At 34.8% G+C, this 72089-nt stretch overlaps 1 protein-coding gene across 3 annotated transcripts; it reads right to left on the bottom strand.

The window, feature by feature from the left end:
• Positions 1-7284: 7284 nt before the first annotated feature.
• LOC115454132 (ammonium transporter Rh type B-B) lies at positions 7285-39153 on the bottom strand. Of its 3 annotated transcripts, none has more exons than XM_037437424.1 (10): positions 39056-39153; positions 33697-33825; positions 21477-21668; positions 18112-18254; positions 15342-15522; positions 14894-15006; positions 14421-14615; positions 13748-13909; positions 13312-13402; positions 7285-9148 (listed from the first exon to the last, which is right to left on the bottom strand). In XM_037437424.1, the coding sequence occupies exons 2-10, from the start codon at positions 33812-33814 to the stop codon at positions 9066-9068; spliced, it is 1278 nt and encodes a 425-aa protein (XP_037293321.1). In that variant the 5' UTR covers positions 33815-33825; positions 39056-39153; the 3' UTR covers positions 7285-9065. The 3 variants fall into 3 exon arrangements, with proteins under 3 accessions (XP_037293321.1, XP_037293322.1, XP_037293320.1); XM_037437425.1 differs by lacking the exon at positions 39056-39153 and adding an exon at positions 38782-39016; XM_037437423.1 differs by lacking the exon at positions 39056-39153 and adding an exon at positions 34226-34301.
• Positions 39154-72089: the final 32936 nt, after the last annotated feature.

A 72089-nucleotide genomic window follows, 5' to 3' on the forward strand; every position in this document is an offset into this window, starting at 1 on the left:
TACCGTATTTCAAAACATTATTTATATGTGTATATATGCACTGTTTATTGCATTCCATTGTGTTATGCGCTTTGTTTTAGTGCTATCGTGTAAGTATATACAATATACATAATATATTTTTTTATATTGTCAGGCTTATATTTCAATTAATTGGGTAATCATAAGGTTAATGAACCTGATGGTAAGTGGTTTGGGGTGCAATAGAGTATCGACTGATGAGAGATAATTACTCCTCGGCAGTCGACATAATTATGCCGGCCAGTTGAAACTGTATATACAATGACTGATCCCAGAACGCGACACACTTACGCGGGCTCCTTTAGCGGGTTTTAACACCTTGTGTATGGTGGTGGCTATCCGGGCTCATATAGTATTCTATACTATATCTTACCAGCAAAATCGTCAAACAATATAATTCTTATCCAGAACCCCACTATTCACCATCCAAATTCCTATTATTATTGGCTGTTTTATCATGCGTATATTTAGCCATTGCCTGTTTCCCGAAATGACCGGTAGATTTTTAATCATCCATTTGCGAGTCAACCTCGATTTCCTTCATTTTATTCGTACAACTTTTTATTAATACTTCATTGGTATATTTCCAATGCAAATTGATGGATACATTGATTTATATTCGTTTATACTGAACTGAAAATGGCCGGTCTTCTGAATGTAGTCCGCGATTAATGGGAAAGCTGGAGCTATTTTTAGATGTTTTCATTAGGATTTTTGTATCGTGAACGATTTTGGATGGTTAGTTATAGACTTATGTATTATATTAGGCGTTGCTCGCGGTTTCTCTTGCTTAAAAAAACTTTTTTTTTTTTCCAAAATACAACCCACATAGGGGACCTTCAAACATCTTTACACTTTTGCATTTATATAAGTAAGATTGGAGTAACTTATCAGCTTCTATTTAATACATTCACTTATTTCCTTCCTTAGAGTTTACACACACAGCGTTTTTGTATCGATCCATCGCATTTCAACTAAAACGCGCAGTGAATGCGATTCCATCGAGAACTGTTTATTCTAACAAAAAACCCGGATTCATTAAAAAAACGTCGGTTTACAGCATGTTTATAAACTTCGTGTGCATACACCCTTAGTGCTCACCTGTCTAATATAGGAACTCGTGTGAAATATTTCATGCTACCACATTTACCGCGAAGCGTTGTCTGTCAGTCAAGGTTAAGATTTTATTAAATTGAAGAAGATTTATTTGGTTTCCTTTTAGTGGCATGCTTTGTTATAGTGAATGTATACTTAGGATTTCTATTTAGGTTACAGTGATGGCTCAAGATATTGATAAGTTATATAGCATTGGCTTTTGCTCGCGGCTTCGCTCGCGTGAAGGTGGTTTCCGGGTATTTTTTTTTTCGACTTGATATGTATTGTTATATTTTGACCATATTACACAAAATCATTATAAATTGTAGTAACATACATGTTATTCTGATTTGTAAACAATATTAATGTAAAGTTTCATCAAAATCCGTTCAGTAGTTTTTTTGTGAAAGAGGAACAAACATACAACCATCTTCACAAATTTTTGCATGTATAATATTAGTAGGATTGTGTTTCTAATTAGTGGATTAAATCGTTAATATCCATATGCTATACTATATACATAAATTACAGGAAATCTTTAGGATTTATGTTCAATATTTAACTTCACGTAGCTGACGATGATAAAAAATAACATTATATCTACAAACGCTTTGGCATTTATTTTCATATTATCAATAAGAACAGTAGGAAAGTTCGAACCATACTATTCGATGTTAATCGACATTATATATACCCACCACATATTAAATTTTAATCGATATAATAAGTATATTATATCGATTAAAATTAATATAAAAATATCCTATACTAACCGCGATACTTTTACCATCAATACTATAGAAAGCAAAATCCCTACACAAAGCTGGTGAGTTCAACATAATGAACAGCTTAGTATTGATAAAATTTCTAATATCAAAAAAATTCCAAGCCAACTTCCAAACTATAATAAACCTAATTGTTGTGTACGTTGGTGCTACTTTATTCTGAACAGAATCCAGTCATCTGGAAAATATTAATTAAATTGAAGTAGAGGCTACGTTAATGAAAGTAGGTAATGGACTTGCATAGAAGGTTTTATATAAAGGCTATGTAATTGGAAAAGTGTCACAGAACGCAAATTGTCCTGATGATGTCGTTGTTTAATATTTGTTTACCTTAATCATAAGCTAATGCTTGTTAATTTATTTTTAATTTACTGACGAAATGCGTCGGTTTTTAAAAGCGGCGATAGCCTAGTTGGGTTTGGGTGTGGAACGGACTGCCGAGACGAATGTTTGCTGGTTCAAATCCTAAGTGCACATATCTCTGAATTCTCTAAAATTATGTATTCTTTCTAAATTATCGTTTGCTGTAATGGTGAAGGAAAACATCGTGAGGAAACTGGCATACCTGAGAAGTTTTCTATAGATATTTTGTGGGAGAAGTCTACCAATTTGCACTAGGCCAGCGTGGTGGACTAAGACCTAATCCCTCTCAGTAGTAGAGGCGATCCGAGCCCAGCAGTGAATAATTTGGTTTGAGTCTTACTTCACTATGAAAACTGGTGCAATAAAGTCACTTTGCTAGGCTTTAAGAAAATCTACAACAAACTTCACCCACTTATAAACCCGTTAACCACATCTAAAATTGACAAAGCATTTTAAAGTACTCGGCAAAAGAAATACAGTTCAAAATTAAACTAAGAAAGCTTTCCAAGATCCCGAATGAAATCTGAAACTCATTATACTTTTTCCACTAGTATGAATTTTTCATGGATTACATTGCGGCTCCCTTTACCAGCGCGCATTCTGCTATGTATTACTAATGTTATATTTACATATAAAAAGTATGGGTGGTTTTTTGGTCCAGTGGCAAGTTTACGTACAGATTTTTGTGGGCCGACAATAAATTATTGCTGTTACGTCTGGGTTCGGACGTAAATTCTGCGGCATGGGTAAGAGATTTAGATGTTTATATTACGTTTCTTAATATTAGGTTTGATTTTAGCGTTGTTATATTATGAAGGAATATTCCCAGAATAAAAATTGTCATTTTTCTTCCAACGCTTACAATAGATTACGTTTACTTATGATCAATCAATGTGCTATTCATGTGTTGTGACCAACTGAATATTAAGAAGGGTCCTGAATTTATTTTATTATTGAGTATATAATCTAAGCTACGACATTTTCTCAAGTAGATGATTACATGAATAGGCTTTATTTTCTTTTATTATGGCATCTGAATGGTAGATAAAATATAACGTCGCCGTGGGCAACACGGGTTTAGCTCAAAACAAAATCTTCACTCAACTCCAAAATCAACAAGTCCTTACAGAGACTTTCCTGCCCTCACACCCACCACTACAACTCCTGTAAGCCAGGCTCAGCAGTAGCACTCATTTTCATATTATATCATACAACAAGACCTCACAGTCACTACACAAAAATTAACCAGGTTACTATTTCATCCAAACTTCCCACTTCAACCTTACAACTTTTAAATATAAGCCTAAAGTTACCGCGAGGTTCGCCGAGAACAATGGTGTCTGGTCTTAGATCCTTTTGGATGTCTGTAATGGCCGCCGTATTGTTAGGAAAATGTATTAGAGTTGATGCTCGTTCATTATCTTCACTCCATTTGTTTCAAAAGGTCGGCAAAAAAGGTAATTTTAATTTGTTGAAGGTCGCTCGCGATTAATGGGAATAGTTTATCTATTCTGGTTGGATGTTTTGTGTACTAGCTTTGGCTCGTAATGCTCGGGGTAGTCTTTTACCTGATAAGTTTTATGTATTTCTTTAAGAACAAGTACCTCAGATTTACCCTAATCAATGGTACTTACATAAGTATCGTAGAACTATCGAGAATGGACTTTCTTATCATTTGCATTTGCTAAGATAAACTTTGAATCACTTAGTTCTACTGGATGGTAGATATAATAAGAGATAGTCTCAATGATACTGGTTTCAATAAATTGTTTTGGATTGGTTTTATTTAAATGAATGTAGATTCGGTCAACAGCCAAAAAATAGTTCTCCGAATCAGTACATGACTAATGAATGGACCAGATTCAGTAAGATTTTCATTTCCAAGTATCTTCAATTCTCGCATATAACTGATAAACAATTATGCAAGTCCGTAAATTTCCACTAGCATTCAGCATCCGTTACGAAACAGTCTGCTTGTTATTATCTAAAATGACAGCCATGGCTCAGTGGGCGGCATCGACAAAAACGGTCGCGCAATCGAACCCCGGGAAAGGCACAGCAAGGCATAAAATGAGGCTGACATAATCTTGTAAATTAAAAGCCTCTGATCGTGTACATTAAATAAATATTAAAAAACACCACAAAGACAATTAATATTTTGTTTTATGTTAAGGTATTGTGGGACCGAAAGTCCTTGGAGTTCCTGACATTTAATACAAATATTATATTATGGAAGCTGGAGGTGTATGTTGGATGTAAAAAAATATTTAAGAGGTGTAGTTTAGTTCTGTATTATATAATTAATAAATAATACTTAAATTAACATAAACTCACATGTAGATCATAAAAAAATCATCTCAAAAACCCAGTAAACAAGAAGTGCCCAATCTAACGCGACCTCGATAAACAAGCTAAACATTATAGGAAACTCATAACTCCGTTTTGCCATCCAAAGTAACAGCCTATAAACTGTCTAGCCGTTTAGGTAAACAACTTTAGGCCTGATACTTCGGTACTTGTACAGTCGAAAATTTAGTCCAAGAAAATCGATAACTTCTTATAAAGACAATAATTTAACAGAAGTTGATACAAGTGCGTCCATACAAAATATATGGGAGAGTGGGCAAAGCAGTTAGATGAGCCAATGGGTGCGGTAATGGTGGAATTTTTTGTACATAAAAATTAGTGTCAAGAAAAGCGGCTGGCCTGATTGTTAGCATGACAGTAGAAAAATCGGAATTTTGAATTACAAACTAATGCGTTTATGCTGAAAATTTTCATGTTAAGACTATGATGTGTACTGTGGTCGGTGCCCTGAGATATTTAGTCTTATAATGCCCATTAATTATACTGGCTACAATACCTTTTATCCTGGAACGCAACAGTGGAACGTCAGGAGTAGAAATATACTGCTACCAAGCCGTTCTCACATACGAGATCCTACATGTATTATTAACAATGTTCACTGGATTAATGGAATATCGAATGAATCCAGTGATAACACGATATGCGAGCTAAGTGCTTGTCTTCCCTCAATATCGGTGTTCATTAACCGTCACCGCAAAGCGGAGGCTGTGGCTGGATTTTGGTCGTCTAATCTTGATATAGTTAGTGGTTTGGTAGATGTCATGTCGGTAATGATGGGCAATGTATTGATTGAAAATGTTGTATCGTTCAGGGTACAGATAGAAATTTTTAAACAGTTAATTGTAGTGAAAATTGGTTATAATTGAAGAGACTGCCGTACCTGGATGCTTATAAATGATCCTTTTTTTACACATGTATTTGCCGGGGTCTTGCAACTTAGTCGTTTGAATAGATGTCATCTATTTTTATTGAATTTAAATTATTTCTCAATTGTGGTCTAAATTAGAACCTTAGCTAGTAAATGTAACCATTCATGTTTTTGATTTGTTCGGGTTTTCCAAACCGACTTTTATAGAGTGGAAAACACGCGACTGTAAAAACGTCAAAGGCTGGTAACTGCTGCATATTGGACGGTTGCGTGTATTTTCCTGAGCCTTTTCCATCGCAGCATAAAAAATAAACCGCATTGGTACACTATAAACGTGTACTGGCCCATTTATTGTACAAAAATGTGCATAATAAAACGCTAAATGCATGCACGAAGTGAGTAAAAGCATCTGGATGGCCAAATTCACAACAATTACTGGCGATACGTTTCGAAATATAGTTTCAAAAACTAACAATACACGTAGCGCTTCCCGAAAATTCCATTACTTCAGTCTCTATGACTAGTGAAATTTACACATTTATATTGTTATGCAAAACTCAGCCGTACTGCTTTGCGACAAGGAGCGCTCGATTGTGTACAAGGGTCCCAGGTGCCTGCCCGGGGCAAAAATTTGAAGCGTAATTCGAAATACAGCTTTTGGAAACTCAAACCACTTTATTGCTCTCACAGAATGAAAGTTTTTAACGATTTTATTGCTTTCCTAGCTCGAGTACTCGGTTCGCGCTGCGTCCTAACGAAGATTAATTTGGAATGTTACTTTTTCATTTGAGCCTCGTCCAAAGTTGTTGAGCAGTTGGTATATTTTTAAATCGAAGGAATTTTATACTTGCTCTCTTTTGATTGACGTGTTCGGAGTAAAGAGGTAATTAAGAGCAGTTTTAATTTCACAGTTTTATTTCTATGTGTATTTTGACTGCCTCAGTGCCGTTGTATTACGGTACGACTACAGTGCTGACGTCTTTGGTTCGATCTCTTGGTCGGGCAAATTGATATTGGGTTTTTCTTCTCAGTATCAGCCCATATATTAATATAATATCAGCCCTGTATTATATACTGTCCCACTGTTGGGCATGGGCCTCCTCGACTACTGAAAGGGATTTAGGCCTTAGTCCACCACGCTGGCCCAGTGCGGATTGGTAGACTTCACACACCCTCGAAAATTCCTATAGAGAATTTCTTAGGTATGCAGGTTTCCTCACGATGTTTTCCTTCTCCGTTAAAGCAAGCGATAATTCACAAAGAATACACCCATAATTTTTTAGAAAAGTCAGAGGTGTGTGCCCTTGCGATTTGAACCTGTGGACATTCGTCTCGACAGTCCGTTCCACAACCAACTAGGTTATCGCCCGTAGTTTGGACTTTTTGCCCGATATGACGATAGGCTCATATCCCTTATCACATCATGGGACGGAATACGCACGACGAAACCTGAGTGCACCAAATGCGCCTATGCCCTACTCCTTTGGGGATAAAAAGACGCAAGTGTGTGTGTGCTTGTGTTTTTTTTTTATTGAAAATGGATTATTTTGTAGCATAGGCCTGTAGAAGACAAAATTACCTAATATTAAGTTGTATCTATAATCTATAAACAGGTATAATATCTGAAAACTCAAGCACCGCCGTCCTTAAAGGAATGGAATAGGTATTCGGTAAAGAAGAGTGCAGCGGTGATCGTGGAACATTCTTTCGTACGTTTTATCGACAATGCCACACATAAAGGTTTAGGCAATAGACCTATTGACAATCACAATGACAAATAAAAGTCAATTTATAACTAATAGCACCTTTAATAGAGAGCCACTACATATTGAACAGATAATTAGTAATACTATTTGACTTATAATAACTTAATAGTAATTCTGTTCGTTATAATAACAATATCCAAATTGGGAGATACACTTGATAATATTTTTTAAATATTTAATAATTCTCAAAGGAAATTTACGGTCAGTATCTTCATTGACTGTACAGACTACCTGGAAAGGATGTACCATATGCTTATTATTATTACTTCTATTTACTATTACAGCACCATCGAAACATAATGTCACACGTCTTATAAATAAAAGAACATTTAAGACTTTATCATGACTACAAGTCTTATTAACATTAAAGAGTTCTTTTTATCCATAATGTATGTTGTAACTCTAGATGTCTTATTTTGTGTTCTTTACTTTCAGCTGTTCCTTTATTAAATGTACTAGTACCTACACGCAGAAAGGCCTGACTTGCTACGGGCTAAGTGTTGAAAAAGGAGCCCCTCAAGATAAAACTTGTACTAGTACCTATATATGAACAATTGTCATTAGCCATTTATTAACTTCATAAATTTAAAGTGTCAATTTTAGTTGTAAGTTTACCTTGATAATAATAAATAAATAGACATTAAAAGTACATTACTAGTGGACCTCACACTAGACACGGTCTGTGAGTATCCTAAACCGATAACACATATCCGAAATACAAATTCATTGGCTACCAACTAGCAAGAACAATTCCGAATGAACAAATTTCGTCACTTTAAATGTAACAATTATATATAAAGTGCAACACAGATACTTTTTTACACACACAATTATACATACAAATCAAATAAAACAGTTTTTACAAATGTGTGCAAAATCATATGCTTTTATACTTTAACAGAAAGGAATAATGAGACAAGCCGCATCCTTTATATATTATTTTCTAAGGCAGGGTGGTTACATCCGTGGTCAGGTAAAGTTAAGGCTGGCGAATTGCAAGTGAATTCACAGCGAGGTAAAGGCATCGCACGCTCGTCCAGTATAAGACCGTTAACTTTAGTTGACCACGGATGAAACAACAATAAGACTGTAAAAGTAAATGTAGCAGCTAAAGTAAAAGCTATAAAACCTGCTAATACATCTGTCATAATTAGGGCAAAAGTAATATAAACTTTAATGTCAGTCAATGAAGAAACGAACCGTTAATGTACATCATACCCGTTAAATATATAGACTAGGTAATATTCTACATATGTACATATTCTGTAGTTAGGTATAAAGTAATAAGTGCTCTTCAGTAATTTGCGGTCTGCAAAGCCTCATTGTAACAACATCGCTCCAGCGCGAATGCGATACTTCGAAATATAAATCGTTGCAAGCGGAACCAATATAATAGGCATTTTAATTATGATAATGGTTGAAAGAAATATGAGTTGTGTAAAAATAAACATTATAAATGTACATACATTTACCTATAAAATATTTCATTCGTAATATAAATAGTTAATATACTTAATTATACAGATATTCATCATTTCAATGTTCACTTACGTAATTTTAAACTATAGTTTACATAAATCGAATTAGTGAACTTCGTGATCTTTGGATAATAAAAACAATATACAAAACAACGTTACGAAAATATCCTATTACAAGCGTAATAAGATACGTTCAAATCTCAAATTAATTCCTTATATTTCGTATACATTAACCTGTTTTCCTCTTCATTATCCAGCAAATTGAACATCTTAATTCACCTTTTGTTTTTCGAGAAAATAAAGGCGCAATTTTAAAATAGGTCGATTAAGGTAACTCCCAATTGATTTGGTCGTCGTATCTCTCTGCGTCCTTAAGGGACCCGAACACGGGCATTTTTGACAGCAAACCTGGAATAAATTAATTTATGCATGAGGTACTTGGAATCTTAAAAACTCCGCTCGGACTTCTTATTTTGATGGTATCGCGCTTATTTAGACAAAATTGGCCGGAGGAGGCTTGATGAGTTCGCAAGTTCCCGCCCTTCCACATTTTCGGGTGTTCTGATGTAATTAGAAAAAAAAAGTTTCATGTGGCGTAAGTGTGCGTTTTTTTAGAGACATATCGTAGTATGATAAAAGTATTTTTCTACTACGTTATTGTTCGAATTCAAGCAACAGTCATTATAATATTTATTCCTGACAACATTACGGTTCATCTTGACGTTGGTCTTACAACTAGAGGTTTGACTGAGAACCCGACTTTATTACATTTTGCTGCATCAACAATCCTTTTTTTGGACACGGCTAAGTAATAGTAAATGAAGTGAGATCCAATGAAATGTTGACTGACGAGAGATGATTACCCGTCGACAGTCGACACAATTATGCCGATCTGTTGGAACCGGATATACACAGGCTAATCCCGAAACGCGATACACATACTTGGGCCACTATGGTAGTTGCTATCCAGTCGGATAAATATCTCCTACCACAAGCAAAACCAGAGTAGCTAACGTTCAATAACTACCTAAGGTTACAAGCGACCTACTTTAAAAAACGTGGCGGTCCACGAAGCCAGTAATTTTTTAATTATTTAACCGCTTTGTACTTGACAAACTAATTAGTAATTTCCTCAAAGTGAGTGTGGGCGCGTTACGTATGAAGTAATAAAAACGTTTGTTAGCAAAATATTTTCACGTAAATCGGAACACTGGGTTAAAAGTAACAGCTTATTCTAGCATGGCGAAGTTGGAACTGTTTATAAGACCAATTATGACTACCGAAAGTCTGTTCTTTAACGGACACGGTTACGTAAGCCTGTCTTCTTGTTCTGTTAGTCCATTCTAATGTAGAAGCGCAATATACTTCTTCAAGAATGAAGAAGAAAGAGTTGTCTGAAATCTTAAAGATTATTGTAGGTCAGTGGAGCGGGTTCAATAAAATGTCGAGCGACGAGAGATGATTAGTCCTCGACAGTCAATACTCGTCAACACAATTATGTCAGTCTGTTGGAACCGGATATACACAGATTGATCTCGGAAGGCGACAAACTTACGTGAGCCACACCTTTTAATGCCGGTACGGTAGTCGCTATCCAGGCGGATATAAAATATATCCTACCACGAGCAAAGCGTATAAATTGTAATTACTAACATGAAGCCTCCAGGATACAACGTGTCGACGTTATATACTGAGAATTGTGTAGTAAGTAAATAGAAGGTAAAATTTTATTTTATCAGAAATTTTGTTACATTTAATATTATCCTTAACCAACCTCAAAGAAAGAAGTTCTTAATTCGAAGTGTTTTTTTATGTTTGTTACCTCAGAACTCATACATTTATTAACCGTTTTAGAAAATTCTTTTTTTTAGTTGAGAGAATATACTTTCAGATTGGTCCTATAGGTTTTAATTCATAATGAGTTCAGTAGTTTAGTTTTTAATCTAAGAGAACTGGAATAGATACGACGTCAAAGTAATCGAAATTGCGCATTTCGCTTCCCTGTGATTTTTTCAGTTGTGTTTTTGTCTTATTTTTGTTTCTTTATACGACTAATTAAAATTGCTAGCTATGCTAAATCGATATATAAACATATATATGAAAATAATGTTTAATTATAATTAGCAACCGACTTCAAAATTGGTTACCAGTATATAGGTAATTTAATTTTTCGTTTTTAGTGGTTTTTAAAGACGGTTAACTATTTTTGTCATAAAGTTTTCCTATGCATGCATAGCTTCTCAAAGAAATTTAATAACGGAAGGGACTGCTTTGGTGACGTAGTTGTATTGTTCCCTGGTGGGGCAGTGATATTGGGTATTTATGCAACTTCGAGGCTGAAGTTGTGCTCGTTAGTTGACAATAGATTCGCCTCCTAACCAAATAATGCAGGTGTGTTGCACCTTTGCCTTCCACTAAAAAGGCATGATTTTTTTGTTCTATGTCACTTCTACATCTTCAACACTCTATGTAAGTAGCCAAAGTACGTTGTATCGTTCGATTTTCGGCATAGGTACGTACCTATGTGTTTTTACCGTTCTTCTTCTTCTTCTTGTATTGCCCTTCCAACTAGTGAAGATTGTTATCGTTAACAACACAAAAACAGCGAGCATTCGCCGTCTTTATGACACCGTGTTTCGATTTGTCAGCGATCAGTGAAATTTTATCTGCCATTTTGATCGGGTTTCGTATTGGATTCCATTGCATTTGGTATGCATAACCAAATCGTTTGCATTTATTAACTTAAAATGATATTTTTCTCATAGTTTTATTGTAGTGGCGTGGAAATGGACAGATAATTTACGTTTACCGTTTTACTAGTTTGTAAAAGATCCACTGCTTTGTCTACGTACATCATCAAGCATGAAGCAAGCGATGTTGTGTTTTAAATGGCATTGAAGTCAATGCAACTTAATTATTATTTGGATGATGCATCTGATACATCGAACGTCGTGGATGATGACTACAGAACAGTATCGTGCAAGGGTTCTTGAAGTAGTGTTCTAAGCAGTGATGATGATTTCGAAAAATATCCTTCTCTTATCACCTTTCATTATTTTCAATGTGATCTTCTATTAATCAGTCTTCATAATTTTCAGAACCTACAATAATTCGATTGAAATAAAACTAGTTTTCGGATGATATTGTGTTTTCTATATTTTATTTTTCTCCCGACGTTTCTAAGACTTAGAAGCATTCATGGTTCGACAATCCGAAAAATACTTTCATTTCGATGCGTAAATCCTCGTAAACACAAGAAATCATTGAACAATAATTCCGGGAATTAAAGTTTAACAATCACATTTTTGTAACACTAGATATCCGATAACATTGTTTAGAACAATGTCACCGGAAGCAGTCCAGACAGCGTCCGAGCACATGTTTTTATTTTTATTGGAGTATTCGAACACCTACACGCGAGATGTGAAGACACTCTAAAATATTTTTCTATTACATTTATCACAGTGTCTTCTTCTAGTGAATGGTCTTCGTCCCACTCTAATCGGAATCGGCGCAAAATACTTTTAAAACATATTAGCAGGTGGACTAGTGAAATTTTTATGATTGGATATCTTCCTAACGTCAATTCTCTTTCAGTCACGGACAAATCCTGTTAGAACTCAGGACAACTTGGGATAATTTGTTCGAATAAATTTAGTCTGCTCCGTCTCCAAGACTGTCTCTAGACCAATGAAATAAAATTTCTAATTCAGATAAAATTTATATCTATTGTTTTCATGCTATCTCAGTATCACTATACAAAAACCCTATAGTTTAGAACTGAGCCCCTGAAGAACCTTAAAATCTATTTGTCTAAGAATAAGAATACATTTAAGGCAGACGCTAGGTCCCTTGCTGAGAATCGTTTGCTCCCAGCGGCGACATTACAAGAGTAGACACTGCAATTATCGTCTTTATTGCCACCAAAACTTGATGTGAGTTGAACGCACTCGTATTACAATAGATTTTACACTTGTTTTATAGTTGGTTTGTGATTAATGTTTTTATTTTAGCTAGCTCGTCTAATATTGGTTGGGAAGGTCACCGGTTAAATCGATATGAAGTTGGTATTAGGATCTTTTACTCTAATTCATATTGATCTTTTTTTATATAAGGGCACGGCATATTGATTCCACTGCACTTGATGGTAAGTGGAGTGGGGTCCAATAGAATATCGACTTACGAGAGATGATTAGCACTCGATAGTCGACACAATTATGCCGGCCTGTTTAAACCGGATATATACAGGCTGATGCACTTACGTGGGCCACTATGGCGGGCTTTAACATTTTGTGTACGGTGGTCGCTACCCGGGCAGATATAAAATATATCCTCTCTCACCAGCAAAATCACCTGGATATGTTAGTCACACAACAACTTATAATGGTTTCGTTGTTGAAATTAATGTATTATAAATGACAAAAAAATACCTTTGGAAACTTTCATAAATTACTTAATTAAGATTTCGTAGAGCGTTTTGGATCATCCAAAAGTCATTTATAACTTAAAATACATCTACAAAAGTTCGCATTTAAAACAGATTTAAATCATAACGATGCTAAAGTTCTTACCAGTAACAAATCCTCCGACTAATGACAATCCTATTGTAACAGCCAGCGCTATGAACTGGTATAAAGCTTGGCTGCCGGCCGATCTGCCGTCCTGCAAACGATACACAATACTCTCAAACATAAAAGTAAGGATTTACATTTGCAAACGAGTGGATCTTTTTTACCATAATATTGAAGTTATGATATTTCTGAGCGTTGTCGATAAAAACATGATGGGTTTTTTGGCGCCCTCATAGTCTTACAAAAATAAAGTTGCTACTTTACACCGGTATTCATTAATACAGTGCTATCATCTGAGTTGATATAAGTTGTTCATGCTGGAGACATTAGTGATACATGAGAAAAAAGGTTTGATGAAAATAAAAAAGTTTGTCTCCTAAATTGTTCAAGATTCAATTGTCAAGAGTAAATTTATATATGAATCAGGAAATAATACCGGTCCTACAGCTTCAAACACACTGCTAAGTTCTGTGCCGTAGTCTTGAGCTGATGCAAGCCCAGCGAATAGCACTGAGAGAAGACCAGAGAATACTCCGGGCATTCCGTGGAGATTGTTCACGCCGCATGTGTCCAGGATACCTATTTTGGTGAGTCGGGGCTGTGGATGAAATTAATCAAGTATAGAAAACGTGGTAATTCGTGAATGTAGTGGATTTTTTGGAAAGTCAAATATTATCTTTGGAATGAATGTTAGTAATTTAAAGTACATAGGTACCTATTGTTATTACTTTCAAGGTTTGTTGGGCAAAACTAAGGGCACTTCCGAGGCGTCTAAGACTGGACAAATTAAATTTAAAAAGTTCATATAAATATTTGTGAATTATCGTTCGCTTTAACGGTGAAGGAAAACATCGTGAGGAAACCTGCACATCTGTGAAGTTCTCTATAGGAATTTCGAAGGTGTGTGAAGTCTACCACTCCGCACTAGGTCAGCATGGTGGACTAAGGCCTAATCCCTCTCAGTAGTAGAGGAGGCCCGTGCCCAGCAGTGGGACAGTATATAATACGGGGCTGATATTATATTATACTATATATATATAAGTATTGCTTTTTCTGGGAATTAAACTCAAAATTTTCCAGTCCATAATATAAAGAAATAAATCATATACCGTAAGATATCTGTAGCCAATAACACTCAACAGTCCTGAGCCGATTCCAATAGCCATGGCGCCTCCCGCTCCTATGTGCATGTTGCAGACAGATCCCACCGCGACTCCGCCAGCTAACGTGGAGTTCTGGATGTGTACCATGTCGAACCTGCCGGGATGCTTGTTCACTGCTGATGACATTACGAAGGCTGTCACCTGGAGAGAAGTATTATGTGTTATATAGGTAATTTTTATTGTGAATGTGGAAACATTTATGGAGAATGTATCGTAATCGAAAGAGCAGGAACTAGTATACTGTATTAAACAGTTTTATACCACTCTCTGTTTCTCCTTTCTGTTTTCCTTATGCAATATTCATCCATATCTATAAGACGGTAACAAGTTTTAGGGTATCGTCAGCATTACATCGAAAACGAAAGTACTAATTTTAACATGGCTAGAAATTTATTAATTTTGTTTCTTAAATCACTCACAGTAGCAGCAGCTAGGGATAGGTAAGTGTTGATAACAGCTCTCTGGTATTCAGCGTCGGAGTTCGTCAGGCCAGAGTTAAACGACGGCCAATAGATCCATAGGAAAATCGACCCTGTAACGAGGAACATACAAGTCAAGATTTAGAGAGCGATTTTAATTTAATTTGAGTATACTACTAATCTCATTTTTAGATTCAGTACTGAGATAGTGCTCAAGTCATCTCTGTTTGCTTAGAATTTAAAAGACTATTATTTAAATACAGTACATATCAAGATTCACATAATATAGCAGGTGATTAATAGGTTATAATTATTACCACGTAAATATGCCTCTTATAATTTGGCACGGGACTTACTCATTTCATTCTACATATAAATAAGAAATTCATAGACGGATATTCTCTTACACCATCTAATACAATTATATCTGCAGTTTTAAAACACGTACCAATCATAGCAGTGACGTCAGAAGTATAGCTAGCTCCGTTAAGATCGACTACTGGGGCAGGGTTCCCATTGTTCATTGGTGTGGTGGTATCTTCTCTTCTGTACCTCAGGGCCATGCTGACGCCGAGGCCGAAGTACGCCCCGAATGTGTGGATGGCAATAGATCCTCCTACGTCTGCAGCCTGGTGAGGACAAGATGTTTGTGTAACAGGTTTTGTTTTTTGGGTACTGGTGTCTGATGTTGGTCATCTTGTACTACATAGCTGCACTTAGTGGGTCCAGTGCCGATGACAGACTACTTGATCAAAATATTCTGTAATCATGACATAAGTACATAGATCTATTACAAGTTAACCATGCCACGATAAAAAAAATTATAACATAATGTTTAAAACAATACTTTTTGATTTTTCGAAAATAAGTGAGATGCATATATGTAAATTTATTAAATTAATTCATTTTTATGTACAAAATAAAACCAGTTACGACTATCTTTTTCACATAGTTATTATGAAAAGCAACAACGTTTTCGTAGTAAAATTTAAAAATATTTTTAAAGTACGTTTTTCAACAAAGAAACGTGCAACACATTTATCTCAACTGTTCAAATAGGTCGAACTTAGACTTCAGCTAAAGTTCATCTCATATATCTCGGCCTACAAATAGAGAACTGGTCAGTTTCTATGCTAATAGCCTATCTAGAGCATAGCTTTTTAAAATATATGACTAACTAGTAACTGACTGCCTCGGTGGCATAGTTGTACGGTCAGCAACAAAAGTCGATGAACAAATACTAATTTACAAAACACCTGAACATTGAAACGGACCATAAATCACTTACCAAAGAAGAGTACAGATTAAGGTTATCATTTCAATGTTACAAAAGTCGCTAAACATTTTATAACTTGACAATACATTAATTGATGAATCTCATTATTGAATCTATACTTCTATACTATTATATTAAGCTGAAGAGTTTGTTTGTTTGACCGCGCTAATCTCAGGAACTACCGGTTCAGACTGAAAAAATATTTTTGTGTTGGATAACCCTTTGTTAGTGGAGTGCTATAGGCTATATATCATTACGCTATGACCAATAGGAGCGGAGCAGTAATGAAACATGTTGCAAAAACGGGCAAAATTTATTAGTTTTGAGAGCTTCTGTTGCGTGCCTTGCTTAAACGGTTAAAGTTATGCAACAATGATGTATGACGGGATTGTTCCTCTTAAAAAGTTCTACATAAATATATAATAAAACAAAGTCCCCCGCTGCATCTGTCTGCCTGAACGTGTTAAACTCAAAAACTACCCAACGTATTAAGATGAAATTTGTTATGGGGACAGTTTGAGACCCTGGGAAGAACATAGGCTTACGGGAAAATATATAGCGTGACTTTTATAAGGGAAAACTTTAGCCCGAAAAACTTTATATCGCGGGTGGAGCCGCGGGCAAAAGCTCGTACACCATTAAAAATATGAAAAATAAACTGACGTTTACGTTGAAACCTTCGAGGAGAATCTCCTGTCAGAATAATTTTGAATTTACACATTTGTTTTTTAAACCGGCCAGTGCTCTATAAAATAGGATGTTTAAAATGTAATTAACCTATTCCTATTAATGTTATAATATTACTTTCTAATACATTACGATGTTTTGTCCATACTTAAAAATGTATAATTTTGGTTATTAACTTCAATATATACTATTATATAAACCTAAAGGGTTTGTTTGTTCGAATGCGCTAAACTCAGGAACTACTTAACCGATTTTGAAAATATTTCACTAATAGGAAGCTAAATTACTCTTAAGCCCTATACGCTACTTTCTATCCAGGGTAAATATAAAGCACGACTTTTATCTTTGAAAAACTTTTTCACGCGGGCAGAGTAGCGAGCCAAAGCTAGTATGTTATAAAATAACAATTTAATTAACATCCTGGACTGTTGTATTTATTCGGCAATGTTTTGATAGTAAAAACGCGGTGCGCTGCGCTTCGCGATATTGGTGTCTTGAAGCTTGATGGGTTCAATTTAACGAATAGAAAAAACAGCTTGCATATAAAACAAAGAATTTGCTAATTTCACCCACGTTTGTATTTATTGTAGATCATAAAAATTGTCGCTAGTTAGTTTAGCATTTAATGGTTTGACAGCGTTCAGCTACTTTTGTAGTTCAATTATGACAAGTTGTTTTGTTTTTAAATTAATCAGCAACTTATGGTAAATGATAATGCTTAGGGAATATTGGAAACAAATTATGTTCAACGACTTCTGTTGCTGACTGTACTGTATGCGCGGTACGGCAGCGCTCTGAGGTCCTGGGTTCGAATCCCGGGTAGGGCAAAGTGTTATTTGAGTTTTTCTGCCTAGTGTCAGCTCGGAGTCTAGAATTTGTGCCCGATATGGCGGTAGGCTCGCCCCCTATCACATCAAGGGACGGAACACACTTGGCGAAAAGTGGGGGTCCTGGTTGCGCCTCTGCATACCCCTTCGTGCGTGATGTGTGTATGTGTGTAGTAACTAACCGCGCAATGGAGATGTTTAAAAATCGAAATAACTTTACTGAGAAGTTGGTCATATTAAGAAAACTTATAACACTAGTTTGGCTAGCTACATTCAAATTCAATCATAAATCAAGCCAATTACCATAACGTCGCATAAAAAAATTCCAACAAATATGCAATTTACTAAACATGACCTCTTAACAATTTAACTATATTTATGCAACATAGGCGAAGATATCTTTCAACAAACTCCATTCGAAAACCAACCTTAAACACATCGGTCACAAGCCACAGATTCAAACAGGCAATGACCGTCTCCACGATAGCTATGAAAAGTAACTGCAGACCAGTCGCCACGCCAAGCAACGCCCCAAATGTTATGAGCACTGTGGCCGACATTATATCTGCTTCTGCAAATAAAAAAGTAATTGTACCTAATGATATATTCTGTGGGGGGATATTAGGCCTGCTTTTCGCTGTTGAATTGCGGTCACATAACCACGTCATTATGGCCTTATGTTTGTGCGGTAATTTGGCTTATGCTTTGACAGGACTCTTTAAGGGTTATTATGTTAATACCCTCTCAGAGGCCCGTGTCCAGTGATGCATGTAATGCAGGGCTGGTAATAATAGTAGATACATCGCCTAGCTCAGTAGCAGATTGAGCTGTGGTTCGGGCGATACTGAATTTGATTTACAGGAATTGTGACTTAGGGAATGGGAGGGTTGTATGAAAGGAGCTGATTGTAGAATACATTTTAATATTAATGGTAAATTATGAATAAGCCGGCAACGCATTTATCATTCTAAAATTTTGGGTGTATGGGAGATGGATACCTCTCAACTTGAGTGAATCCATTTGCTCGTTACAAAAAAAAAAAAAAAAATGTGAAAACATTTTATTCCAATTTTGAATTTGCTTTTGAATACGTACAAAAGCTAGGCTCAGAGAAGTATTAAAAACTTCACACATACAACTGGTAGGAATTATAGAAATAGGACCATTATTGCGCGCTGGTAAATGTCGAATTCGAAATTTAAATTCACCAAGTTAAATGCGAATATTGTTCGCGCAACTTATTTAATTAAAGCCAGCGTATTACTATAAAATATACAACGGATTTTCGGATATAAACTAATAAATTGTTTGCTTAATATGTTCATTATTCGAATCTGGTCGGTTTATTATTTTTCAAAATGCCTTTCAGGGCTCTACAGACGTGTTTTTTACGTGCCATAGACGTATTTTTTAATACGCGCTTCCTCTGCAAGGTTTTAGCGCATAGGTTTTATTTAAAATTACAGAATTTTACCCGGTATTTAATTTAAAAAAGTGTTGGAAGTCAAACTTTGAAAAAACTTAACTTTAAAGGTACTTTGATTCACAAGTTTGACTTTTTCACAGCTAAAAGATAATGTATATCCAGCTTTTGATGTAAACTCGATTTGATAGCTCTACGCGTTGCTAAGAAAAAGGATGTCATCAGATGGATAGACGGACAAAGAGTGATCCAATAATGGTTCCTTTTAGGTACAGAATCCTAGAAATATTAAACGCATCCTTTTAAGATGCTCAAACAAAATTAAAACAATAATAAGCCGAAATAAAACGTTTAATCAAATTAATTTCTCCGAGAAAACTTTATAGGTAAATTTATTATAACTTATTTTAAAACAATATCAGAACGTTGCGTAATGTAATAAAAGGCCTTTTGTCGTAGCATTAAAAGGAAATTGTATTTTAAAAATATTGCTTTTACTAAAGTAGAGACCAAGTTTCTTATTAATCAAAACATCTGGTCTCCAGTATTGTTATTGCCGTTTCGGAGAGTTTTCTAAGAGCCTTTATATCAATTTAATCATCTAGAATAATCTAGATACTGTATTACGTCTCTACAATGGATATAATGGATTATTTTTAGATTGGGTTTGTATTGAGGTTACGATTATTCTGAGGTCTGAATAAAATTGATATTAGTTATAACGTAAGTATATTTACAATTTGAAAATGTTTGTTTCTGAGCTGTAATGTTTTTAGAGCGCTATCGAACTGGATTCAAAACTAAACTAGATTCGTGTTTGGAACAAGACCATTAATCAATGCGTTCGCAGCGCGGCCGCAGCGGTATCGTGGCGTGTACCCAACGATTTCGCACCGTTTAATCCATGCCAGCCATTACAATCGTCAGTGGCCAAAAGTCTGCGTTGCATTGCTACGGAGAGGTCTCTGCACGCATAACTCCTCAACTAGTTTGTAACAGGCCGGCATAATTGTGACGACTATCGAGGGATCGATGGTCGACTCAATTATGCCGGCCGGTATATCTAGAGGCCACTTACCAAAGACGCGATGGGGTCATTTTAACGTGTCAGTAAAACATAATTCGCATATCACCAGTGTAACATGACCCTTAGCCTCATATTGTGGTGGCTATGAGAAGCTTGTGACGGCTGGTCTGTGCGGTCACGGTATCATCCGATGATAGTCGACCACTAGTGACTACTCGACTTGTCAGTACGGATAGGGTTGCCACTTGTACTTTATAAAAAAAATATTAGTATTAGTATACTTTATGAGAACCGTAAAGTACGCGACAATACTTCAATTAGCATTATTTTATTCCTCTGCGATGGTTCGTAAGACTTTTTGCGTAGAATGGCAGCAAGTATTTCATAAACCTATTTTTTTTTTATACGGATTAATTTTATTTTTATTGTCGTGTCTCTCCACTTCCAAATTCACACTAAGAGTTTAAATTTTGTGATGAAGAATACAAAATGGCGAGACAAAAGCAACAGATCGTCTTTGAATATTTTATTCGTAAAAATAATGAAATATATTTATAAACAAAATAATAAATTATAGAGAATTTGTCTTCATTTTGACTTCATGCATGCAATGTGCTTTACTTGTCCAAAAAAAGTGGCAACCCTAATACAGACTTCACCTGTCGCTATGGTTATTGTGTTTGTCAAAGACTGTCGGTATGGAATATATTTTCAAGACGAAATATTTGATGAAGCAAATAAAGTCGAAAATCATCTAAATTTGAAGATGAAGGGCCTGGCAACCACAATACGAAGACTTGTTAGTAAACCGCTTTGGTTATGCGTTAATTTATAATAAATTTTGAAAATTTCAGAGGCATAACACGAAATGATCAGAATAAGGCACATTAAAAACTCTCATGTGTATATTTTGTTTCAAATGTAGCTTGGGGATTCAAAATCCTTTTTCATACCTTACACCTAAGATGTTTTTATTACATAGATACGTTGTCCGAGCTCAATACTGGCAAGACGAAAGTAAGGTAATTGCCCGACTTAACGGCCAATGATCGTGTGGCACTAACGTTGTTACGTAACTGTCGATGTATATATATCCTTTTCTAACGAATGTATGCTGCATCTTTTTATTCCTTCTTCGAGCCAATTTGTAATTATATGTACAGGTACGTGACTATAGCAAATACTTAGTGCGCCGTTTTTATGTGCCATTTTGTTAGTGTATGGCACGTCTATTTGTAAAACGTCATTGCCTAATACACTTAATAAACTTGTAACTTCATAAAATAATGCGTGACTGTTAACAGTAAACATTTTTGTTTGGATCAGCTTCTGCTAACACTTACCAAGTAACGACTTCTTAGTAATGTAGATGGTATTGTCCTTCATGGTGAAGAAGGACTGGCACAGCAACGCCCACTGGATGACAAGGGCAGCCAGCAACCAGTTGAACCCTAGAGCGCTGTAGCAGTACTTTTTGAGGAACGTCATCAGGAATCCGAAACCAACGAAGATCATGACGTGGGTGCCTTCGAAACCTGAGAAATTGAAGTAAGAAAAAATATTAGCAAACCCGCTTAATTGCGGACAAAGCCGGGATACAACAAAATACTAAGTCTTATCGAGTTTATGGAGCTATGTTTCTTTTCTACTTTCGTAATCAATGTCATATGAACCAGTATTACTTAATTTAAATTTATATTATTTTTAACTTTGAAATAAAACTATTTTGCGCATTTTATTACGTTTTTTAAATTATAATTTGGTCCGCCCCGTAACCTCAAATTCTGCAGCCTTCGAAATGTTAGGAAAAAATTATAATATGAAAAGCGCGATAAAATCTGCGTAAACATAAGAAATCATTATTTTTAACTTCAAAATCGAAAAGCCGTCAAGCAATATCAACAATAATTTTACAGCGCTTAGTAACATAAATAGATATTGCATACATCCAAACGACCTATCCTAGAACTGCTAGATGAATATCAAAGAACAATCACAATGTTATTACAATTTCACTAGGGATTAAACATTAAGACGTCTACACGTACAAGAATAAAGACTTGTTCTTCAGACGATCCCAACAGTGCCATCAAAGTTGATATAAATGCAACTACAAAACGTAATAAACTCATAATGGAACCATCAACAGGTTGCAATGTCGGCGAATGTAACGCCATCTAGATTTGAAACGGGGAATTTAATGTTAGTGAAATGAGTAGTGAGAAAAAGGATGCAATAATTTACACTCAGCCATAAAACTAGCTGAATAATTTAATATTTCAAATCGCTTCTACGCATATCTACAGTGGATATTTTCTTTTTTCTTTATCTAAAAAAATTTAACCTTGTGAAGTGTATTTAAGTGAGGAAAAAACGATTGTTGATACGGACACAAAAGTTTAAAGGCGATTGGAAATTTTGAATTTGTTTAGCTACTTTTGTAGCATACAACTAGTTTTAAAATATTTATTTTACTTCCATAAAATATTACATGTTTCATTCTACCGTGGTCTAACGACACAATACGCAAAATATCGAGAATCATCGCAAACGATAGACCTACCTACAAAGCAACACCTACATCCAATTGCATTAAAAACAGATCCATCATATTCAATTTGAACCCTTTCCAAACTTACTAATCTCCGTACGCACCACGCAATTCTTTTATCCCTTTGTTTCACAGTAATTGTTAGAATGTCAAATGAAAAATTGCAAATGAAATTACGCAATTCATTGTTTTCTGCCTCCAAAATGACTCCCGCGGGTGTAATGGGAATAAAAATGGCTATACACGGTATTGTCGGGAGTTTATCCCCAACCAGGAGTTCTGTTTCATATCTCGAACCTTTTTCACCGTTGCTATTGGTATAAATATTATTAGATGTCCCTCGCGTTGGCTCTATGGCTGGAATGTGTACAATCTGAGGTAAACGAACAAGGAAGTCGACGCTCGCTTTTCTTTTTATATGGTAATCGCTTGGTTTTATCGTTGGTGGTAGTTCTGTTTAAGTGAAACAAGCATGTATAAGCAGTATTGTATGAAGTGTTATATTGATGTTATAACAAGGTTTTATGTTAAAATTCTTTTAAGTATTATCTTCCGTGATAAGTGTGCTAGGTTGCGGCATCATTCGCATTGACCCGGCTAATGTTTATGTGGTCCGAAAATATTAGTCTCAGAGCTGTTGTGGGATAAAAAATCAAGTAGTTCCTTGTTCCCACAACACAAGAATTTCTAATTTTGGAATCAGGACATTGTGCATCACTATTAAATATTAAAATTAAACTATTTTTCGGATTTTATCGCGAAAAAAATGATATATATTGTTTAATTTTAATGTCTGACATTCGCGTAAACATAAGACATCATTATACTTTTAAATATATTCATTATTTTGACTAGGTTTTGCTCACAGCTACAGTCATACGCTTTCTTTGAATAAAAGCCCAACTGTATAATTTTAGTGAGGACACCAGCCTATGTTCCAAGATATGGTATATGTATGTGTAAAACTTAATCCAAATTAATCCAACGGTTAGTGTATAATAATAAATTATATTTTAATGATACTGTCCCACTGCTCGGCATGTGCCTCCTCTACTGCTGAGAGGATTTATGTCCACCTCGCTGGCCTAGTCCGCGTTAGCAGTCTTCACAAATCTTAGAAATTCTTATAGAGAATTTCTCAGGTATGCAGGTTTCCTCACGGTGTTTTTCGTCACCGTTTAAGCAAGTGATCATTTACAAAGAATACACACATGGCTAGAAAAGTTAAATGTGTGTCCTTGGCTTTTGAACCAGCGGAAATTTGTCTGGGCACTCCGTTCAACTTCCAACTAGGCTATCGCTTCTGTATATATTGTTACGCGCCGCTATCCTAGCCGATGACATCGGGCGTTTCCGGAAGTATTCGGCTGCGCGCGCAGGCTGGCAGAAGAGAAGATATGTCACGACTATTCTATTATTATTATTCTCTCTGGCTGGACGTTGTCAAAAGAATGTTTAAAATTGTATTCTGTAATTATTTTGCTAATATAATGTTTACTGTAAAAAGAGCGTTTTACAATATTTATTAAACAAAATATTCCCTTGAGCATTTATATTATAAGGAAAGAAAGATATAAGAATACCTTGAACCTTATATAGCCGAATACTTCCGGAAACGCCCGATGTCATCGGCTAGGATAGCGGCGCGTAACAATATATACATAATATATACTTAAATTAATTATACTTAGACGGAAACGTTTTAAGTTTATTAAATCAAAGGAGTACTGTAGCACAAAATAAAGTGAATTAATTTTAATACGATTTCCGTTGTTTGTTCGTATACAAAACCACTTACAATCGATCGCTGTTCGAAATTTTGTTTGAGCACTTCAATTAATTACAAATTAATTAGCGTCGGGTCAGTTTATTGAATAAATTGCGATTTATTTTGTTCCTAAATATGATTTATTTTCAGCTTACACGTCATAAAGGCATCTCCGTATATATTCTGCTTTCGGTTTGTGAGACAATAATTATTATGTTAAATTACATAAATCTTCGAAAATATAATAGAAGAATCTGTAGTGACTTTGAATTTGGAATTGCAAGCTATCTCTTTAACAAACCTTCGATAGAAGAATCTGTAGTGATTTTGTATTTGAAATTCCAAGCTCTTATTTAACAAACTGCTGGAGGAACTAGCATTTTGTGATTTGTGAATGCATTTCTAAATTTTCATTATTGAAACTTTAAACGCAATAATTGTTTCTTGTCTGCATCAATTTATATTTATAATCCTATAAATTTATAGAAGCAAGTCTTCCAGATTCTGTACTTAAAACGTAAAAATCTTTGCAGAAGAGGAATCACTTACTCGCACTTTTATTCTTACAGAGGTAAGTAAAGTTGCAATAGGTAGTTTGCTAAGATTTTTGTTTCTTATGGCAAACGTAGTGTGGGACGCCCTGTGGTCAGATGGCGGGACGATTTACATAAGATGGTCAGCAGCGACTGGATGCATAATGCAGTAGATCGGGCTCTGTGGCGTACCTTGGGAGAGGCCTATGTCCAACAGTGGAGTGCAAAGGTTTGATGATGATGATGGCACCGTATGTGGGCAACCTACCTCCATATTATATATAATTGAAATCGTATGCAAATTTTATAGTGAATATTTAAGATATTCCCAGGAAATGCCACTCAACCCCTTATTGCATTAAGGTCAATTTCATTAAGAAAGTTCTTTCTACCCACACAAGTCCGGTATTCGGCGAGTCGTCGATCATTTATTATTTCGTTTCCCCTAATAATGTTCGCTCTGATAAAATTACCTCGCGCTCGGATCAAAGATATACCTCTATAATCGGAGATGATTGTTCCTAGTAAGCTGGCTTCGGTCCCGATCAACAATGGGGTATGGTTGGGACGTAATTTATTATTTTTCGACTCTCCCATTCTGATAGGTGCTTACGCGAAATTATGGAGGTAATAAGACCCTATCATGAATGGTCTGAACTTTTATCTATTGATTTATTGAATTGTTTAACAATGTTGATTGATTTTTTGTTTTTGGGATTGTTTGATATTGGCTTTTGGTATTATCTCAGCAATGTTACGATGAAGATCTTGAATTTAAATGGTATCGTTTGATGTTTAGCACAATTATGCCGGTCTGCTTTATTTATAAGTTCAGGGAGTGTTATACCTTCTATGGGGGTGAATACATCTTTTGGCAATTACAGATGTTCTAATTGGATGATAGCTTGGATATCTGTATAGGTAAAGGAGTCAAATAGTCCTCTATTTACATTTAGTGCGACTATCAATGCTGCCCGTACAGTAAAGTTAGAGATTGATCTTTCACAGGACAATTGCTTATACATTACATTTATTTTCGACCCTTTACAAGACAACTTCTTTTAAAAAAATATTTTTAGATTTAAATGTGTAAGATTTTAGATGTTGAACATGCAAACTTGTTTCTTAACTGAACCAGAATAATGTTGATAGTGGAGTAATCAAGGATACACTTAACCAGATCAGTATATTGAATGTTATGTTAATTCAAATGAAAAGATTAAGAACAATGAACTACAATCAATATTGTACCTAGATCGTCTAATTGTGTCTAGTGTTGTCTGTGTGTGAACTATTGTGTCTATATCGTCTATTGTATCTTCACGAGAGCTATTGGTGTCAAGTATTCTTACAGGTTACAAGATTTCCGATACGTGTGACAATACATGAATAATTTTGAACATACTGATAATTTTGTTAAAGTTCCCATCTTAAAAACATAGGTAAAGCGCAATGGTTACTATAATTCTGTGATTATTATCATTACTACATTAAACATAAATCATAATTCTGTACTACATGTGCAAAAAAAATGCAAGAAGCATAGAAATTTAGTCTTTAAATCACTCTACATCTCGCTGCGTCTATAGCTAGCAGTCGGGGTTAAAAAATAATTGTGTATTTTTACAATTTCTTTGCGCAAACCCGTTCTTTCATTTTATAACAGAAGCCGCTTGAAGGCAAAAAGAAAACTAAATCATCTCTGATAGAAAGAAGAAAAAAATGTTATCAATTTTTCTTTCCGAGTGAAACGACTTCAACCAGAGGCTTTATTAAACATGCTTTCTATTCGCGTGCCTGTTCCATTACATTTTTTATCCTTTGGATATAATGACGTCACCATTTTGACACTAAATTCAGTGTAACAGCAGTGTAGCAAAACAATTTGCTATGATTATTTGATTGATTCTTCATTTCATGCATAACTTTTTAATCATGTTTACTCCACGATCTTTTAATATTTAAAAAAATATATATTCCAATTTCCTATCTTACAAAACTACTATCAGCAGGAAAAGGCGTCGAATACATTGCTCATCATTCCAATATAATAGAATAAAACCTAACGCAGCGTTCACAAAGGGTCGTCTCAGACGGAAAGGCTAACTAAATCCCTTTCACATGTCAATTGAATACACGGATATCAAATCCGTACCCTCAGTAAATAACCGGTTTCATTTTCACTTACAACCGGGTATAACATTAACATATCCGGTTGCCGTAGTACTAAGGCCCCATTGACCCGGATTCGCCGTGCATACCCGGTTATAGCCGGTCGTCCTTATCAATAAGCCGTGCTGAGTAGTGTCGCTTCTGGCGTATTTCAATTAATTGAATTATTTGCACTCCACTACAGCTCGTCTTGTTTTTGACAGGGAAATATTTTATGGATTGTTTAACGATTTGTATTGAATTTCAGTAGTGTGAAGTATCAAACATGATGTTAAATACGACATAATTAATAATCTGGGATTTCAACTTCGATTCATTACAACTACACGTGGTTTTGGGTACCAATCCATGTAATATTTTCGTGGCTTTGAACATCTGATTAAGCTTATGCCGAGTATTAGAATATTAATGCTAAGAGGATACTAGATATATTTTGTATCTAAACAGAGTAGCAATGAGACTGACTTCGATCAGGATATCGAAATTGTAAATTCAAAAAAAGCCTAATTGGCTACACCAAGATTTGTTTACCACATTTAGGGACGCAGTAAACCCAACGAACAGTGTCCCAAAGCAAACACCATTTTGGGAATGCATTTACATCTATTATACCTTCAAGAAGTAATTTCAGGCTTACACGAGTGGACATATCTTGGAATTATTAAACCAACTTTGCAGCTGCTGCTAATGGCCTTCCATACTGGCGATATAAATACATTTCCACGGATGTCCTTCCATTAAATCTGCTATAATATCCCACTATTTGCGTCCAAGAATATGAACGTCGGATGTTCTTAATGGATTTTCTATGTGATCCTGCTTTACCGCGCATAATTTTAGATTCTATTTGGATTAACATGCTCGTTTTGGTTTTGAATAACCATAAGATATTAGTTTGCTAATAGTTATTTCAGATGAAAGTGCTGTAATTCAAATGATAGTATGAAGTATCACATGATGTTTTATAGGTGCTAGAATTATTGTAGGCTGTTTTGCGTCGTGATATGCGTGCTCGATATTATAATACTTTCTCACATAATGATTAATGTATCCCTTTTAGCCAAATTTCGGCCATGGCGGCCAATCTCATCGGAGATCAATTAAATACGCAGGCTATATTAGAGTGTGTCTATTTTTTCACTCTAGTAGTCCGATCAGAAGTTGATGCGACATGAAAAAAGAGAGAACAGCCGCAAGACCAACGGTTTTACGTGATCTTCGAGGCGCGGGGGTATCACATTGCCAAAACGATGACTGCGACTGAGTAACTTTTTAAGATGGAAAAATCCAGTCACATTTATTTTTGGCCTGTCCCGGGATTTGAACCCAGTACCTCAACGCGGAAGACGTACTGGGACCGCATACGTATTACAACTACCACCGGGGCAAACTTACAAAATATCAACATTGCATTGTTTCTTAACATATTTTGCCCGCTTTTACAATCCACATTACTTCGTCGTAAAGCACTGCACAGACTTTGTCAACATGATGCACTATATAAAATATAGTACTTAAGGTTTCAATGCATCTATTTGTACAAAAATATGAACCTGACAGTTGCTACAACTAGAAAGCAAGAAAGAAGGAGGAAATAAACATTTATAACGCGATAAAAAAAAAAAAATAGAAGGTTCTAACTAATGGTTAAACTTATTTAATTTTAATAGATTCTATAACTACTCTTATAAATCCTTTAGTATTGTTTTATTTGCCGATCGTTATCTTAGCACCAGCTTTAGAATCCCTTTCTTCAATTGTCCATATTTTGCAATAAGAAAATAATTTTGTTGCATTTAAGCCTAACTGTGCGTTCATTGGACGAGAGATGGCTATTGTCTTCAAGAGGATTACGATTAAACGACTCTCGAATTATGTTGTTTCCATCGTACACCACTTAATTCCAGCGTTGGGTCCTACTGCTCGTTTCAAAGTGTTTTAATTATTTTGTTTAAAATAATCTTCTATTTAAGTACCAGGATTGTTTTATTTGGTCACATGGTTGTTTTAAAGATCTATTTCTAACTAATTGGCTTCCGAATACAGGCTTACTGTAGTTTGTAGATCATATTTTCATTTATCCTTTACCCTTTTCCATCTCTTATGCCTTTTCTATAGATTCAGCACAAAATACGTTTTAAAGCATGAGCAGTAGTTGATTTAGTTTATACTCCCAAATTTGAAAAAAGGTTCGTTACAGTCATATTTATCTACATACGAAACTAACAATCTATAAATAAATGTATATTTATAAACATCAGACCCGTATGAAATTCCCATATTATACACACGAGACAAACAAATCAATCAAACAATGATTCTACATTGACCTACTTACCAAAGACGACGATTAAAATAACTCATCATGTTTGTACAAAAACAGATCTGCGAGTGTTCGTGTGTCTTGGTTTCTGGACCTCTACTTTTGCTTTTATGGAATTTCTTCTAACTATTAAACTACTTGTCTTTATTAATTAATCATATTAGATATCCACCATTAAAAGGTTTTGTGAATTAATGTAAAATTTGCTCTCTATTATAGCCAAATAAATAGTCTATTAAATAAAAATACAAAGGACAGGTATATATTCAACACAGTACGGATATCATTGGATATGGTACTCAAAATACAGAATATACTGCGGACCTTATTATAAATGCTGTCAATTCAAATAATGTCCCGGTCCCCAATTAATTCAGTTGGAATTCTTCATTAATCTACTGGAGACAACTTGCTATGACATAAGTTATTAGCGTCTTCATTAATGGTGTATAAATGGTATATTTTTATGAAGCATCTAAGATCATTGTAACCAGTTACTAGGCATTTTGAAGCATAATGTTAGTAGTATCATAAATTATACATTCTTGTATTGTTTCAGTCCATTAGCAATATATTTTGACCAAAATGTTGGACCCTAGGTTCGATGCCCAGATTGGATAAAATAAATTTGCCTGTGTGTTTTTATTTGAATAATATATTTCCCAAGATTAGAATTTTGGCCCAGTTGTGATAGACTCTGCCCTATCACATCGCGGTACGTTATAAGCTAGGTAAAATATCGGTGCATTTATTGCGCGTTTACGTTTTATTCCTTCAAGAATAGTGACGATATATTCCTGTGTTGAAATTTAAAGTTATTTATACTACTATTTATACGCAAGCGCTAACCACATGGCAAGCGATTTGCTTGTGTACACATTCAGTTAAACGCAATATGAGATCATCACTAATTAGTGAGATTAAAAAAATTATGGCCCTCGTTAATTTTGGATGTAGTACATTTAGAACTATTAACCGAAAGGATACATAAGAATCATTGATAAAATGTGTTACCATGCTATTGTGCTAACTTTCAAATTTTGCCTAAGCACAATGTCCTGCTTTACGATTTATTTTAGAAAAGGGATACTCTATTTCAATTGAAATCATTTCTAAGTAATTTACCGGAATGATATACCTAGGCTAAGCTATATTATAGACAGAATACAAAAACTAAGTAAACAAGTTTCTACAGCGATGAAATGACTACACGAAAACCCACAACATCATCACACAAACAATGAAAACGTATCTATGAATCAAACATTCCCAAAAGACAATACAATGACAATAGATAAACTTAATCAAACCTACTAACGTTTGGACGGACTTGTAAACACTAGTCCCGAGGGACGAGCCTCGCAGATACGCCGTGGACAAACCAATCAACGGTAGCAATACTATTGGCGATTCTGCAATGGGTTTAAAACCTTTATAACAGTTTAGACTGACTGAGATTTGACGTACCACGAAGTTAATTTGTGGTGGGGTCAACTGGAGGTCATTAGGGTTTGAAAATAGAGTAATTGCGATGTCGTTGGCGGCCAATTTGACATATATTTAGGGAGGCCGCACATGGAGTCTGCCAATCTCAATGATGGAAGTCAATGTGAAATATATTTGGAGGTTAGTCCATTCTATCCAACCTACGTTAGTTTTGTTAAAGATAAATTATAAAACGAATCAAAGCCCAGACCAAACAAAACATTGTCTCATAGCCTTATTGCATAAATACGATGGTCATCAAAACAATTGGACAATAGTTCAGTCGACAGTTTTGGCAAACGGTACAGAACTAGTACGAGCGCGAGTTAAATTCATAATTCATATCTAATCTACATCGAACTCTGTGTACATTCATTAAGATTGTTACTGCATCAGATGTATGAAAGGATTCTCCTTTTTACAGCTGAAGGTAAGTAAACGAACGGATAGTTCTATTGGTGGTATTTTATCAATACCGCATATGAATTATCACCTTTATAGTAATTGCATAAAGACGGAAAATAGAATAGCGAAGTAGAAGGTAAAGAATCTCATAGACCCAAGGCAGCAGTAATTATTTGTTAATTTGCGCTACTTCTTTCTATGAAATAGATCCTGACGGCAGGCAGCGGAGCAACTAAAACGATTTCTTTAGGTGTACGATAAACTCTATTCAATTGAGTAAATAGTTTTATAAGGTATTGCTTGCGGAACCCGCTTGCATGAAAGTCATTTCCGGAATATAAATTTCATTTTGCATTTTTGATTTCAAAAGTAACTTTGGTTTCTCTGTGCCAAATTTCGTTCAAATTCAAACTTGCTTATGTAACATTAAAAAAAGGAAAAAATATCAAGCAACATTTCGCCACTCTGACTGGTCCACCATCAAAACAGGCATATTGATTTATTTTAAACTTCGCATTTACATTATTAAAAAATAATAAGCAAGATTTTCGTCACGGACTCGTCCGCCATCAAAACAAAATTGATTTATTTCAAATATGAGTAAACATAAAAAATCTAATCGGTATTAAAGAAATATTTTATCAGCTCATTAGTTCCACTCGGTTAGAGTTGTCGATAACGCCGCTTGGAATACCGTTTAGCTGACGAACCATTTCCGAGTTCAAAGTAAATTAGATATCCAATTAGATTTTTTAATCTCATAAAATACTTCGTTGTGGTCGTTATGTTTTAGATGTTATCACATTTTTTATAGCTAAATAAACGCTCAATGTCTAAGCTTTGCTTTATAGTTTTCTTTTCTTGATCACCAACACAATGTACATGTACACCGATACATAGCTTAAGTCAAATCATAATATAATTGATGAGTCTAAAGTGCCACTGTACTTATAGGTGAAGACGACATGCCAATTACATGTATATATAACAAAAAACTAATGTTTCCAAAATTACTAATATATCATTAAATAATATCAGCCCTGTATTATACTGTTTCACTGTTGGGCACGGGTCTCTTCTACTACTGAGAGGGATTAGTCATTAGGCCTTAGTCCACCACGCTGACCTAGTGCGGATTCGTAGACTTCACACACCCTCGAAAATTTCTATAGAGATTTTTTTAGGTATGCAGATTTCCTCACGATGTTTTCCTTCACCGTTATAGCAAGCGATAATTCACAAAGAAATATTATAATCTTTAGATTAAAATAGTTCTTACTAGAAAAGTTCTTTAGGATTCATGGACAATGTCCTTTGATGAAATTTTCTAGTACAAGCATTACATGCATCTATCGATAAACTATCCTTCTCTTTCCCTAGTCTCAACGTAGTGTTAACGTAGAATGATTTATTCTTTCATTCCATCCAAATAGCTGACATCAGATCACCTACTTTTTTTATGCTCATATTTTCCTTTACATTTCATCTTTAATCTTATCTCTTGTTGTTGATACCACACTGAGTTTAATGTCAATACTTTTTATCGCAATAAAAACACTTTAAAATGTAGTCAAATATTGTCACATGTCTAATCTCATTATGAAATTATTGCGGTTACTAGCCCTTGTACGTATAGTAACGAATTAGTATAAAGCTAGAAATCCTGCGCCTATAATAACTCATTCTTAATTAAAATACGTAAAAGTAACAGCAGTTTTCAATAAAGAATCCCGTTTTAAACTTCAATCCGATTTCGAGAATTAACCAATCAAAACAACTCATTTGTAAGTATGTCAAAAATAACTGATCTGATTGGTCCATTTTTGAGATAAATATAAAATTGGGTTCGTTTATTGAAAATGCTACCAATCCGCACTAGGCCAGCGTGGTGGACTACGGCCTAATCCCTCAGTAGGAGAGGAGGCCCATGCTCAACAGTGGGACAGTATATAATATAGTGTAGGTAACTGTGTTTGTAAAATATAAATGTAATGTGGGTAGGTGGACGGAGTTAGACGAAGTTAGTCTTGAGCATGCAGTGGTGTTTGATTAACGCATAACCTTTACATATAGGGCTGATATTATTATTTATTTGGTCAATTCTCTTTATTTTAAAGGATTTTTTTTCTTTACATTTTTAGATGAACATTTATAAAAAAACATACATATAAAAATATAAAAGAAAAAGACCCTCCGATGGCGGCGCTCAAGACCCAGGCCACCGGCGGTTAGGGATTCAAAGTGAGGAATCTCTTCACAATTATTATTTATTATTATTATTATACTGAGAATGCTGGCGTCACTTAAAATACATAATGCGACTTACCTCTGACATGGGCTTCTTTCTCATCCCCATACCTCACGAAGATGAAGAATAGCACCATGAGGATCAGCTGCACCACCAGCACTGGCGAGTACTTCATGGCTGAGTACTTTAGCACCATCCTGAACGGTTCTGAAAGAAAAAACAATTTGCATACTAATTGTTGCTAGTTGAACTCAGGCTTGGAGTTTAAACTTTTATTAATTATGGTTAGCAAGAGGCTAGGTAAGTTAATGTAAATTTAAATTAAAACAACAATAAGTGTTCTAGAATCTAAAACGATGTTTCCTGGTTAATCAGGAAATGCTTTGTTGATGTCATTTTCGTGGAAGAGTTTTTGTAAATACGTAATTATTTTATTAAATTTCTAAATAGCAATGGCTAAAAGTATTCAACACAAAACTGGACGTATGAGCCTGACATGTTAATGCAAATATTATCTTGATCTATAAGTCATGACCTACAAAATCTAAAAATACACAAAAAGATTATATAACTAATAAATCCAGTCAATTTAAAAACTGTGTTTTACCCGCGACTCCGTTGGCGTGATATGGACTTTCCGGGATAACAGTCCTATAGCATTGAGGCATAATTTAGCTTCGTATCGGTAAAAAAAATCCATTTAGTAGTTTCTATCAGAATCGGTTAAGTAGTTCCCGAGATTAACGCGTGTTCAAACAAACAAACTCTAGCTTTATATAATAGTATAGATAGATAGTTATAATAAAGTATTCAAGACATAGTTTGTGTTAAATATGAAAAATGCAATTAATGTTTTACGACCAAGACAAACATCGTAATCTTGTTAAGTCTGATATAACGAGCGAACTGTTCTTACGTTATGCAATAATGTAAAAATAGTATCAATATAAGCTTTATAACCGTTAAATAAAATTACATAGCATTACCAGTTTATGATTTTATTAAGTTATGAACTTCTTTTTAAATATTTGCATTTTTATAGATAATTTTAAACAGCGCTCTTAGATATGTCATAGTTAAAAATTATATTTTTCTTATTATATTTATAACTAGCTTTGGCTTGTGGCTCGGCCCGCGTGTGGACGGTTTCCAGGATGAAGTTTTCCAGAACAAAAGTCTCGCTATATATTTTCCCGGGATAGAAAGTAGCCTATAAACTTCCCAGGGTTTTAAACTATCTCCATACCAAATTTCATCGAAATTCGTTAGGTAGTTATTAAGTTTATCGCTTTCAGACAGGGAGACAGAATATGCGGCGGGAGACATTGTTTTTTTTTTTTAATTTCTAAGGGGAACAATGCCATCCTACATATTTGTTGCCTAACTTTAACCGTTTACTCAGCGCAAGCAAAGGAAGTTCTCAAAAAGAATAAATTTTCCCGTTCTTGCAATATTTTTATTAATGCTCCGCTCCTATTGGTCATAGCGTGATGTTATATAACCTTCTCCGATAAATGGGCTATCCAACACTAAAAGATTTTTTCAATTCGGACCAGTAGTTACTGAGATTGGCGCGATCAAACAAACTCTTCAGCTTTATATAAAAGATAAATTGAAAATTAAGAAAGGAATAAAATTTTAGAGTTTAAGGCCCAACATGGTAGCATTAAACTTGAACTCTAATCTTAAAAGATTGTATCTTTACATCATTCATCTGAAGACAAGAATTTCGGTATTGAATAACAATCTAAATATGTATTTATTGGAGTAAGATCTTATTAAACCCCACACAAAAATAGAAATCATGATTATAACAAACAAAGACAAAATACATTTTAATACCTCACATATTCGGACTGAAAAGAATAAGGATTTAGGACATTTATTATATTTGACATTAAATATGATAAGAGTATAGAAACATTCTACTGGGGTAATAAATAAATTTCTAAGAAATAAAATAATGTATACTAATATATAAAGCTGAAGAGTTTGTTTGAGCTAACTATTAAAGCGGTTTGAATGTTTTTTTCACCAATAAGAAGCTATATTGATTACTATTTTTTATACTGAGAAGATATTTATTTTTTTATTTTTCCTGGAAACCTATTTTCACGCAAGCGGAGCCACAGGCAAAAGCTAGTATTCAAATAAAATGTTATTCCAGGTCGCTCTCTATTTTTATAGAAGATCTTATATAAACTAATTTAATGGAAATAAGAGAATAACAAAAACTACAAATAGGTTTTCTTGGAAACAATAATTGAATCTAACTGCTATTTCTAACGCCATTAGTTATTCCGTAAGATACAATAATAGAGTATAGATTTGTTAGTAAAATTTTTAAAGATAATCTTCAGAATATTAGCAACTAACAGGGTGTAGGTTATTACAGATATAACTTAGGAGTTATGATGGAAATCTGTAAACTTTGATTTCCAAAGTTGTTTGGCATGGCTGTAATGTTTTTTTAAAGCGACTCACTTTCTTGCTAGGCCTTCTGCCTAAAAATATGCTTTTAGGAGTAATAGAAGCTAATAATAAGCGTTGATAAAGAAATTATGAAAGTAAGCTGATAGTTATTTCAAAATATACAAGGCCACACAGCAAGTGTATTCAGAAGCTGTAAACACGCTTTACCTTTCAATAATATTTTCAAATGCATAAAGCCTTAGACTGAGCATAAGCAATTCGTGCTTCATTAAAATATCAGAGCGAATGCAGATCACGGCGAATTAAATTTCCATTTTAGTCGTTTTCTAGTCGGGCTGCCCGATCGGACAATCATTATGCATTTGACTGCACAGGCCGTTTAAGATTTAATGTCGAGCCGAGTGAATATTGATTCTTTTTCCTGTTTGTATGTTTAGACTGAATTTAGTTTGAAAGCCTTTGAATACGCTGTCATCAAGTGTTCTGTTCATGCATTTACTTGCATTATTTGATTGGAATTGGCTAAAATGGTAATAGTAATTTTACGGCTTTTGATGTTTTTTCTTTAGAGGCACTGGTTGTAGTTGAAGTTTAGAGTTTTATTTGAAGTTAATATGGTTATTTAGAGTTATGTTATACGCATTTAGTATATTTAGTTATAGATGCAGTCAAATCCTAAACGAAGCATACTCTTTTAAGCATATTCTTTTAGTTTATATAATATTAGATTAGACGTCTCTCTAGGCCTTGTGAAAGGAGTCGGGTGAGGAACGGATGAGTCTGGGTTCAAAAGTTGAACAAGATATTTTGTCTATTATCCGCATAATGTTGTTTCAGGAAAAAAAAACACACGCATCTATCCCTCAAGAGATAGAGGTACAGTCAGCCATTAAAGTAACTTAACAAATATAAAACTACAAATTGCCTTATTAAAATTAACATAATAAATTTAATATTAAAAAATGGTCTGTTCACGTTCAAATTAATTGAATACTGTTTTTGTGCAATAGAGTAAATTATTTTTATTTTATTTTTTGAAGAAAATATTTTGGAAAGAGCACAATAATCTATATTCCATTCGATGTTTTTAATTTTTTCAGCTACTTATGCGGGTGACTGTACAACTATGGCACCCATTTTTTGCTATTTATTTCTGGGTGTTATGACTTATACAATCTAAAATCTCTCGTAATTGCTTTGATACGGACTTCGGATGGCAAAATCAATATGACCATTATTTTAATAGTAAGTGTAACATAAGAATTATACCACGGTATCTCCTGCCTATCATGAGAATACCATAACTGCTCAGTCACTCCCTATGAAAGCGGGGCGGTAGTAGTAGATCACTTTCTGCGCTAAACTAAAAAAAAAAATAGTGCATAGTCCGAAATGTAACAAAAAGAATATAATACATCTAAGGATGATCTATCATGTTCATACTAAGTTAATTGGACCTTATTATTTGTTCACACAGTACTCATAGAAAAGTTGCAAGAAAAATCGACTCTAATTGAATGAAATAAATAAAAATAAATTCAATTATCCCACACTAAATAATGTTTGTATTTGTATTAAACGCCTATGTTTTTAGAGAAACTTTCTATGTTTCGTCTTGAAAGACAATGCGAAATCAAGTTACAACGTTAATTAAACTAAATGCGGGTTGTTCCAAACCTTTAAAATAATTTTAACCATAGTTTGTAGAGATGTCGAGCACAATGTCTAGTATATTTTAGATTTGACTAGGTAATGACAATTAGATATTTAGTATTGTTTTTTTTTAAAGGAGAGATAATGTTATTTACTACTAGCCGCTCGGATATACGTCGCTTTGCCCTAAAAAGGAGATAAAATCTTAAAACCTGCATACAGTGCCACTTACCGAATCTAATATTGAACTTAAGCCATCCGCAGATCTACCAAAAATTTCATCAAAACATTACAACGGTTTTTGGTGGAGTTCCATGACAACTACACGTAACGAAGATTTTTTATTTTGCTTAAATTTAATATAGCTAAATACACACGTATGAAGATAAAATATTAAAGTTTCTGATTTTTTCATATTTCTGAACGATTTTCTTAATTTATCTTTCCGTAAGAACCTTCTACAAAAGCTTGGTTTAAAAAAAATGGAATCAATTAAATCACTTCCAAATTGTGTCTTGACCATGGGTAAAAGAGATCGGTGTTTATATACATTGATCTAATAAATAATACGTGGTACACGACGGGATTGCAAAAGTAAGCTCATAGGAATCGTATAATATGGACCTACAGCCGATTTAAGACGAGCGTTTTCAGACCTTATTAAAAAAAACTATTGGTAATTAGTTCTGTAAATTGTCGGTATAAAAAGACGTAAAGTCGACAACCTCTTCTTTTTAAAGTCGGTTAAACCATGTAAACATTAGATCTCGCAAACCGATACTGGCCACATGTTTAGTAATGGTTCGAAACAACTGAGCCTTTGTAGAGTTTTTCTGATACATTAACTCTTAGGCTTTTAGTTATTTTTTCCAGTGATTATGGCGGCGCATTTAGTATTAAGAACCGAAACAATTTACTAGAAAACTTTGTTATTGAAGCCCATTTTTCGTTGGCATGATTTTTTCATATGTTTAGGTATATTGTCTCTAACGGTCATGATTCATATTTATTTGTTCAATAATAAATCTAGTGCTATATAGCGAGACCATAAAATCCAGAACTTTATGTATTTATTACCTTTTGTACTGTCAAGTCGGTAGTATAGTTTATTTGAACACTAGATTGATTTCTATAAAACAGAAATATTAAAAATACCTAAGATTATTTTTTTCTAAAATTGGTCTTTGGTGGTTAATGTTATATTTAGAGCATTTTTCACTGTGATCGCACTTTCACTTAAATTAATAATAACAAGTCTTGAAAAATTACAAAATGTTTTGTTCTATATTTACTTGCACCGCGCTGTAATGCGCAGTGGTAACTTTTCATTCAGTAAAAATATCTGGCCTACCTTAACTATAAGCGACGCGGACGCACCCACAACACACTTGCCAAGCCCCTTCTGTCCGCAAACGTTGTCGTCTGTAAACTAATATAGCGCTGCAGTCACTCATCAAAATTAACCTTTCAACAGAACGTCCTCGCATTACCATGTTCCCGTGAATATTTAAACTGATTTGCATGATATAAAGAATTTTTAATGGGTCGGTGTAAATATAATTTTGCGTGGAATTGGGTCACGTGTAAAAATTAAAGCATTTAAAGTTAGGGTCATGGTCACTTTGGTGGTGAAAACAGGACGAAACATTGCGATTCTTAAGGATTTTGTTATTGTTTAAATTTTTTTTATACGTGCATATACCTATTTTTGAATCTGCGTGATGAAGTTGATATTATTTTATTCATTTGTGTTAAAATAAAAGATAATTTGTATTATAGTACGAATTACTATTATTTGTTTAGCTCTATAATTCATGATATTGTTATCGCAGTACCACTATAATTTCTTGAGAAATGTGGCGGGTAAAAGGTAAGCGACGAGCGTGTCTAGACAGAATCTGGCAACCTATATGACAGTTCCAGTGGAGTCCACCATCAAATTACATTTGTATATCTACTGGATAAATTCACAAGGTATATTACCAACTGTCCTATTTTTGCAAATGACCACGACACTCTCTATCTCTTTCTTTCATTATATAATTCGATAGAGAGAGACAATTGATGGATTCAAACGTTAGGGGGCAAATTGTTTACACGTAGTTAGCGTGCGGTGCGCCTTTGTACTTGTCAATTTCGTTACATAATTTACGTGTCTTGTTTGTGGATCGCTTTAAGTCTGTCAATACGATTTACAGTGAATAAATGAACGCGGAAAATTACTTTAAATTACCTACAATTTCACTAAATTTGTGAATTTTTAAAGGAAACTGGGAAGCGGAATGCACTGAGGTAGATAAGGGTAGGTTCCACCCCTAGGGTATATCCGACATCAAGATAACGTTTGATTGGTAATTAACCCTTATTATCGGTTTAGAAAAACGGAATTGATCTCACTGAGTAATGCATATGGTGACGTTGAATTTCAAAATATGCACGAATGTCAAGGTTGTTTTTTAATTGTCCAATGGGTAGCCGCAATTTGTTCCGAAGACGAATATTTAGACTGCAAGATTCTGAGATATGAAACGTAAGGGCTTCACACAGCTGTTGAATTAAGACGTGATGCGAAAATTTATGACTTTTATATCTGTAGTTAGAATAGGTATATTTTTTTATTGCTTTGAATGACGAGACGAGCTTGCCGTTCGCTTGATGGTAAGCGATACGACCGCCCATAAACAGTAGAAACATCATCCAACACCTTGAATTAGAAAGTATTGTTTGGTATTCCACTGCGCTCGCCATCCAGAGTCCTGTGATGTTAAGTCTCATTATGTCCAGTAGTTACACTGGCTACAATGTCCTGCAAATCGGTACATAACAGTGACTACACAATGCTGCTTGGCGGCAGAAATAGATATTGAAATGATAAATGATAATGAAACGGAATCTCACATATAAGAGACCAGTATTTTTTTCTAAATAAAGTTATTGTTCAACTTATACATGCAAATCGAACTCCCTTTGATAGCTGAGTGAGCGGTCGAATCGCAAATTGCTTTCATGTCGGAACAGGATACAATTTGGTGAAACTGGTACACCACAAGCTATCAATAAATCTCATATCTAAGCAAAATGTTAGGCCTGATCGTAGACGAAGGCTGAAACAATTTCAAAATAATCTGGGGGTATAAAAACGCAAACAAAAATTTTGTGCTTGTTTTTAAATAATTATCGTGGTATATTGTAAAATGTTTAAATACTGATATTTTGTAACATACTCATACGAGTATCATACGATAACCATCAAATTAAAATATAAATTCAACAAACTTTTTGCTCTTATACAGTACTCTAATAACTAGCGATAATTTTATAAATAAAATAAATGGCAACTTCACGGAAATAAAAAATATATATTTAAGTGATTTTAAGTAATATTATTTTATGAAAAATTAGAACCGATACATAAACCGATAACATAAATAAAAACAACATGATCTTTAGTTTTTTACGATATTTCTTCAGTATTTTTATTTTAATTTGCCCTGCAATCGTGTCCTACTTTACAGGTACTCGGTGGCTCACGGCCCAGACTGCCCCCCAATTAACTATCCAGCATACGTAGAACAAAACGCCGACCACGTCCAACTATTTAATATCAAAATACATACACGGAGAGATGAGATACCAAACCCGTTGATAACTACACTGGCAGATTTGATTGGATTGCAGCCGATGATGGTCCTCATTAATTCCCCGTTAATTGTGGTATATTAGATCAGAAATTAATAGGCGAGCGAAATTATCTCGGTATGTAGATCGGAAACATTATACGGCAGCGGAATATATGGATGCCGTGTTATTATGAAATCGAATCAATTTTAGTAATTATTTTTGTACTAGTTGAGCCTGCGGTTTCGAACGCGTGAATGATTTTTTTTCTATGTGCAAATTAAATGAAACAAAGCCTACTAAGTTTTTGATTACACCCTGTCACTCGTCAAAATTGCATGAATATCATTCAGTATTTCAAAAACATGCTAAATAAACATAAAAACAGGCAGAAAATAATTCTAAAATTTCTGATTTGATGTGTATTATTCTTCTTAGTCACCCCCTAAATTTCGTTTCATTTCTTTCAATGAATAGACACACCGGGTATTGGTTTGTTATATATATACATATATTAGCATGAAATGAAATAATTAAAGTTCTATTTATTTCAGCATGTTTATTTGAATTTTTTATAGCATATATCAAACTTGCAAATGCGTCAACTAATGATTCCTTATGTTTACGCGAATGATAGACATTGAAATGTAGCTTTCATGTTAACGGGGGAGACCATGAAGGATGCAAAGTCTTCGAATCGTCGGGAGAAAATAATAATATAAAAAACCGCGATAAAATCCGGAAAATAGTTTCATTTCAGCGATAACTAATATGAAGTGATCTTCATCGCCTGTGAATATTTACAGTATAGATGGATACTGGATTTTGGTCTTAAATAAATAAATTGAGCTCAGGGAAATGCAACCGTGAGGTATTACTTCACGGTACATTTCTGTAATACAGCGCCACTCCTGCTCAGGTCCAATCATATTGTCGAAAAAATATGTCTACAGTATGATTCTATCAGTTTGTAATTATCAGCCTTTGGAAATCCACTTAACATAGGACCAAATAATTTCAGAACAATTTGAAACATGACTAAATAATTGTTCGAGCTTTTAATTGGAGCGTTTTGGCGCAACATATTATATACACTGAGTTGTGCATTACCATGAAACTGGATGGGAATAGTAAGTTCGTAGGATATTAAATAATATTTTAACTAAGAAGGAATTTCGATAAAGAAGCGAGTTTTGGCAATCGATAATATCTTTAGTGATTTATTGATAATATTTCCGTAACATTAACATGTTTTTGACAGAGGTGTGGCAAATCGTGAGTGTTAAATTTGAATCGGAGTAAATGTGTCGGATAGCGAGAATACTACTGTTGCTACGTCATTTAAAAACAAACACACATCACGCAAGTATCCCCGAAGGGGTATGCAGAGGCCCAACAAGAGCACCCACTTTTCGCCAAGTGTGTTCCGTCCCATGTCGTGATAGGGGGCGAGCCTGTCGCCACAAATTCCACACTTCGACCTGACACTGAGCAGGAAAACCCAAACATCACTTTGCCCGACCCAGGATTCGAACCCTCAGGACCTCAGAGCGCTGCCGTACCGCGCATGCAGAACAACTGCTCCGCCAACGCAGTCATTACGTACATCATTTAAAGCGCAGGTTATTTGTGTCAATATATTGTGAAATATTAAACTGGACATAAATATGGTAAATAACGATAACATTGTGGTATATTCATTGAAAGATCACGGATTTTCATGTATGTTCGGTGTTATGTATTTTTCACACACACCCACTTCAACGACATACCTTTTGATTTGTTACTAAGTGATTTAATTTACGCAAACCACGTAGAGTTAGTGTGTTTGCAAAGTATTTGAAACTACTGAACAGAATGTTCAAATAAAACATTTTATCTTGTATTCATGATTTTTATTTCTTTGCTTTTTCTCTTAGAAAAATAATGCGGGCTATGCTGCGAGGTAATATACAACAAGGAAGCTTCCTGTTAGTAACTCATATTAAATGGTAGAATCACGTTCATTATATCTGCATTACAAATGGAACAACTTTGCTGGGGGTGGGATATATTTTTATTCGCCTGGATAGCGACTGCCGTACACAAGATATTGAAAACCAGCCATAGTGGCACAGGTAAGTGAGTCGAGTTCCAGTGTCAGCCTGTGTATATACAGTTCCAACAGGCCGGCATAATTGTGTTGATTGTCGAGGAATAATCATCTGTCATCAGATAACATTGTATTTAACTCTGTACTTACAATCAGTTGCAGTGGGGATACTTTACCGCGCCCGAATAAGTAAATAAAATCACCTGAACCTGGTCGGTATCAATGTCATAACTAAAGAGAAGTATGTTTTTGTTCCGTACGCTATACGATTTATCGAAAAGAAAATGATAATACCTGATTCTTAATAGCTACACAATTTGTCGAAAAGAGAATTAATACCTGATTCTTAATAAATTTGCCTACACCGAGAATGTCTATGAAAGGCGTTTGTCCAACATCACTCAACAACTCATAGGCTCCCGCGTAATCGAAGCTCTCGGCGTCAACGGCAGAATGAGGCCTACATTCCACGCTGCTGTCCATCTCGGGGGTCATCACAATGTGCGAGATGTGCACAACGTACACTAAGGGCGGACAGCCCCCAGACGCCCGCCGACGACCCCCCGATGGCCCCTATTAGTCGCCTCTTACGACAGGCCGGGGATACCGTGGTGGAATTCTCCAAACGCCCCCATTCCACAGGGCGGAAGCAACGTCATCCTGGATTCAATCTCCAGTTTCATTGCAAGTAATTATCGAGAAACCTTCTGATTTTTTTTGTAATTTAAACTAGGAATCAAATTTAAAACAATAGGTAATAGAACCCGACCTGTAAGACAGTGTGATACCAAAGATATGCGTGATATTAAAAGTAACGAAGGATAACGTTTTTATGGAATTAATCCGGAACCAAAATGTAATACGTGGATGAATGCACAGAACACTTTGTTGATGAAATTTTGAAATTTTTAATATAACGTAGCAATATCCTTTGCCCCATTGGAAAAGCAGAGGCATATAAAGAATATGTACTGTTCGCTAACGATATTTTACTAGATATATAAAGAGATTCATTCTAATTTTGAATTAATATCTCTAGGAATACTTTTGCATAACAGATTTTTTTTTAATATTATAATATAGAAATATATTTTTTAAATTTTGGCTTAACTTTAGAACCTCACTACTTTATAGCATTAGGGAGCTAGACCACCAAGACTAAGCAATAAAGTTCCATTGCAGAAATATCTTTATTACCATTCAATAAAACCGAAAATAAAACAACGGAACCAGTAGAAACAATAGGAAATTAGCTATACCCTTAATGGAGTTTATGTAACGTCACGTAAGCTTTGGGACGGTGGCATCCGGCTAATGCCGGATTCATCCGCTTTTATCCAGTTTAAAAGCCTACGTGACTTACCCAAATGGACTCAAACAAAGGTTGCGGCGCGCCCGCGATGTATGGCACCAACTAAAAGAATTAAAATGATATAAACACGCATTTGCGGCTGAAAAAGGAATTTTGTGTGGGATTGCTACATTTTCAAGGTTAATAGCTTTAGGGCGCGGGTTGTGGAGGTCGTTTGAATATTTTCATTTAGGTTCTCGTAATAAATACATCCAAAAGTTAAACACAACCCTTAAAAAGATACAGATAATCTGACATTTTAGTTCTCAGATTTGAAACGTATTAATAGCTGATCGCATAAATATTTGTCTCGATGCGTGAACCGAGCAAGCAAATTGTTTCGCAGCCGCTGCGTTAAACACCGTTGTTTTAATGCTTGTTTGTTTGTTTGGATGTCTTTTGATTTCATATTTAATTTTTGTTTATCAGGTAGCAGTGCTGTAAGGAAGATTACCCCTTACAGTAATCAATCGTCTTTAGCGAAATTTACTTTGGAAAATTAGTTGCCGCTTCCTTTGTTTTAATTGAGTTTTATTGCAACAGCGTTATCCTATTCAGAGCTAATAAAATCACAATAAAAATAATAAAACCTAATTTATTTATAAAGCCCAATAATTACATGTAAATTTCTAAAATCAAAGCAATTTAAAATTCGAACAGCGCAACCATAAACAACGATATTGACGTTCGAAATTCAAAATTCAAAACAAGATACACCAACAATCACATTCGTGGCACAAACAGTGTTGCCAATTTACGTGACAGTTCTAATAAAATACACGTTAATTGATCCAGCGTGACAACGTGTGCCGGCCATTGAATGTGCTGACAAACACGCTATGCAAACATTGTTACGTTCGAACGTAAATAAAATAGTGATGTTTACACCGAGCCTGGTCGTTGCACATTGGTCAGAAGATTTTAAGATCGGTGTAGGAAATGATCTTTGCGTTTAATGAGTTCGGTTAACTGGGCTAATTAAGGTTAGTTCTATATATAGAAGTAGAGAAGGGACTGAGTGCCTTTGCGGCTATCATGTAGATATGGGTAGTATTATGTAAGAGGGATAAGCGGTCGTGTGGTCACATGAAATTATTATGTACTTGCTATGTCTGCCAGTTACCTCCATGTGTGGCCCATAGTCATAGAGAATGTACGTGCCCATACACTCTACACACAACATATATTTTATCAAAATAAAAATGGCGATGTTCTGCTGCCGTTAGTAAATATATTAGACAAAAAATATGGTGTCATAAATATATCCCTAAAAAATAGAATTTATGGTAAAAAGTTGCATTGATACATATTTTTTGTTTTCTATTAGTTAATTGTTGTCAATTGATGAACTTCAAAGTGACATATATTCTACATAGTACTTCTTACGATTCATTGTGACATAATACTTAAAATAAATAAATAAATAATACTAATTTAGCAAAGACTGCTATTATTACTCGATTGGATGAAATACATCACATTGGTACACCATATCCGGGATAAACACATAGCCTACTTTTTATCCCGGTAATTGACTCTCATGGATAATAATGGAATTTTTTAATCCGATTTTAAATAAATTGCGGTGGCATCGTACGGTATTTTAGGGACTTTTGTAACAGGCAAAGCCGTGTGTAACACCTACTCTATAATAAATTTATCGTTCTAAGAAATTGTATTTTATGGAAGAAGGGCTCAATGGACATGTTTCCAGAGCCGTAATAAATAAATTAAAAACATAAATTTATCTGATGAACTTCTTATACTCCACAAGACCACAGTTCCATCCTCGCCTCGACCTCGCGCGTTCCCCGTCCCCCCGACCCTTCTAATATTTCCTGCCCGCGTGCCGACGAATTCGGTAATGGTTAGACTATTGTTCGCTATGTTACGCGCATCCATAATCCTTGATGTCTCATCCTCACCCAGTGACCGTCCTGAGTCGAGGTTCCTAACCAGTTAGAGACTTTTCCGGCCCTCACACCCACCACTACAACTCCTGTAAGCCAGGATCAGCAGGGGCACGCATTTTATGACACCGAGCAGTGAAGCTCGGCGAGTCTCAGGGAAAACTAATTTGTCATTATCCCGCAACGAAATTAATCGAATAGAAAAATAGGGAGGAGTTGGAAATATTAATTGTCCACTTCCCTCCATAGCAATCCCTCCTAACCCGTTATTGGGCTGCTCTCAGCATGGTCGCTTAATTTCAAGGGTTGCGAGCGCCTAAAGCGCTCATCCAAAAGTGTGGTGTGTTTGTATAAACCGGCCCTTACCAGTTAACAAACGTAGTCAGGTTAACAAAAATATATATCTGATGAATAAAGAATCATAATCAAAATATCGTTGGTTGAAACCAGCGATAGTACAAAATCCACACATCGCACCGAATATGGATCGCTATCCCGAATATTCATATTTTATATTAATGTAATGAGTTTGTCACAAAAGCCAGATTCTGGGGCGCATCTTGCGAATTTTCCCATACAAGATATTCTCAGGCAGATTGCATTTACGTTATGACTTCCTGCAGGTGAATATTTCAGGTAACGCTGCAAGGCTTACATCATTATTGTTCCGAGTTATGTGTAATGGAATTTGTGCTGTTTCTGCATACGATTCTTTGTGAAATGTATTTATAAAATCTGGATTTATGTCTTGCGTTTTTTGGTTACCTATGCCAGTGTGTTGTGTGAGAGTAATAGTGTGGGTAAGTCACTGAATATATTTCTGACGCGGAGCAGTGTGTATGTACTGTTGAGTTTGGGTTGAAATTTTTTCAAGATTATAGTAGCTCACTTTTTTTTATTATTAAGTTACTACTACTATGTACCGCTTTGATGTCTGTACGTCACATGGGCATCTCATTGAAAAACAGCGCTGCAGTATTATATATATATAGGTGGTGTTGCGGTATATAGATGAATGGGAGGTCCATTGTTGGTTTAATAATTGTTTATGTTATGTAGGAATTTGCGTTTTTAATTTTTTTTCTTTGTTCCAACAATAAACTTCTTTCTTTCTTCTTCTTCTTTCTATAATTCTATCCAGGAGTCTTAATTTTTCGACTAAGATGCAAATACTTTTACTAATATTGTTTCTAACAAATGTCCCAACATCGTCACAAATTATATATTAATATTCAGAGTTTGGCATAACAAATTGGATTAATTTGTTCAATTTCCATGAAAGTCTGATGAAATTACGTCTAAGATTTACCTAGAAACTGGATAATTTTAAGACTACCGTCGTTTCGCGGCGCTAAAACTGAGCAAATATACCTATTTAGACAAGACCTCTTAGACTAATCTCATATTTTAAATTGGAAAATTTAATTTATATTTTTCTGGCCTATAATTTGTTTCGACGGAGTCTTGTAAAGGATCCATAGATAATTTACTTAGTACTTACTTTTATCGTGACATTTTATCCATTTAATGCTAACATTTATTTACATAGCTTGAAGATTGACTAGGTAGTTATTCGCCTCTTAGTAAAAACCAAGAATTTCTATAAACAGTAGTAACAGAAAAATTAAGCCGCATATTTTGAAACTCGCCACTACTCGCAAGGTATTCAAAACTTAAAGGATACTTTCAGTCGACCTAGAATCTTGAAATTTGGCATGGAGCAGTTATAGTACATATAAAGGAAAAATTCCGAAAACCACATTTTTGTAGACCTTCCTCTTTAATTTATGCTCCTCCAGCTTTCCTTATGTAATGTTACGGATTTTTTTCCAATAAAAATACCATTAATATCTCGATTGTCGTGGTGGGTGAAGTTTTGCTTATATACCTGGAGAATTGTACGGAACCCTCGGTGTGCGAGTCCGACTCGCACTTGACCGGTTTTTTTAATGTATTTCGGGTGGATCTTTACATGGTCTAGGTTTACAATCAGATCCGGTAGGTAGCACTGTACTCAGGTTCTATTTTATCTCTTATCTAGGGCAGAAAAACGTCTAGTGGGGCCGTTATTAGTCAATAAGTACACTTATCTATACCAAATATAGATAAAACTTACTCCAACACCATTATGTACATATTATATTATCCGCCTTGTGTTATACTGTCCCACTGCTGGGCACGGACCTCCTCTATTACTCGGAGGGATTATGCCTTAGTCCACCACGCGGGCTTTGTACGGATTGGTAGACTTCTCATACTCTCAATATTCTTATAGAGAACTTTTAAGTTATGCACGTTTACGATGTTTTCCTTCATAACTCACAAAGAATACACAGATAATTTTAGAAAAGTCAGGGGTGCGCCTGGATTTTGAACCTGCGAATATTTGTTTGTCAGTCCGTTTTACAACTAGGCTATCGCTGTCTTATCCCTTCCTGTTCCCATTCACTCCACTAAACTCTAAACACGAGTATTAATATAGTATGCACAAATTCTGGGCACAATACCGAAAGCCATCGATTAAAATGTCGGCCAACGGTCTCCATTACTGGGGCATCTAAGACTTGTCCCTTTAGATGCATTAAGCCTTCCATTCCATCTGAGCATCTTAAAATAAATAGAATATTCTCGAGTCGGCCACATCTTCCGTCTCATACAATATTTATGCGTGCTGAACACAGAATGTCGATTACTCGTGGATGGACAAGGATGTGGCTCGTATGGAACGGGTATTAAAGTTCATAATACATTTTTGTTATGATGAAGGGATTTTTATTAGGTACTTTTCATAAAAATTAGAAATTTTTATTATTAGAGATAAAAATTATTAAAAATAAAAAGGATTTCGAGCTGTAAACTCTGAATTTTTCCATTATTGCGAATTTGTTTCATTATTACAATTGAAAGATGCAAGGATCCTAACGTATTTTGAAAAGTAAACAAGCCGTCTTTAAGCTTTAATATATGTACCTTAATAGATAGAACTAATTTCTGCAACGTACATGTCGCATATTTCGAAGAAACTAGGTCAATAGAACATTTTAAAAGTCTATTAAAAAATTTTCATTCGTTTAAAGACCGACTACGCCTACAATTTCACTCCAACCACGCCTATGCCACATCCATTCAGAGGGACATCTCCACTCAGTCACCCATCTGCCAATTCTCAGGAGTGAGCGAGACGCCACCATATCACACAACACTTCAGTTTAAGAGCTCCTTTCTAATCTTTATTGAGTGGTTGTAAATTGACTTTTGAGAAGGCCTTGTAACTTGCTAAGCACGAGCACTTCATAAAAATGTACACTTCGTATAAGATTTTCGGTAACTTAATTTCCTTGTTCTATTAAAGCTGTTTTAAGGCCCTTTAACGGGAATGTAAAACAACCTTAAGTGTATAACGTTGAGTGATGGAATATAAACAAAGTAAGTGCTAAGAAAAAGGAATTACCAAATATTAAAGTTAAACTATTTTTCGGATTTTATCGCGGTTTTAATATTTTAGTTCCCGCCCAACGTTTCGAAGACTTTGCAACTGAAGTCTGGCAGCCGGTCTTTTGGGTTCCGATTTAATTAAATGTAGAATTGGATTCAATTTTCAAATAGCTCGTGTGTAGATGCTGACTATTATAAGGCCTGGTATACACTAAGAGAGCCTACAACACTGCAAGATATTACAGCATTAAATGCAAGAGGCGATAGCCTAGTCCGTTGTGGAACGATCTGCCGAGATGAATGTCCGCAGGTTCAAATCCTAAAGGCACACACCTCTGACTTTTCAAAAATGATGTGTGTATTCTGTGTGAGTTATTGCTTGCTTTAACGGTAAAGAAAAACATCGTGAGGAAATCTGCACACCTGGGAAGTTCTCTATAGGAATTTTGAGGGTCTGTGAAGTCTATCAATCCGCACTAGGTCAACATGGTGGACTAAGGCCTTATCCTTTTGAGTAGTAGTAGAGGCCCGTGCTCAGCAGTGGGACAATATATAATATAGGCCTGATAATATTATAAATTCAAGTGCACATTGATAGTAAATATTTATATAAACAGTTATAATTCATTAGCTATAGTCGTCTCTTTAATGGGTTCGATTAGAAGGCTATGGAATACTCCCTTGCTTATAAGCCAGCGCAGTTTACCTTCCATAAATTCAGAGGGTAAATCTAAACCGAACAAACTACGTGCGTAGAAAAAATATTGTATTCTTTTTGGTCCCTTGTGGTCGTATAACCTTGTTCATGGTGGATGATCTCTATAGCTTCGAGCACATTTTTTATAACCTTCCGATCGGAATAAACAAGTATAAGTGCATAGTCCAGCGTAAACCATGTTAATTGAAAGCGAATTCGGTTTAGTATTGTGGGCTCGATAGTCAATACAAATTGCATTCGAATATTTTTTGTACTACCTTTTAGGTGAAGCTACGAATTTAAATTCAATTGTAGGAATTGTTTTTATTGGCTTCGTAGTGATGGCAAAAACTTGTAATAATAATGTTTCTTCAAATTATAGGTATATAATTCTCTTTACCGGTGATGTCACACTAGGCCGCGGTGCTGCACATTCTTTTTAACCGACTTCAAATAAAGGAAGAGGTAGTCAATTCGACTACCAATTGAAATTAGGCACCGACTCAAAATTAGTATCCAATATATACCTGTTATGCGAAATTATTTTTAGGTTTTGAATGGTTTTTGAAGGCGGTTTAATTTTTTGTTAATTATTTTTATTTTGGTACTATAAATATTGATAATAAATGGAGTTTATTGAACTGTTGATGTATATAAATAAATAAATTCGCATAAAGAATCCGTCTTAGAATTCGAGTGTTAAGAAATATAAACTCATATCAACAAGCTAATGAAATAAATCTGTTACTAAACATTCGAGGAGTAAATCATATTTACTCAGCATATAATTGATATTAGGCGATGTAACTTCAATGTCACACACGTTGATGTAACCTAGCCTTTATCACAACACGTTAAGGTTCCAAATATCTTAAAATATACATAATACAGTTTAATCTTAGAATCGAAATAAATTACTGTATAAACAAGTTTAAGAGAACCTCAATATAATATTATCTCGCAAGATAATAGTCTGTAAAATTGAGTAGATTTCTTGCGTAAGAGTTACGTTTACACTGGAGTTGATATATTTCTAAAAATATACAATATACAATATACTACAAGAACTTAGTCCACATTTTACTAGTCTGGATGAAGATGAAGATCTAACATACTCCTGCATGTCTCGTGATGGCAATTAAATTGCCAATATTTATATTGAATATTGTAGATATAGATATAGTAGATATACTTCAACTCTAAAATAGTATTTAGGAACGAATTCATGAATAACCGTCGACTTCATCACTTGATATAAAAACTTAATTTTGCAAGCATTAAGAGGATGTTAATTAAGTTTTGTGTTTAAACGCCTTTGGATACGTTTGGCTTTAATATTAATAAAGTGATTAGCTTAATTTTCTTGAAGTAAGAATGGTTTCTCCTTTATATTTAAGATGTTTTTATTAATAGTGTCAAGATGTTGCATGAATTAATGCATCTGGTGAAGGACCCTATGCCTGGCGATCAGCTGTCCAAGACTCGACCAAATGACAGGGGTCACGATCCTCAATTAAGGGAAAGATTAGAGAGAGAGAGAGAGAGACAGAGAGATGTTGCATGAACAGTCTGCTTCACTCACTGGCAAGATTTCTGACAGGCGAAGAAGTAACCGGATAAAAAAATTAGTCGAAATGAATTTATTTTAACAACAATCTGAGATTTGCTAACTCATTTATTATTTTTATTGCATTAACAAAAGGTGTATAAATACCAATAAATCTCACTTCTGTGGGCGTTGATTTAAAAACAGTGAATTTCCTTCAAGATTCGATAGATCAAAGTCAAGAGTTAATTAAAGTATCAGACGCGGCGATGCATCAGCCACCTCTAACTTAGGAAGTGGAGTTGAAATCACTTGCAGTGGATACATGCTTGGTATAGAATTTGTAGCAGGGTTTAGATTTAGATTCTTGAGTAATAGATTTCGGTACGTTGATTTTGTTAGTGGAAGTTTCTTTATTATCGGTGAGAATTTATATATCTTGCTATATATTAAGTGCGTCTTACCCAACTTTAAAATTTTAGAGCTGTGGTATCACTTTCAAAGTTTTATAAATTCTGCTGACATAGATATTTGCTCGTGTATAGTAAAACATTTTACAAAGTGCATTCTGCAATTTTGTATTTAATTAGATTAGGGAACAAAGTATTAAAATGATGCCAGAAAAAGACAGCAACAAAATAAGAACACATTGAGGATTGGTGTCATATGTTAAAGTGCAGCACATGCAAACATACAGTAAAATAAAAACTGAATATAATTGTCAATTGTTAAGAAAGTAGAACAAAACAAAGAAGAAACAAACCCAGAGCGACTGGATAATGTTCTGCAAGTTCGCTGAGATTTCTGTTGTGAAAGGATCGTGCCTAATGACGCTATAAGCTTTGATTTTTATTGTTACGTTACCGGTATTCGAATCGTATTGGAAGCAAGATTGTAGACGCAAATGTTTCTTCTGTTGTCGACATTCGCAGGATTGGCGATTTGTTCAAACATATCAGCTGTTCTCAAAGTATAAAATTTCTAAAGTAATAGTTTTCATGAGGAAATTGAAGTTACACTTTCAACATTTAATATCAACGATAGATTTGAGAAATAGCGACAACTTTCCATCGTAGTTTTACTGATTATTTTCGACCTCAAAGCGATGAGAACTAAGAAACTCGGCCAAAATATTTTTGTTTGTGACCCGTGGTAAAAATACGAAGGCGATAACAAACACGAAGCCCGTCACAAAATGGAGAGCGATGTAAAAAATTAATCAGTACTTGAAGCCTGATAAGTGCTGACTTAAGAGGCAGAAATGATTAAAATTTCATTATCCAAAATGTAAGAGAAAGATTCTTTGAATAATTGAGGGAAATGCGCAGATGGCGCAGGCTTTCCGCCGGAATACTGGGGATATCACTTTGTGTATTACGAAAAGGGCGAAAATGAGGTAAAGCGGGCCAAACGGGCAACAGCGTTTAGAAGGTCGTTTCAATTGTCTTGCGGTGTGTTTACCTGTTTACCTAAAGTTTTGGACATGTGTTTGTTTCCTCGTTTAAGTAAATTAACAATAGTCTAGTTGAAACTTTTGAGTAAACCGAACTTACAGGAGAGTGTATTTAATTATTTAATGTGATGAGAAGGATGCAGAAGTTTGTTTATCCCACAAATATTATGTGACAATTTCTGGAGATGGGTACACATGCGCAATAAAACTTTAATTTTAAAACTATTCATAACATGGTTGACGCCGTAGAGATAAGCTAGGAAAATTAAAAACAGCAGGCAAATCCGCTGTGCAATAGTCTTCACAAATAAAATTAAAATGCAGCAATATTTTCTAAAATCAATAAATACCCATTAATGCAATACAACAGTTACATTACATTACATAAGTTGTCTCCACTGAAACAGAATTTATTAAAGTTAACACCATCAGAATTGTATTATGGAATATTGTATTGTGGAGGAACTTACCTGCATTTTTCTAGTGCAACGTGTGGCGGGCGTTTAGGTCGAACGCCAAGTACACCTCAGATGAAATAAAATATATCAAGCATTTTAGTTTTTCAACTTTTAGCCTCTTAACGTGACATTCAAAATGTTTACACTGAACTGTTGTTGGATCTTTAAAGTAACTTTCTCTTTAATTCGAGTTTTGTCAAGTGTATTTTCTTCAATTTGTACTCAGAAATTATTTTATTTGTCTTGCGTTAAACGATTTTGTATTCCATTTGATTTATTATTAAAAAGTCACGCAGCTAACCCCTAAACAACATTACCGTTCCGCGCAATATCCGTTCGTGATTGCCCCATTGAGTTTACCCCGTCTAAAGTTGTTTGCCGTAAGACCCTTGAAATTTAATACACGAACATACCTCTAAAACAATATTTCCTTTAAATATTGTTTTTAATGGTGAAAGAAAACATCGTGAGGAAACATGCATACCTGAGAAGTTCTCTATAGGATTTTTTAGGGTATTTGAAGTTAAATCCAATCCGCACTAGACCAGCGTGGTGGACTAAGGCCTAATCCCTCTCAGTAGTAGAGAAGGCCTGTACCCAGCAGTGGGACAGTAAATAATACATGGCTCATATTAGGTATTATTATAATATTATGTATACTATTGTTTTTCGTAATATTTTCCTATTTATTTAAGTCACCCCTTTAAAGTTTCTAGACTAGTGTTGTCTTAATATAATATTATATTGCAATACAGTTGTAATAATAGCTGAATATACTAATAAAAAATCTTTAATATCTCATTGCGACCCGTTTTTATATCATCTCGGAGGTGTCATTTCTTGACCTGTAATGTTACAGTTACCCCATATCAATATAATCGCTTACGCTCAGACCGTGTCCCAGCCTTAATGGTAGAAGGTAAATACGCAAATATCCATAACTGCGTCGTATTAAACATAAACTATGTCAGTGTCTGCGACGAAGCTAACGCCAAAGCGGTCAGAGTTACCCCTTTGATGTTTAAAAAGTTATATACTAGACTGTTTTTATCATCGGTCAGCCTCTGAAGAGGTCAGACTGTTTAAGTTAAGATAATTTAGGTTGCTTTTATTAAAATGGCGTATATAAGTTTGCTATACGGCGCTTGAAAAAGAAAATGTTTAAGTAGAAATGTCTTGTGGTATTACTTTCAGTGATTCAAGATACCGTAATCTGAGTTATTGTTCTCTCAAAACTTTTTGATATTCCTTTTATTAATATTTGAATCTATTATAATTGGGGTAGAGTGTAACATGTAATTTCCATGTTATGTTATCTGGCTGGTTTAGTTGTTAGACGTGTGTTGTTATTGCATCGATCTTAATATAAACTTAATTAATGTCTTGATGTATATTAGCTTATAATTACACTAGGGCATGTCGATTACACCGTTTGTCTACCAGTGACGAAAGGTGAAATTTTCCAAAAAGGAATCAGATACAACGTGTAGGTATTAATATCCTACTAATATTATAAATGTGAAAGTTTGTGAGGATGGATGTATGTTTGTTCCTCTTTCACGAAAAAACTACTGAACGGATTTGGATGAAACTTTACAGTAATATTTATTTTACATCAAAATAACACATAGGCTATGATTTACAATGATTTTGTGTAATTTGGGCATAATATAAAGATACCTATCAAGTAAGTCGGACAAAAAATTATCCCGGAAAACTCCTTCACGCGGGCAAAGGCGCGGGCAAAAGTTATGCATAAAGGCGGTGTGCAAATCGTCTTATTGATAATTAGATTCTACATACATTCTAAATAGAGTAACATGTAGGACAATTTTTAATTAGACTTATGCATGCTGTATCTCCTTAGAATTAAAGATAAACAAGGTTTGTATATTTATGTTACTTTTACCCAATGAACTATTTATATATTATGTGTAATTTTTTTTGGAGATCTTGAATAAATAAATAAAGGGAGGCCGGCAAGACTCGTTTTATATGGACCTTTTGTCACTGATATGTACCATACCTTCGTTAAAACCCTTATAATTATTTTTATTAGAGTGAGACAAAATGACTTCACGGAACCTGAGGGTAAGCGAAGAGAATTCCAGATAGACGGTTCCTGACGAGCGATGATTATTTAATATTCTACTATACTGACCTATTTGAAACCGGATAAACACAGGTTGATTCCTGAATATGACAGTCTTACATTTTTTTTTATAATTTTTTATAAATACTTTACCGAGAGCCTCGGGCTCGGTAAAGCGAACCTACTGCGCCTGATACTAAGGGAAATGACCTCCAGATAGAATGTCAACTGACGAGAAATGATTATTAAATATTCTACACAATTATACTGACTTGTTTGCAATCGGTTGATCCCTGAAAGCGAGGCCCTTACGTGAATCACTATGGCGAGTTTACCTTGAGCACGGTGGTGTACCGATAAAAGTTTAGACAATAGTTCGGTTCGGTAACAGCGTACATGGTCTGTTAACCGTGAGGTCTTAGATTCGAATCCCAGATCAGGTAATATATATTCTACTACGTGGATACCATAACATAATGCGCACCAGAAACGTTTATTTATTCTGCTGTTCAGAAAAAACACTTTAATAATTTCTTTTTTGAACATTCGAGATGAAAGCTCATGTAGCTTTTTAAGTCGGCCAAAGCTGGATTATAAACGGAAAAAGTAATAAAAAGTATATAAAAATGAAAACATCAGATCGCAATTTTGTTCTAAGAGCTACTGTGCAGTTATTCATCGTGTTATTTTGAACTTAAAAACATATTTTCTTCGGGACAGATAAATTCAGAGGACAAACGCTTTGGGACTTAAAAAATGTGATGCACATTTTGTGAACTATGATACGTAACGTGTGGGATTTTGCGACAGATATGCCTGAGGCTAATTCATATAAGAGAGACATTTATGTCTCATGCAAAAGTGGTAAATATGCCACATATATTTAACATGAATAGGATATATGAACAGAATGCAAGCTTATGTTGGTGGCATATAGTTGATATCCGATTGGATAGCAACCATCGTTACAAGGTATTAAAAAAAAATATATACGTCGTATTTTGCATAAACAGTTATACGACGCAATGTTATAGATGAATCTTTTGTTGTTACTTTTCTGGTTCTAAATAGCGATAGACTCGTACATGAACTTAGCTTAAAAAGGTTGTTACACCTTTTCCTATAGTTAAAACGAGAAAAATTATAATGCTATATTTATTCGTATCGTCATTTCAGCCGGGAATCGTCCACTGCTGGACATAAGCCTCCCCCATTGAGCGCCACAGGGACCGGTTCTGGGCCGCCCTAATCCATCGGACTCTGGCGACCCTCACCAGGTCGTCAGTCCATCTCGTGGGGGGCCTGACTACGCTGCGTCTTCCGGTTCTTGGTCGCCACTCCAGAACTTTTCCGTCCCAACAGCCATCAGCTCTACGAGCTATGTGTCCTGCCCACTGCTACTTGAGTTTCGCAATTTATTTGTATGCTATCTAGCATTTCACCATAAAACTCTAAAACTATCATAACTTGAAGCCAGTAAGCAAACTTATCTGGGTGTTGATAAAAGTTCATTGTATTTATTGGCCACAAATACAAAAGTGACGTTAAAGTATGTAATGCTGCCATCCTATACCAAGTCACGTAGGCCACGTTAATTCCGCCCCGCTTTGATAAAGAGAGGAATTGTTAAAATTTCCTTCGTGCTTTCTTTTCCTCGGGTTGTTGAGACTCCGCTAAGCATTTTTAAGTGAGATTTGTACGGAATACTCTCGTAACGTTTTTGTGATACAGGTGGAGTGGAGCTTGATTGCGCATCGAGATTTTTAGTTTCCTGGTTTAATTGAGGTGTATTCGTAAACTGATTTTATTTGTTTATAGATAAGGTATATTATAGCAATCGCTGAGAAATAAAAGTGAAATATTTAATTATAATTGTGGTTTTGATTTTTTTTAATTAAAATATATTTGTCCGATTCAAATATTTAAGCTTTGTAAGTTGATATTATTTTATTTAGGCTTACAAAATTACATATAGATCACACCTTTATACCTAAGGGGCGGGAGTAGTGTACCCAGGACATGTGCTTTAGTTTCGTCGCCGATTGTGTTCCGTCCCATGGTATGATAACTTACAAAATCAAAATAAAAAAAAAATAAACAATTCTTGAATTACTTTGAAGTATTCCAGAGCCCAACACAGGACAAAGATTCCTAATGTAACAACGTACAGTGATTAGAGGCAAGTTCTAACAAAGAAAAAATCAAATTAAATAATTTATCTCCAACATCAAACCCATGTGAATTTCAACATTTTCCTTAGTAACACGTGAATAAAGTGTAAACTTTGGTAGCAAACATATCCGATCACCCAGGGCTTCCGTTAATATTCAATAAGGAATTTGTGGAAGCCTCAAGCCAGTCCGAGATGTGCAAATAATAAAATCAACTTAGATTTCGCGAAATTCTTTATTCAATTCTGAATTACTCGCAATAGAAATTTGAATAAAAGTGTTCAGTGCGATTTGGACGTTCGTAATCGCATCGTGCTAAAATCCAATTGGGGACAAATTGGGTAAATTTATCTCTCAATTGGATTGTCCTGATTTGACACTATTTTGGGTACATTTTCGTTTGCTACGGTGTTTGTACGATACATCTATTGTAAGTTAATCTGTTACGTTCGTGTATTGTGAAATAGTTTGGGAAGTGATTTGTGGTTTTTGTTATGTAGTTTATGACCTATTTCAAAATTGATAATATGTGGCAGTCGTTGGAAAACAATTTTTTGTTTGCTACCTTTTTTTTGAAGTTGCTATATAATTGAGCTTATTAAAGATAGGTAATAAATGAAACTTATAGCATGGGAAAGGGAAAAAACTAAAAGGTCGCAAACAGAAATTGGTTGTTTGACGATTCCCACAAATTGGCAATTTTGGAATGGGTCATTATTTTATTAAGAGTGCGTAATATGTGTCTTTACACATCAAGAAGTGTCTTTGTGATCTGGATATCTATTCTTTCGGCCATGCATTTTGGTGCATGATTTTGCGCGGGGCATTCATGGTGCTCGCTTTTAGTTTTTCACTCATGTACCTTTGGCATCCGTGGCATCACAAAACGGCCCAGCGGAAGATCAGCGCTGGTTTTTACCAGCATATGCTGAGTTGGGGTCGATTTTATGACGAGCAAAAAGATTTAATTATTTATTTTTGTAATTATTATGTAATATTGCTTTTTATCAATAAATATTTTCTTTCTTTCTTTCAATAATATAGCTGCGGTGTGTGGAAAGGAAAGTGAACAAAAATATATTTATTAGATAAAAGGTAATTAACCTATAAAATACATTTTTTATTACTGAAAAACGAATACTTTATTTTAAAAGGATTTCATGTTAAACATTATTTCAATCAGATTTAATATTGGCTACGAAACAGATAAATTTTTGTTTATCATATTTCACATTGATTTGATTCATTTTATATTGATTCGCGCAAGTCGTTCCAACACGCCAAACAGTAACTTTTAATAACAAATTTCTATCATAAGTTTCAAAGTTATAAATGTGGACTTAATATATTTTCCGGGAATACAAAATCACTAAGCTTTTCTCCAGTTTCTAAATTCCTGGATTCTGTAATGAACTATCGTCATTACTTTTGGAACATAAATATATTCACTTTATTTACTTAGCACATGGTAACTAATTAACAAATGAGCGAATACTAAGTATTCATGGGGATTTCTTATGTTTACGGGAATTTTAGACATTGAAATAAAACTACTATATAGGTATATAAGTACCAGACTTCAAGACCCTGTGAGCTCATTCAGGTTAGATCGGATCGTCAGCAGCTATAGCAAAATGTATAATTGTAAAATGTGGGTAGATATTGTAACTTTGACTTTTCGGATTACCAACACCCCAGTCCACTCTGTAATCACGAAGGCTGCAAAGTCTTCGAAACTTCGGGAGAAAATTTTAATATGAAAACCGCGATATAATTAGCAAAATAATTTTATTTTAATACTAAGTATTCTTTACCACCCATAAACATGATATCAGAACAGACATCAATAAACAGCAAGCTCTGGAAACATAGTAGGTAATATCAGTTTCTGGAATTCTCATTCACTATCCATTTTCAATAAACGATTATAATCGCTTTTTTCTATCTCCAAATGGACCAATCAGATCAAAATATTTTCGACACGCTTACGGATGAGTTATTTTTTGGCTCATTCTCGGAATCGGATTGAAGATTGAGATCGTTCACTGAAAATGGTAAACAAAACAAATCACAACTTAAAAGAACAAGCTGACGGTCAAAGGTTGATGATAAAATTAACAAATCGTAATACTACCCTCGAAGTAATCTTACTAAACTACCTTTCCCTCATGAACTATCAGGGCTAACCCAAAACTGACAGGTATTCGAGTATGATTAACTCATACGAATCTAACCCGTTTACGACCCAAAGCTATTGAGACTGAAGGCCACAAACACGAATCCGAGCGTGACCTGTGAATTTGCACTTCGTATTCAAATAGATCCGACATAATATTTATTTTAAACGTAAGACATTAAATACAGACGTGATAAATGGGAAAATTTTAAATATTTGTCTATTTTATAATAAAGGTTTCAGACGCAATTTTTTTTAATACAGTGATATTAAAAAAAGAAACAACTAACTCTTAGTCTTGATCCATTCTAAAATACAAATTAGTGCAAGGGACAGCAGAAGTTGACCTTGTAGTGGGGTACTAACCTACAAACACCACACTAAGTAAGTAAAATTAGCTGTCAAAAATACAATAAACCAATGATGTTTTACAAATAGACTAACAAAATTGCACATAAAACAGCGCACTATTTAATATAGTCACATACTTGTACAGCCCTAACAGTTCGCATTGATGCGGCCCAAGCGTCGACCGCCGTGGCCATCTAGTTTATTGGTCTTGGTCTTGGTTTGCTCGCCATGACAGTCGAAAAAAATGCATTTATTAGTTAAAAATATGTAAAATAGTGTATACTTATTCCTAACGTATAAAATGAAACTTTTTTTTCATTCACATTGTTGGGGTAGAATTTGTACATCGTCTAAAACACACGAAGGCATTTTATTTATAAAAAAACAAAAAGTTTGTAAGCCGACTAGCCGCCACAATGGTTGGAGGTTGACTTAGTGAATGTCGGGCAATTACGTTGCTTTCGTCTTGCCAATATTAAGCTCGGACAAAGTATCTATGTAATAAAAAAAAAATTAACAATAGACGGAATAAAACGCATCATAATATAGATCACTACTTTTTTTGTATATGGGCACGAATTGACCCCACTGCATCTGATGATAAGTCTATTGGGGTTCAATAGAATGTAGACTGATGAAAGATGATTACCCCTAGATACAATTATGCCGGCCTATTGAAACCGGATATACACAGGGTGCTCCCGGAACGTGACACACATACGTGTACCACTATGGCGGTTTTCAGCACCTTTTGTTCGGTGGTCGCTATCCGGCTAAAATATATCCTACCAGCAAACATACTTACATTGTGAAACTATGCAAGTTGTTTCCTTGGAAACAAATATGTTGTCGCGAAGTGTATTTCTATAACGCAAGCCGCCATTATTTTAGCGACCGTCGCCCAATAGCCGACAATCAGGTAAAGAGTAATCAATTTGTCGCCTCCGAATAAAAAATAGTAGTAAATTTCGATATTACCCGCCATTTAAGATAGTAGTTCAGAATCCCTTTATGGAGCAGACGATCGTTTAGTCGTCTTAGGCATTGAAAGAAATATTTTTATGGGCTATAAGTATTTGTGTTATGGCCTGACCTTTTGGCTCCTCAAGACCCCTGTAATCTTTAGGTTTTGTAATTTCCGCAGTAATTTTTCGGACGTACTTACCGACTTTTAGCATGATGAAAATCACTGATTCCGAAAAAGAAGAAAAGACTGTGAGTAACTGAAATTATTGTAAGGGTAACAGAAGATAGGGTACCAAAAATTTACTAAATGTAAAAATATATGATAAGTCGAAAATATTGTCTCAATTTTTAGTGCAAATTTTTTTACGGTTTGGATGTTTGTTAGAATTTAACGTGGGAACTTAGTTCACAGAGAGACCATCTCTTAGATTTATGTAATATATTATTAATTGCGTTTTATACTGGATCACAAGATTTTCACAAGAGTTTTCAGGTGTTACCCGAAGGTGGAGTTGAGAGAACACCTAATAAATAATATTTTCCCAACCACATTAAACTATTTTCGCTATTTGTAAAAGCACCACGTCATAATTAACATGCCAGACGCCGCCATTTTACGTATGTATCTAATGTGAATGCAAATTGAGGGCTCAAATATACCGCAAACACTGCACCTGTACCATTTCTAATCAAGCGAGCTGTTGATGTATGAATTGGTATTTCTAGAGTATGTACAGGGTGTTATGCAGATGGGATTTCAAAGTTTAAAGAATTTATATATAACTCTTGTTTAATGCATACTTTAGGATAGGTCTGTATACAATGGACTGATACGGGCTAGTGAAGACGATGATTCTTTGTACCTGTCACTACAACGTAGAAACTAAAATAGCGCGAGAGCCCTTGTTATTAGTGTTTTCTTTAATATTCCTCCTTATTGCCTGCTAGAAGCTTATTAGTAAACGAGGAGTAAATCTGTTTAAAAAGAAAACAATGCGACTTCAGTAACAGAAACAATATCATTTGAGTTAATTAAAAATAAACTTTAAATGTGATTTTATAGTTTTGACTTTTCTGTGTCATTAGATCTCTGTTTTAATTTACTAAAATGGCTGAGATATCAATAATTTCTATATTATATTACTTTCGATATTATTCAGTGGATAAATTAATTTGATGTAGGCGTTCTATTAATTGACCTCATTAAGCGACTTTGCTTAGTGAAAATTTCTATGAAAGATCAAAATAAATCTTGTTGTATAAACTTATTTTAATTAAGTATACGCAACTATTTTAATTAATGTCTGAATTTGGAAACAATCATCAAACGTGTAATGAAAACAAAATCGACAAAAAATACAACTGATTTTACAAAGCTATTAACTGAAGGCACGCCTTCTCCACTGGTGGTAGGTCCCTCATATGTGAGAGTCCACCTGGGTAGGTGTCACCGCAATATCTATTTCTGCCGCCAAGCCTCAGTGTTTAGTCATTGTTGTAAAGGGCGTTGTATTCAGTGTAAATACTGGACATAATAAGACTTAACATCTCATGTCTCAGGATGGCGAGCGCAGTGGAATACCAAACAAAACTTTGTAATTCAAGTTATTGGATGGTATTTCTTCTGTTTATGGGCGGTCCTATTGCATCAGGCGAACGACAAGCTCGTCTCGTCATTCAAAGCAAAAATAGACTATTTGTCTATTTTTATATATGTAAGGATTTATTTCCAAGAAAAATATGCTAGGAAACCTGGTTAAGGTTCTTGATTCCAGTATTAATCATTTATCGCATATATCGAGTGTAGTATAGCAGTTTTAGATCACCGATTCCAAGAACTCTCAATGTTCTTAATGCCCTTCTTAACAGCGCACCACATTTCGACGTGTTTTCGGTTGATTGGGCGAGATCCAGTATGAATGTTTGCACTATTATGAAATTAACTCATGATGCCGCATATATTATATAGTTATTAAGTACATTATTGACCTGTTTAATATTTTACTGTAGTTATATGTTGTTATTAATTTAATTAGTGTAATTGGTTTATCCGTTTTAATTGAAATACATAAATCAATTGCTTTTCATGTTTTTTTTCTATTACACGTATAATTAGGGACGAGTAATAACGACAAGAAGGCTACTTATTAGTTGTTAAAAGTTGATAAAACTGTGGATTAAGACTCCTTGTTAGTAGTTATAAGTTGATAATACTATAGGGTAAAACATATGATTTAAATTTAATTATAGATATATTTATTTATAGTTATAAAAAGCGAACGTTTAAATGTAATAGAATATCGGCTAAGGACATATCGATCATTTTATTACAAGGGCACGCCAAAATGACTTCACTGTACCTGATGGTAAGTAGAGTGGGGTCCAATAGAATATCGACTGACGAGAGATGATTACCCCTTGACAGTTAACATAATTATGCCGGCCGTGGCGAACCGGATATACACAGGCTGATCCCGGAACGCGAAATATTTACGTGGCTCTATATGGTGGGTTTTAAGATTTTTGTGTACAATGGTCGCCGTCCGGGGGAATATCAAATATATCCTACCACCAGCAAAACGTTTCTGCTTGCTGCTCTATGGAATACTCTTCTCTTAAAAGTGAAAATACTTACATGCGATAACGGACCCCTATCGCTATTGCGTATATATCATTCGGAAAAAATTACAAGCTAAATTAAATGTTGAGCCTTACAAAACTATCCCGTATCTCTGATACATTAAATAAAATAAATCTAAATATTGGAAGCCATGATTTGATAAGCTTAAATTCGAAGATAAATTTCCCGAAGCCCCGGGCCATAACAAGCCGTGTTATTGTTAGCAATCATAAAATTTGTACAACTAAAATCTACCGTATCTATTTCATTTATCAGTTCATTTACATCCAGAAAGATACGCATATAGCGCCCGAAATGTCTGTCTGTTGTGTTGTAATCTACAATTTAACTAGACTGTAACATAGACACAGAAAAGTGACTATATCGTATATATATAATATAATTATTATATCATGTACCATGTACTGTCCCACTGTTGCGCACGGGCCTCCTCTACTACTGAGAGGGATTAGGCCTTAGTCCACCACGCTGGTCTAGTGTGGATTGGTAGACTTCACACATCTTCAAAATTCCTATAGAAAACTTCTCAGGTATGCAGGTTTCCTCACGATGTTTTCCTTCACCGTTAAAGCAAGTGATAATTCACAAATAAAACACAAATATTTTTTTAGCAAAGTCAGAGGTGTGTGCCCCTCGTATTTGAACCTGCGGACATTCGTCTCGGCTGTCCGTTCCACAACCTACTAGGTACGTAATATCTTAATCAAAACGTCGAGAGAAAATTACAATACACAAAACTGCGATACAATCCGAAAAATTGTTTTATTTCTGTTTGTACCAAGATTTCTGTCTTATTATATATCTAAAGAAAAAACCGAGTCTAATACCGTCACTAGTTAAACACAATTTGAATGTCACAATCAGCGAATAACAAACTACTACGATTTATATCCATTAGACGATGTTTCTCACACATATTAATATGCGAATAATTGTGAGATCAAATTGAGGATTCGTATCACGTTTCTGTATTAATTGGGGTGAGGACAAAAAATATAGAGGAATTGGACTAGTTACATCATGAGACGGAAATAAAATAGGGCGAAAAGCTCACTGGAGTTGTTTTGGCGAGCCGCGTTTCGCAGTTAGGCAGAGTTGATCCAGTTAAGTTAAAACAGTTCTAGCTAACATGGAGTGATGAAAAGTCTTTAATCGATATTATTTTTAAGTTGTTTGGTTTACTGTCAAGTTTGTGTCGTGCCAAGATATGAATAACCATATGTATGCGTAAATGTACATATTGGTGTTTTTTAAGCAGATGATACATAGCCAGATAACATGAGTGGATGAATTGCATTGTGGACACGTTGCCTCCATTATACATAAAGAATACATACGTATATATGATCACAACCTTTTCTCATTTCAGGGGTAGGCAGAGTCTAATATACATATTTTGCCAGCTTTGTTAGGTTCCATGTAATAGGGTTTATTACCATTTACCGGATTTACCATTTACATATTCCTGGACTCCAGGCTGATACTAAACCCTCCACTTTGCCCGACCAGGGATTCGATCCCGAGACCCCTTTGCATTAGTAGAAGAACGAATAGACAGGATATTATCTGCTAGGCCTATGGCAATACACATATAATACTGGCATTGTACCCTTCACAGAATAAAGTAACCAAAAAATACCATTCAATGCACATATTTTGGTAAAGTTATTCAAACCCGGTTACCCGAGCCGCGGAGTTGTACAAGCGATCATTCCAGCCGACCCCTTGTTTGCCACGGACCGTTTTTGCAGTTTTAATAAAACGTGCCCGGAGAGACCTGGAGGATGACAGAGGCGGCCATGGATTTTAGAATGTAACAGCTATTTCATTTCGTCATGATGTTGGTGTATCAAGGCGTACACCAATATCACTGGCAGGTAATAAAATTGATTTGGGTTGTTATATTTATTTTTCTTACCTTTTTTGTTTATAGTATTTTTACCAGAAATGATAGAATATTTTTCGCTTTTTGCCGATCTTGTTATAGATGATGTATGATCGTCAATTGGCATTTTAATTTCAAACAGTGTTTCTGCAGTGGTAAAGGAATCATCTGGTCTTTAATGTTCATATTACATTTCCTTAATGCTGTATCTCTTGTATACTTTCCATACCAAGACGAAAACAATTGTTTAGGTACAATATTAGGTCTTATAATTGATGAGTTAAAGTTCAAACGATTAATTTGCATAGCCCACTTGTTGCTGTTAGCATTTATTAAATTGTGTGATGGATGTCTTGGTGAATATTGCAAAGTGGCAAGTCTCTTGTGTTTTTATACGGGTTCAATAATTTTTTGCTGGTGGTAGGATAGCGACCACTGTACTCCAGGTGTTAAAACCTACCATAGTGATTTACATAAGCATGTCGGGTTCGGGAATTAGCCTGTGTATATTCGGTTCCAACAAGCCGGCATAATTGTGTCGACTGTCGAGGAGTAACTATCTCTCGTTAGTCAAAATTTTATTGGACCCCACTACACTTACTATACGGTGCAGTTGAATCACACTGATGTGCCCGTATATAGAATAAATGAACCCACTGCCCCTGATGGTAAGTGGAGTAGGGTCCAGATATTATCAACTGACGAGAGATGATCACCCCTCGATATTTGACACAATTATACCGGCCTGTGTGTAAAAATCCGTCACAAACCATCTGCTATGGTGATTGTGAAGTTCAAAGATATTATTACTTACAATTTAGATATATCACTGGAATAAATAGTAGCCTTTAGTACTAAGAGGCACGTATTCATTGGTAGGATCGTTTGAGTGCGCTCTGATATATCTGTTGCGGCTGCTTCAAGAGAATTCGAGAACTTAAAGTAATGGATATGCACTACGTTTAGAAAGGTCTATCAGGGCCAGGACCTTCAGTAATGAAGTATATAACCAAGAAGAAGAAGAACAAAATGTAGTTGTAAAATATTGTAGCCAGTGTAACTACAGGACACAATAAGACTTAACCTCTCCCGTCTCAGGATGGCGAGCGCAGTGGAATACCAAATAATACTATGTAATTCAAGGTGTTGGATGGTGTTTCTTCTATTTATGGGCGGTCGCATCGCTTACCATCAGGCGAATGGCGAGCTCGTCTCGTCATTCAAAGTAATAAGAAAATGTTATAAGGCAAAACATAGCTTCCTATTGGAGAAAGAATTTTCAGAATACAATGAGTAATTCTCTTCTGTTTTCTATAATCTGGATGCACAATATAATAGTCTAGTAATGAATCACTTCTATACTCAATAAACCCATAATTAAGCAATTCAAATGGTCATTACACCAATAGTACAATACAACGCATTATTGAAACTTTGCCAAATATTACATGCGAGTGAATAACTAATACAATGAGTAGTCCATTTTAATTAGGTTATGAGAATATCTGCTTTAATTATGAACCAGTTGGCCACTTTCCTATAATGGGGATAGATTTCTATGTTGGTTTTGCATATGAGTCTACGCTAGATTCTGAGTTTAATTTATGTACATTTTGTTACGCGATTTAATATTTTTTATAGAGAGCTGTAAAGTTTAAAGTCCTTCGAGAATGCTGCATTATACTGATTTATACTGCACGTTAAATTAATTGTGACCTCATGATAAGTGAATTGGCGTCAAGATAGAGTATCGATTTATGATAGATAATTATCTTACGCTAGTCGACATAATTATGACAGCCTGTTTAAAACTGTATACAAGCATTATTCTCCCCTATTTATATATACAAAAATACCCCTATCAATCCAAGAACAGCATCAACAACCAGCCCTATATCTTAAATTAATCCGATGTTAGCTATAATATAAACACAAACACCGTTAAACGTTGGATGAACAATAGCCTTCATATAGTATTTCAAAAACACTCCAATTGTTATAACCTTAGCTTCCGTGTTGTGAGGAAACATTACCTCCTTCAAATTGACAATTTACGTTCTTAATTACAACGGATAGCATGTTTACGGAGTCTTTCTCGTCTTCTGTTTGACAATAATTTACGTCGGCAAAAAGAATAATATGGTTTACATAAATATTAGATTCTGATACAATTGTGTTTAAAGACAAACCCCCTTATTCATAGACGTTATTTATCTAAGGACGAAGCATTGCTGTAGTAACAAGTCTGTTTCTCAGCTTTGTTAATCTGACAGCTTGCTGTTTGTTGAGCATTGTTTGTCGGACAGCCAACTAGATTCAAGTTGTATCTCAGTATTAGCCAATCACAACGGCCCTATGTCTACGCATAGCGAAGGCTGCCATGCCGTCAGCACTGAGAAACAGACTATCACAGCAATGCTCCGTCCTTAGATAAATAACGTCTATGAATAAGGGGGAAAGTCCCTATCGACAGTTGGAAGGCGACCTAAGCGACATTTTAACTAGGTTAAAACATAGAAAAATATTCTGATTATATTATATATGAATCTTAACGTCGCAAAAAATGTCGTTTAAGCCAATTAGCCTTTCATCAGTCCATATTATTATTTTAAAATAAACTTTATATTCTAAACAAAAACTGTCAAAATCTCTTCCGATTAATTTATCTGCAACAAAATTACCTTCCAAATGATGCTTCTAGTCTGCATTGACATTGGTGTAATAACTAGTCATTTCTACGGATTCCGAAGTCCCAGCATCATCGCTCCTGTAATCTGCGTGTAAGCTGTTGTACGCCTCACTCCGTTTTGTGACCAGTCAGTTTATTAATATTTTCGTCAAAACATGTAGGTTTTCGATTTTAGATGGTATGGAGGATGTAAAATGTATTGAGATGTTTATGGAGTTGACATAAGGAATTTGCGAATGATCGAGATATAAAAAGAAGTGGAGGCGGTACAAATGCGCAAGGCATTCGAATATTTCGCTTCATACATAAGATGCCGAGATGCTCACGCTTTTCCTTGGTCCATAATATTTTATTTGATGATTTGATGGATAGTAATTGTATTGTAAATTATTTGGCGTATATAGACTGTGAAACATTGCTAGGTCTAAATTGCATGTCGAGAATTAACTTGTGTAATTCTTAAAAAATCTCCGGACTGAATATCTAAATGTACCAGATAGGAACCCTTTCAAAGTTTAGAAATCGAAAGAATAATCTTTGCTCGATCGTAATCGAGTCTAGACGACATTATCAAACAAAATCTATTAATTCAGTCCGTGATCGACAAAAACTTTGATCGGTCGAAGACAAAACCTTCACGGCATCAATGTGCAAACATTCTACAAGTAAGCATTAAACGCGTCGTTAGTATTTGGCAGCCTAATAGCAACATATACCCCCCTGGAGACCAATACGACAACAGGAAAATGTTTCGCGCTCTTTTTAATAAAATCAACAAAACAGGTCCCACAGGACTACTCCCATTATTCTAAGGTTTGTAATAATGATGGCAAGTTCCAACGTTCAAAGCCTAGCAGATGTAATAGGCAATTACTTTTTTATTCAGATAATGGAAACGCTGTGCACAAACTAATCTCTTATAAAAACGGAGCGCTTATTAAAATCTGTCCGAGGGAATAAGATTGATATGATGTTTGCGTAAATTATGTTTTTATTGCCGTCGCGCTGTTAATGTATAATGAGAAGGTTTGAATGCAACCTTTAAATTAAAAATAATGTTTGTGCAAAGTAAAAGCTTTGGGCAAATTAAAATTGTAGTTCTTTCTGATGGAAGAAGGTAAATCCGTTGAAGACACGAAATGTTAATTAAATTTTGTTTACAATTTCTTTTTGAAATTTGTTTTATCTGATTCTGTGTTAGATTAATTAAAAGTGTACGTTCAATATCTTTCAGTAAATTAGATAAGAAGTTTTTTCCGCAACATAAAGGAAATATTTTTATACTTTTTGAATATTAAAATCACGATCTCATATGATTGAGTGGAACATTTTGGTTTTGGAAGAAAATTACTTAGAATAATGATTTATTATGTTTACGCGATTTTTATACATTGAAATAAAATCCGTTTAATAGATTTAATTCAATTTCTTTATAAATAAAAATTTCTACATTATAGTGTAAATCATTCTCTCGCCAGTGATGCTAATTGAATGAGTAATAACATTTTAAAAATGACTAGAAGCTTCTTAGTGGAATTAAGTCCAGCAATTGCAATATATTAAGGTCTTTCGATGATCAAACGGCCTTGAGCATTCCTTCCATACATTTACGGCGCATGAATTACGGACGGGAACATGCAAAAATATACGAATAATTTCTTAAAAAATAAATATTCGATCGTTTTGAAAATTTTAATCTACCAAAATATTTCTTATTAAATTGTCTATATAATATTGTTTGCAAATTAAAATTATGTGTACTTTAGGAGGGGATGCATGTAATCAAGAATTTTGGTAGCAATTCATAAAACAATATCTACGTTACATAAAAATTGAAACAACCAAAGTAAAGATAACATATTGTAGAAATATGTTTTAGTTTTTTTTTTCTATTTGATTGTAAATTTTAAATAGACAGCTTCTAAAATTACGGTGAGCCCTTTTGTTGAAGACACCGTCTGAAAGCGCATCTAATCTATTGTCGATCCCGTCAATACAATTTATAAATAAAACTAGGTATAGTTTTTGTCATATTTCTAGAAATAAAAACATATGAAATTAAATTTGTAGAAGTTAAACTAATGAAAACCCCATTTTAACTAACATAGATTTCTATATATTTAAAAATACAATTATTATATTGAAAACCACCACATATAAACCTAATAATACTGTCATCGAGTAGTTTAAGGCTATAGATCTATTACCAGCTATAAATTCCATTACAAGATGTGTTCTCGATCCAGCAAATGCAATTACGCTTGTTGGAATGTAACGAAACACATTAAGACTTAACTCACATCGTAAAATAGATCGTCTTTACAATCAATTTCTATTGCGTCTTCGATATTCCGTATTATTGAGTTCTTATTGTCTAGAACATTCTATTAACTTTATGGTCATTTTAATAGATTCTATAAAAGAGATTTTAAATTATATTTTTCTATTTCCCTATTTTGGTTCATCAAAATTTAAAGAGGTGATGTGTGATGAACTATTGTTATATGTGAATTGATGGTATAATGTAGAAGGAAAAGATTTGAAACTTAAAAAAGAAGAATATACACAACTATATAACGCGTTATACTTTATAGTTTAAAACAAATTGAACAATAGCATTTATTTCAGAAAACAACTAAAACAAAGTGTCAACAAGTCTCAGTCAAATTTAGGTTTAAAAATAGCATTTCATAGGTGTGAGTGGAGTGGAGGTGCTCGGCACGCGCGAGACCGCAAGGGCTCTACACATAAACCTATCTCTAAAACAATTTGCCGCTCGTATGCATTCTTGCATTACACCCATTCAGAATATGCCATGCGGATATTTAGTGTTTTGTATTTTGCGAAATGTTTG

This window comes from Manduca sexta, chromosome 11 (assembly GCF_014839805.1).
Source record: "Manduca sexta isolate Smith_Timp_Sample1 chromosome 11, JHU_Msex_v1.0, whole genome shotgun sequence".
NCBI classification, from domain to species: domain Eukaryota; kingdom Metazoa; phylum Arthropoda; class Insecta; order Lepidoptera; family Sphingidae; genus Manduca; species Manduca sexta.

Bases quoted from the DNA above. Each gene is read 5' to 3' on its own strand.
- LOC115454132 (XM_037437423.1), bottom strand. From the start codon at position 34,286: ATGCCTCAATGCTATAGGACTGTTATCCCGGAAAGTCCATATCACGCC. The intron at 21,669-33,696 runs GTAAGTCGCATT...TCAATTTCTCAG, and splicing joins GAAAGAAGCCCATGTCAGAG to GTTTCGAAGGCACCCACGTC. The intron at 13,403-13,747 runs GTATTATTTCCT...TATCGTTTGCAG, and splicing joins TGTTTGAAGCTGTAGGACCG to GACGGCAGATCGGCCGGCAG.